This window comes from Falco cherrug, chromosome 10, assembly GCF_023634085.1.
Source record: "Falco cherrug isolate bFalChe1 chromosome 10, bFalChe1.pri, whole genome shotgun sequence".
In the NCBI taxonomy this organism is placed as follows: domain Eukaryota; kingdom Metazoa; phylum Chordata; class Aves; order Falconiformes; family Falconidae; genus Falco; species Falco cherrug.
Window position 1 is genome coordinate 14,350,788 of NC_073706.1, and position 61,335 is coordinate 14,412,122.

Below are 61,335 nucleotides of genomic sequence, written 5' to 3' on the forward strand. Positions count from 1 at the left end.
CAGGGAACATCAGGTGGGCAAGTAGGAATGACTGTAATACAGAAATCAAATGAATCAAAGAAGAGGTGGAAAAGGTGCTAAGAGGCCGTGTATGCACACTGCTATGCATGCTAAGTGGTGTAGTAGCTTGTGTTCCACTGATACTTTTCTTTTAAACTTGGTGGTGGCACAGTATTGACTAATATGGGAGGTAGTTATATTTTGTCAGGCAGAGCTGTTTTAAAGAGGATTGAGCTTTTTTCATCTTCAAGTGATGAAACTAGTATCAAACCACTGACTGTCAGTTAGTTGTCTGTTCTTCTCAGTCAGAAGCTGTGGCTTCTACTGACTAAAAGGAGAAATACCTACAGAAGACAATGTTTGTACTCACAGCTGCACCTGGTCAGAACTTGGGATGTTAGGTTGTAGTGGGTATCTGGAATGGAATTCCATGGAAATCCATTGGAAAAATGGAATTGCAGAGAAATAAAAAATGTTCCCTTACTGCTTATACTCTTGGGTTTATAGAATGGCCCCGCTTTGGAATGGGACCAAGAAAGGTTCATCATTCTGTCTTTGACTTAGCACTCATTGTGTTTATTTCTTTTAATTCTGCCCCCACACTTCCCCTCCCTAGCATGGTTTCTAGCTTGACTTCTGAAAAGCATTACTGAAAAATGCCAAACTAATCTCAAACAGATTAGGTAAGACAATAAAGAATTACAACAGCACTTGGAACGTACCAGCCAAAGAATGCCACGGATGGCTGACAAGTGCTCTCTCTCTGCTTGACCCAGAACATGCTGGGAGACTTAGTTAACAAAAATGACATTGTTGTTGTTGTTGTTGTTGTTTTAATTAATTGCTGCAGCTCATTAATGCAACTTAATTACACTTATATTTCCCCTTTCCTTCAGCCCATTCCCTCCCCTCAAAATTATCCTGTCACAACCCCCCCCCTCCATCAGGATGTTGCCAGGCTTGTGCCTGGAATAAGCGCAGCTGCTTGGTGAAGAAGGCAGGTACAAAAACCTCAATGATCTGTGAAGAACTAGGCCTTTTCCAGTGTCCTGCAGCAGGCTTCAGCTGTGTATATGGCTACACCAGTGTTAATGTAGATGGGTAAACCCAGAATAAGGTACAGCTGCTCTGAGAATGGCTTGGCATGTTGAAATGGGGCGAAGCTCCATGCTGGGTGAAGATTTGGTGCTTGTACTAATTTTTTTAGCTGTTCAGCATTATAGGAGTTAGGTCACAGAACACTGAAGTCCAGGACAATGCCTACTGCTAAGGTGCTGACCATGTCTAAATAATAGAGAAAGAGGGAGTCTTGGATGGGTGGCAGGAGAAGAAGGGAAGAGCTCTCATCTAGAACTTCAAAAGAAACCAAAAAAGCCTAAATAACTCAAGTGTAGTCCTATACAGGCAGGGAGGAGATAAAATTGCGTTAGGGGATTTAGGCTTTTTCAACAAGGGAAAGGAGAAGGGGAGGAAACTAACTACAGAACAGGTTAAATGTCCCAGGGTGTTATGCAGTGCTTCCTTCTCTATGGATCCATGGTGCAAGGAAGCAGCTCCGACTTCAGCTGTATCTCTTGAGAGGCTCTTGGTGAACTCATTCTGCCTGAGGTCTTCAGGCCTGTGCCATTTATTGGCTAGTACCACCGGACTATGGCAGGAATGGTTCGTCAGGGCACTTGGAGAATTAAAAACCAACCGCATGGCCATTCTTCAATGTACATTCATTGCATTTGAAAACAAGACAAGGAACAAAAAATGGAATGGAGTTCACCATCCTGCGTTTCATCTGCCAGAGATCCAGGCCACAGGAGATTGTTTCCTGCAGCACCTTTGATGGTGGAGTGCAAGGCTTATCCATCCTCTGCTTCTTCTTTACTTACGCAGGCCTGTAGCGGGGGGGGAAAAAGTGAAGGCAGGGCGTCAGTGTGGAGGAAGTATGAAGTTGCTTACTTAGACAACTGAAATGATGTGGAAATAATGAGGACAAAACTTTTTTCCTGTTCTGGGTTTTTAAATATTGACTACAGATGAGAAATAGGATTGAGAGCTTGGAAGTAATGTGGTTAAATAGTCTTCAAGTCTGGAAGGGATGCTATACATATACCTGAATATGCTGCAGTTAGACTAAGGAATAGGTATGAGCCAAAGTGTTAGATCTATGTATCAGCAGCAGTTGGAGCTGCCTAAAATTTGGTTAGGAATTATAAAAGCTAGGGGTCATGTCTAGAATATAGTAGCTTCTTGAGATTGTGTTGACGTGCTTTTTATGTAGATGCAGCAGTATAAGCAGATCTACTTTTGTAGCCAGCAGTAAAGATGAGTGAGTGTTTTCAGCTGAAACGTCACCTCTTAAACATGCAGCTTCAGGTTGGTCAAAACAGTTTGCAAATTCATGTTGATACTCAGCAAATTGTTTGTTTAGGAAAAAGTCTACCTAGAAAGAAAAGCAGAAGCATTTTGTGTTGTGCGGGTTTTTGTCTCTCTCCTCAAAATGGGATTTTTATTTTCCTGTTATAAAAAAAAAAAATAAAAATTTCCTTTGTAAAGTATTCCTGTCATCAAACAAAGTTTGGAGTGGGTGGGGGGAAAAATCCTGAAGGAGTTCCATCCTCTACCTCCTCCAGTGTTTCAGTCTGAATTTTGATTTATTTTTTTTTAAATTGAAGGATGTTATTTGTGCACTTGTACGTGTCAGCTGCTCTATTTAAGAATCTCCTTTCAAGCTCTAAGTGAATGACTGTTACATGGGGTCTAGCCCTTTAATGCTGCATGCTCGCAGCTGCCTATGGCTAGCAGGCAGACTGCACCACAAAAGAATTGATTAGGGAGTATAACAGTGAGCAATCACTAACTGGGGCCTTAGATCATTCAATTAACCAATACTTCCTGTTGCTACCCTGTCAATACAGAATCCTACATCTGATAAAAGTCACAACCTATGCTACCATATGGCCTTTTCCAGTGGTAGATCTAAGGAAAGCCAAGTCAGTGAAATCTGGCTATGCAACTAAAATGAAATTAAAGCTCTTAAGCCATTAATGTAATGTAGTACTTGGGGTGCCAGATCAGTGTTATGGACTGGAGCCTCACAACTGTGCAATTCACTGCTTAGTCTTATAAATACAGTCTTAAAAGGCAGGAAAATCTATTGCTCATCTCTACCTTTTAAAGAGAGGCTACCTCTTGTCATCCAGCAGGTTCTTGATTTAGCACTATATCACGTACAAATTCATGCTTTGAGACTCTTCTGCTTTATAATTGAGACTGCACAGTGCTGCTTTCTGAAACAAATTCAGGGAATGATGTCAAAAGACTGAATGGCTGCAGCAGGTGTGCTGATGATCATGATGATCTGGGCCTCCTCCTGTTTGTCCTGCAGGTACTGAAGGGTACTTGCAGAGAACAGCTTTAGTCAGAAACTTCAGAGCTGTCTTGGTTAACCCTTCCACGGTTACCAGTGCAAGAATGCTTTCTTGCCTCAAATGATGAGAATTCTGTTACTACAAGTGAACAAGAAGAAAAGCAAGCCAGAGCTGATGTCCCATCCTGCGCAGCCTAAGAGGAGACAGTGGTGCAAGCAGGCGTGGCCTGAGTTTGAGCTTTACCTAAGGGAGAGGTATGAGCTCAGCCTTTCCTTCTTCTGAAAATTCATTGGAAAAATTCTCTTTTGGCCTCAGGAGAATAACTTTGGTTTTCAATAAGTGATTTAAAGTCCTTTGGTTAAGTTCTTTGACCCAGAAACTCATGCACTGAAGACTTCAACATATTTTCTGTCAAGATTCTTTAATATATTATTATTAAATAACTAGTGCAGTGCCTTGATTGGTAAGCAGCAGTGAGATTAAGGGTAATTCTATTACACAGTAAAACTTCTGGAACAATGTTTTCATGATAAATTGAGTCTCTTTTACTTAAGCTTGTGACTTGAAATAGTTCCTATCACAACCAATGTGCTTCCCCCAGTCAATGAAATGTAGGACAGAAGCAGTTGTGGAACCTGAAATAGAAATAACTATGTATAGAATATCATTGTTGCTGTGTGAGTGTTGGAGGTGCTAATTAAGATGAAGCACAATTAAATCATGCCTTTGTAAGCAACAGTACGAATCTGTTGGTTGACTTATGTTGTTGTTGGCTTTAAAAAAACCCCAAACAGCTAACCACAAACACACCTGATTTGATAATCTGTGAGGTTTTCCACTAACTGGAAACTTGCACCTGAAGCCAAGGAGGTCAGTAGATTACCATGATAAAGATGGGTGATAACTGGATTATGGTCTGGAAGTACCTATTATCAGTAGTAATTTGGGGATAGTATTTGGAATAGTTTCCTTCTAGTAGGAGGCAAAGGTGTTTAAGAACTCCTTTCAGTGCAGCGGATGGAAGCTGAAGGTCAGAAATGGGGTATACATTTTGAATTCTGAATTTAGCAGCTGATAGCCACTGAAGTAGGCTGCCAAGGAGTACAGTGTTTTCTATTTAATATATTTGAACTATGACAGCATATTTAGAAGTTATCCAATTCATAGGCTGTGTGCTTGATACAGAGGTTGTGGGGGTTGGTCTTGGACTTAAGCTATGCCCATTGGCCTAGGTCAACATCATTGTTCTGTGGGGTCTTTAGATCTGTGAAAATTTATAAATTTGCAGAGATGAAAGAGAGAGACTAGGGAAAAAATGCAAGCCAGGACAAGGGAAGGGGCACATTGGGAGGAGAGGAAAGAGTTTGATCTCATCAGAAAAGGATAGATAAAACTAGAGTAAATAGGATAATGCCATTAGGGAATGAAGAAAAGTGATCCTGTTAAAGAGCTGTGGCAAATGGGGAAGTGCATTATAAGGAGAACTGCTGACAGTAGGGTGATGCTAAAACAAAAGTTCATGGTTGCCGATACTCCAAGTCAGTAGTTGTAGAACAGGTTTGGGTTTGTTCAGCGTTTCCTTTAACAAAAAGTTACAACTAGAAAGCCCATGTTCCTGACCCCTAGCTGTTGTATAAATTTGAACTTGAAAGAAGTTGGATGTATTTTTTGTTTTGCATCTTCTTGAGTAGGATGTAAAAAAAGAAAATGCCTTCAGTCATCATGAAATGATTTTCACATCAGTACAAGGGCATTGGCACTGAGTCCCCCAGACTGCAAAACTCCCTGCCACCATTAGTTGAGAATCAAGTATCCATTTCTCCTCTTACTCCCATTCATACACGTGGAAGAAAGGCAATAGCTAGGCTGAAATAAATAAACAAAAATTGCTATTTGGTGGCTGCTGTGAAATTTATAGAGGGTCACCTTATCTACTGCTCAGCAGCTGTTTTCACCTCCTGTTAGCCAGAAAGAAATATTATATTGTGTTGGCAGAAGCTGTCAATAGATAAGTGATGGTTTGAAGAATGGGACTGAAGAACAACAAAATTATCTGTGTACTTCAGTAGTAGCTTACCATCTTACTGAGACCCTTGTAAGAAAGTTTTACACTACTAGCTTCTGTTCATGTTACTGTCTCCCCATGAAGGAAACTTCATTTATAAGCACTAGCTTCTTTCACAGACAGAATTTGTCATTTTTAGAAAAAAAGCAGCTCAAACGCCTTACAGCAAAAGAGTGATGCTTCTTTAGCACTGAAGCAGTTTCTTCAGTAAGCTAGTAAATCAGGGAGCTGCTTAAAGCTCCACAGCTTCTGCAGACTATGGAAAACTCCATCCGTCTGTGACAAAATGAGAGGGAAATCAATATTTAATCTCTTGTAGCATCCCTTCTAATAATGCTATAGAACCCCCAAAGTTACAGGGAATTTTAACTGCTTTGCAAAAATTACTTTTCCTGTTCTTGTGTACAGTGACAAAGTAGGTAGTAAGTCTGTACTACATTAGAGGGGCACATCTATATATCTATTTGTGGGCAGTTTTTCTTTCCTCAGCCCCACTTTTCTCCCCCATCCTCACATCTTTCTTTTTGGCAGGGCTGTCTAGTAATGTTATTCCCCAAAAAACAGCCTCCTTTAGCAGCTGCTTTAAAAAAAGTCTGCATGTTGAACTGCTGCCTTGCAGCTTGATTTAAAGAGTATCAAAAATTCAGATCTTATTGCTGCTTTAAACAGATAATACTGGCCTTTGTGTTTGAGAATCTCATTAAGAACCAGCTTTTAAGTGGACAGCGTGAAAGTGCGATCTTGTGCCTTTAGCAGTGGGGAGGGATTATCAGAGGGCAGAAGCTGGAATTCAACAATGAATCTCTATTAGTGGTATGAGAGGAGCTGCTGTGGACAACTCCTCTTTCTGCTCCATCTCTCAGCTGAACTCTTGGGCTGCTCTACACATAGAAGCTTCTGTTCTTGTAGACAACAATTAAAAAAAAAAAAAAAGAAACCTTAGGAACAAACTTGTGCCATTCTGCATACAAACCATCTAATGCTCATTTTAATTTAATTCACTGGTATGTTAGCTTTGTACCTAACAAGTTCCCTAGAAGTACAAACAGATATAAGGAGACCCTGTACCCAAGACAGAGTCAGATTTTGTGGTGTTACCATGAGAATATTATCAGAAGATGACAGAGGGCCAGTGATCATAACTGCAGTGATGTATGGGTCAGAGTTCAGTTATGACTGTCTGTCCACAGAGCTAAGATACAGGTTAAATAACTAGATGTGGCATAAATTTTACCCCACTTAAAGATATTTCATCGAGGCTCTGCCTGACAGACCACAATTTAACCTCAAGAGCAGGAACCATATTCTGCTATTGCTATGGCTTATGCTCAGCATCCACTGAGGCCAACTCTTCCGTCCTCACAGCTCCTGCTTGGGCACCATTCACTGCTGAAAAGCCTCTCTTTGCTTTCTTCAAGGAAAAGGCATCCAGTAGTTTGTTTACAATAACATCCTGTAGCTGGCCACTCTGCTACCCATTGAGTACCACTGCCATAAGCTGAATATGGCAACACCAGCTTCACCCCGGCAACCTGGGGCTCAGCAGGGGCAGTTTCACCCCTTCTGTTATCCACTTGTTCACTCCTTCCATGCCTGAAAAGCCTGCTGGAGAAATCAATGTGCATGGAGGAAGAAACCCCAAACCTGTGGCACCCTTGAGCCATTAAACTGAGGCATGCATAGCCTCTTAGCACAGGAGATGATACTTACAGGTATGTCTGCTTGAACAAAAGGTTGGTGGGTTTTTCATTGACATGGTAGAGAGGAAATGGATCAAATCCACCAATGAAATCAACTGAAAAAAAATCAGAACTAAAATAAACAAACAAACATGGCCAAAAAGTTGAAAGGAAATTAAAGAAAAAGTTGGTGCATGTCATGGCATAACATAAAAATCAGTGAGAGAACAGAAAAATGATTTTTCAGGTAGGGATTACCTGGTGGAAATGCCTGTCTGTACAGACCTCTTTCTGGGATCTCCTGGGATGGGCAAATGTGCCAAAGAGGAGATTCAGCTAACACAGGACTTAAAGCAGAGCTGACAAGAGACTCCAGAAAAATGAGAGGGCCTCCCTCAGCCTCCTTGGATCTTGCCACCATGCTGTGACTTCACATGAGAACCGAGCTAACAAAGCCTCTGCCATTCAGCGATGTGCTGAAGGAAGTAAGCTGGGGAATGACTCATGAGTGAATGCCAGCAGAGAAGTTGGCAGCACAGCAGTCCCCGTGAAGGTTATATAGTGAAGTGGGAATTTTCTTGCCCCACTTGTCTTTTCTGCAAGACAGACAACAGTGGCTTTAGAAAAGTGCAAATACCTCATTATCTTTGGCTCTGATATTTTTCACGTCCCCTCTGCCAACTCAATTTCTTTTAATTGTATACAAACAAGAACAATGCTTCCCTTCTCTAGTATTCACATAAGGGCAATGTAACTAAACAAGGAAAGTTTTAAATAACAATTCCCTTAGAAACCATAGAAGAATTTTCCAAGTCTCTCTTAGCTCCCCTGAAATTAGGCCAAGTCTATATTACTGAGCTGGCCAGCATAGCCAGGGCAGCAGGGGTATGATGTGGTGTGATTTGTGACTGACCTAGCAGGCCTTGCAAAACCCTGTGAAACAGATCCAGCTTAGGCCGCTTTTTGGTGCCAAGTTAGTGCATTTTCTTTGGAAGTGTGAAAGCCATCCTGTCCAAACGCCATTTGAAAATAACTGTCCAGTCTTATTAACTATATAAATGCCTGTTTATTTTTCTTTCCTGAAGGTGGCACTATTATTTTAAATTTTAGGTAAAGAGTTGGTATTTTTTAGTGAACAGACAACAGAAAAAAATATTTACTAAATATATTGGAAGTGGTAAAAACCCCAATTCTTAGAATATGTTTAGAAACTCAAGGGCAATGTATTCTCACAAATTCCATCTTGATGGGTAGCTTTATGCTGATACTGTGATTTTGAAACAACTGTCAGTAAATAGGTAAAAATCTGTAGAGGTTTGAAGTTAATGGGGGGATAATTCCCAGTAGTTCCAGTGAGACGTGACCTTTTCTCAGCCACTTTTGAAACTCTTTGAGTTTAAGTATTTAAAATCAAGAGAGTCCGCAGTTTTAAAAGGCAGATATTAACTCTATTACCTCAGTTGTGGAATGTCTAAAGTAGAAAACCTTAAAGAATTGCAATTTTCAGTAACAATCTAGGACAAAAGTCCTAACTTCTGAGCACCCAACCATGGAAGCACTGAAATTCCAGGTCACTTAAAAATCTTAACTGTGATTCATTGTTGCAATATATTACAGTGCATTAGCACATCTAAAATATTCTTGCCCACAATTCAGCTTTAGTAGATCCCTACTGCTGTATTTTCTCATGAAAATCACGTTAGCATGAGCTTCCTGATTAATGTGCCTCAGCACTTATAATTACTTCATGCTGCATATCAAAGTAACATTTAAAGGAAACCACAAATAGAAGAGAAAATTAAAACGCAGCTCAAATTTATTCGGGTCACTGGAAGGATCTACCACTGTGAGTGTGAAATATTGATCGTTTGTCACTGTTAATTATTCAAGCTGGCATTTTAACTCCAAGCTGGGAAACTGGAATTTGTTAGTGGAAAAAAAATACATATCCTGAAATTAACAACTCTGCATTTCTAGATAACACTTCCTTCCATGTGGTTGCCTCTCCTTACAGATCCCTCCTATAAAAATGAGCTCTGTCAAGTTACTACTTTACAATATTCAGAACTCTAGCTATTTGGCTAATGAAAGAGCTATAGGGTAATTTAAAAAAATTCACTTGTAATGTAGCACCTTCAATAAGTACACTGCTAAGCTCTAAAGAAATGATCAATAAAGCCAGCAGAATGAGTTCAGCCACACAAGAAGGAACAGAAAAACATGGGGACAGGTCAGATAAGCAATGCATCTCATCTCGCTCCTGTGAAACCAAAATTCTTCACGTACTTTCGAATATTCAGTTCAAAGCAGTTGTTTTTCAGCTGCTCTTTAAAACCACAAAGCTACTTGCACAAACCTAGTGAATGTCTTACAGAAGTGATACTTGGATATGAAGCCTTTGGATCAGATCCTTACCTGCAGTAAACTGGCCTAGACCCAACACATTGCCCAAAGAAATCAGACTTCACATTTATTTGTCTCCTATGCATTCATTCTTTTGTTTGTAAAAGTATTGGTCTCAAAGGGAGTTTTAGAAGTGCAAAATAATCCAGGATCAGGTTATGGATATCTGCATAGATCCTACAGGCCCAAGTGATCCCTCTGAGTCTTTGCTCTTCTCTGACATGTCCTAGTGACTGCCTGACACTTTTAAGAGATTTGCATACCAAACACAATGGAGTCAGCTCATTCCTCCTCCTCAAATACAGTACTGCCTTTGCTTTTAAATTAAGTGGTCAGGTTGGGTCCTTGGCAAGGAATCTCATGCTCTGCTTCATCCTCAGCTTGTGGCATATGATCCTCGGCAGGTGGCCTGCTTGAGTACTGGGCTGTATTCTTTGTTGTAGGCACTCTTAATTACAATGGTAATCTTTCAGTAACATTATTCTTAAGCTACATAAGCTTAAGAGCACAAGAAGCTGCCCAGTTTCTGTAAAGCTTAGGCTGAACAAGAAGCCAAACACAAGCTTTTCTGTGCTGAAAGCATAGCAGAATTACAGCATCTAACACGTAGTGACATGGGGGGGAAAAAACTTCACAGTAAAAATAGTTGATCCTTGAGAGGTAGGTACTGCCATATCACATGGATGCTGAGATGGAAAGAAGCCTGATGGCAACTCAGTCCTGACAGACAAATATCTGAGAGAGAAATATAATTTAATAAAACCTTTGCCAAGGGATCTGTTGATAAATACTTACAGCTGTCTTCTTCTTCTGTAAAAACACTAACAACGTAACAGGCGTAGACAAAGCCCACCAGCTGGAAAATAGAGAGAATAAATCATTTTAGCATCAGTCTTGTGAGACTGGTCAAAACCCACTTGGCACAACTTCAACAGCCAATATTTACTCTCAGTTTGGCAGCATTGCTGCAATGGTGGAGCCAAGTCATATTTGCTGTAAGGCACGGGGTGCAGGTGTAAGCTTAAGGGAAGACACTGCTGGAAGTACTGCTGGAAGATACTAAACAAAGCTCAAAACTAAAAACTTGCAAGGTCCATCCTCATCTGCAGAGCAGTAGCCTGCTGTTGTTAAAATGATTGGCGAGAACATGGGCTGGCTTTGTTGACACTGAAACTAGCAATGCTATGTTTACTCTCTGTAAGAGGTGATAGGGGTGCAGGAGAGTGCCTTATGTAGCGTTTTTAGACAGATGGCTAGGTACAGGACAGACCCACAGGGGTAGGTTTTATTAACAGAGGCCCAGGGACAGGAGCTGATCAACTCCATATTCCTGTCATAAGAGTTGTGCAAGGGAAGAGAAAGAAAGAAGTGCAGGAGCTACCAACAAGATGCGTGTAGTTTTTATGCAGATGAGACAGAATCTTAGTTAACCATAAAAATGGTGATGTCCTGGCAACAATGTTCAGAGACACTGAAGTCTTTAGTAACTTAGGCTTGGAGATCAAAAATAATTGGAAAGAAATCCCAGCCTTAGTATAGCTCTATGATTTCTAAGGTTCTTTCTGTCTTTGGAGAGTGAACATTTCTTTGTGGACTAATCAAGCATTGGGCCTGCAAAGTAAATGGGTCAAGAGGATGGTGAGAAACAGAATGATAGCAATGGGCTTAATTCAAAAATTGCATAGGTTAGCAGTAAATTGCCAACTCCACGGAACCAGATAGAAGGAAGGAAGGAACAGTAAAATAATAGGGTGCCTCTCAAATAACAGCCATCCTGGCGTGGTGCGGCCCTTGCGTCAACCCGTTGGTCAGAGTAGTCTTTAGAGCAGAAAACTAGAGTAAACATTAAAAAAGCAATTTAAAGTAGCTGGGTGGGTCTGTCCTTAGTTGATAGTTCATAGAAGCTCTAAAGTATCAGAACTGTCTCAATTCAGTTTCAGTAGCAAGTTGTTACTCAGTCTGAATTAAAGAAACAAACTGCTGGTACTACAGGAGTTAAGCATTCTAGATCCCGCAGGGTTTTGCTTTGCCTTCTCCCTGTTAATCAAATATCTTCTCCATCCTTCATTTTACATCTTTATATAACACCCCACTTAGCAAGCTCTTGGCTGACAGTAACTCTATTAGTAAAGTTATTGTGAGACATAATTGTTTTCCACTGTGAACTCAATTCTTTTGAACAGGAGTTAGAATGTAACTTACAGTGACCCACTCTAAGGGAAGACAGAATGATGCATGGTAGGGCTTGAAAAATAGAGTCCATTCATTTTTAATATGACAGAAAAATACATCACCCCAGAAAACAAAAGGCAAGATAATGAGATTTCTACTGGGGAGTTATAAGGCATTTGTGATTTCTCCAGCTCTCCCTGACAACACACGCCTTGTTGGAAGGAAATGGAATGTTTTTGTAGCATCACTAAACCTTGTATTTCCTTTACAATTTTCTGTAATGGTCTGCACAACAAGCCAGCTCTCTCCTTTCCTCTTGGATGAGCCTTATGGAAGCGTGTTCCAGTACCTCAGAGGAGGAGAGGTAGCTCTATGGACTCACTCATTCCCCTGCTGCACATTTTTGAAACCAAGGCTGCGTCATAAGTTTATATGAAGTACAGTGGACATCATGAAGGAAAAAAAAATAAAATATCCTTCTGGGTGTGATGCAATGGCCAATCTGATTTTACCTGCTTTTAGAATGCAGTCTTAAAATGGCCAGCGTGATTTTTTTAAAGGACTATAGTCAGAGTCCAAAATCTTTGATGCTGCCTTCCCCCACAGACTATGCTACCCTAGGCTGTTTGCTTGGAGGGGAAAACCATTAAATGAAGTATCAAAAAACAAAAGGAAAAAAAATAGAAGAGCAAATGTAAGAAGAAATGGAAGAGATGGAAGAAGAGGAATGTGAATATGTGTAGGTTCAACTTGTTGCTTTACATTCTGGAACGAGCATTGGTTTGGTCTAAATAGGGAATTTAACCAGTACCAAGTCAGGGCTGAATTTATAGCCCAGCAGCTAACTGGGCTAACTATGCATAGACTGTAGAAATGATCCTTATTCATGGCCAATGCAAAGCACAATTCCACCTGCAAAGAGCACCAGCTGCCTTGAGCTGAGTAAAACCACGAGTGGAACCATTGCTTTTTAAAGGCAGATGGGAAAAAAAAAAAAAAAAAAAAAAAAAAAAAAAAAAAAAAAAAGAAGAAAACAAAGAGAAATCAGTAATCAGAGATTTTTCTCCTTTCCTGTCGCTTGCCCTGTGCTCCCAGAGGAGGTTTTCGGTTCCCCTCGGGGGCGGGGGGCGCGGCCCGGGCGCTGGCCGTGGTGCTGACGGCGCCCCCACGCCGCCGCCCGCAGGCTTGGCTGCGACATCACCAATTAGCGCTCATTAGCTGTACCCCGGTAGCTAACGCCGTTAGCACTGATCGGTGCTCTTGGAAAAACTGCTCCAGCTTGAAGGCGCCCCAGCATTCCACGAGGTGTCTGACCACCCGCCTGCACGCCCCGGTCTCCAATGTAGGTGCGTTTGCGCTCACCCTGGGATCAAATTAGGAGTGTGATCACACATACTCTTTGTACTTGCTCTAGCATTTGTATAGCTTGGCTATCCAGCCTCTTACATTTTACAGGTATAAGGTCAAATCATACCCATTTACATACACACAAATATCCAAGCAGGAAAGGCATCTTGAGTGTATGCCCTGATTCCAAGGAAGCTCTAGGAAGGTTTTTCTTTCCCCAGATTTTCCATCATGCCTCAGAGTAGGAACTTTGGCTTAACAGCCATGCAAATTGGCAGCTCTAAATGCATTCACTGTTATTATAATCTATAATAACACTGTTAGTATACTCTAACATGTACACACAAACCTTATGTGATATCTGTGTCAGGGAACTCCTGGTAGTATTAACAATTAAAATTACTTACACTGCCCAGTTTATGGGCAGAGTGCATGAATGATTATCAGCTAATACAGTTACAGGGAACCTGTTAAACCTCTCAAATCGTTCATGGTTCAGAAGCACCAAGCAAGCAGTAAGATTGACTTGGGAAGTTTGTTTCGCACAGAAATTAATGCCTCATAACCCTCAACCATCATTCCTCTCACCCAGCAAGTTTTTGCTTTTATGACTAAGGTGAACTTTTGCATTCAGAAAAACAAACAAACCAATCAAAAGCTAGTGAATTCAGCGAACTTCCCTAAATCTCTAGTTCCAGCTCCACTGGAGTGCAGGGTTTTCTTTTTTATTTCTTGTCTATCCTGGCTTTGTTTGAAAATTACCTGCTTACTGTTGAAAACGTACTTTTTATTGACTTCATAATCCATTCCTTCTTTACATGATTTTCATCAATAAAAATTTGTATGTTTAATGGCACTTCTTAGTCAAAGAAGCTTTGCTAGTCTTTTGACCTGGCCAGAACAGGAGAGTTTCAGTGGCAAGGATGGGAGAGATGCACAATGTAAACATGAATTGCATTTTTATATGGGCTGACTAAAACTGTAATTAAACGTATCACCTCAGGGATTAAATGAACTCCTGGGACTCCCCCTGCCTCACCTTCTGCTTGAATTATGAACGAAATATAGCTACAGGGGAGAAATGCCACTCCTTATTGTCCAGTCCTCTTCACTGGAAGAGTCTGCTAGATTGTGCAATAAGCAGACTCCAAGAGACACCAGTGGTTTCCTTCTAACTGCATCCTTGATTAAGATATGTCAAGCCCCCAAACATCACAAAGTTTTGCAGCAATGAACAGAACAGAAAGCTTCACAAAGGCCAAGAATTTGGAAGTGATTTCACTCTTGCTCAAAGTGCCATCTTGGTTTCTGATTTCAATACAAAAGAAGGTTTTGAGCTCTACTGTCCCAGGGAAATAACAGTAATTCTTAGATCTTTGCAAATCATGTAGGAGAAGTGGAAGAGGAGGGAAACTGTCAGTGATGTAAAATGACACTAAGCTATTGCTTTAATTCCCCAAAGAATGTTCTTGGGCTTTAGCCTCTGCTGGTGTTTCTCTACTTGTTCTGCAAGTGCAGTACGAGCTTCCTCTAGGCTGCAGAAGTATCCAATTAAGCTTTTTATTAGGAACACATGTTGTGGGCAGGTGTGTTTAGTCAGCCTGTCAGACAGCCTGGGAACACACATGCTGCGGAACAAAAGAGGGTGGAGCTGGGATGTCCCAAGCATTCTACAGGCAAATAAATAGAGCAGGAAAAACCAGAAAGAGACAAGTGTGCCCAAAGGGAATGATGAAAATGTAAGTCTGTACATCCCTCTGCCCTTCAGTCATCTGAAGTCAGTTTTTTAATAGTGGGTTGAAAAATGTTCATAAAACAGCAGCATTGAACTAAAGTGCTGGAGCCAGAAAGACTGAATTACAGCAAGATCTTCAGAAAGGGACCAGCTGGCTGGAAGTATGCAAAATGCGTGAAGGATGGGAGGGCAGATTTTAGGAGGTGTTACTGTTGCTTGTGTAAGACCTTAGCTTTAGTCTACATCTGTCCTCGTGAAAAGTCTGGGCTCTTCAATTCCTCTCTCAATAGAAAAGCTTGCTATTGTTTTTCCACCACGGAGAATATATGCAGTCTCCTCCTTCAGGGCAGAAGTATTCTAGGTTTCACTTCTAATCAGACCTAATGAAGCATGTATGCTCTCATCAATGCAAAAGGGGGAAAACGAAGAGCGCTCTGCTGCAAGAAAGCCAACAGGCAGCTTGTGAAAGAGCTGTTGTGACCAGATAGCCAGAAAGAGGCAATCAAAATCCTTTGATTCCTTGACCTTCTTTTCTTTGGATGCAATTATGACCACTGAAAATCTAACTTCTGCCAACAGCAAAGCATCTCTTGCGCGTTGCTTCTCACATAACATCTGCTGTCAAGGCTTGCATTGCTGCCTTCCTGGGAACCTTCCAACCTGTCAGTTTGAGTGAAAACAGCAGACAGGCAGGCAACGAGTTCTCTCGGTTGGGCAGACATTTCCAATTTCCATTCCATTCAATGGAGCCTCAGGAAAAGCCTAACCCTCCCCACTCCCAGATCTACCATATGGACAGCCCAGAGCTATGCCAGGTATTTCAGAACCAGAATTCACTTTTCTCCCTGCTGGCTGGCAAGCTGGGGAGACGCAGGATGAATCCGTGCTAAGATAAAAACAAAACAGATTTCTTTTCTTGACAAACTGGTTGCTCTTGCATTTCCCAGTTGGGTTGGTAGGATTAGTTTTGCAGTGACATTTCTATACCATTATAGGCTCTCAGATGTTACAATGAGCATTTTCCTCCAACATGTTCTGTGCTAAAGCACCGAGAAATATTTTCATACTGGGCCCTACAGCTACTCGTATCATGCCTGGTGACTGATATGCCCAAGTTTGATCGCGTTCCAGATTAAAGGAGTTGCTTTGCCTTCAAGGAGTACAGACAAGCTGTGAGCAAAAGCAGACTGAGACCTTATGTATCTTCAAATGTATGCCCAGGAGCAGGATAATATAGTCAGCAGGAGTCAAGATGACAGGCAACACTGTGCTCACCATATGGGTTCAGGTTTGCTTTCCCTCTCCTTTGGCATGCAAGATTGATTTCAGTGAGCCTTACCCCAAGTACACAATATGGTGCACTACAGCTTCTCAATAGTCTCAAGGAACTGGTATTTCTAGAAAAGAACCAAAATGTCCACAGCTGGCTACTGCATCGTTAAAGACTATAGATTTCACACTACCATATCTGGAACAAAAAAAACCCAGAATACACACACACACACCCCGCAACCCACAACTTCTAAAATTCATTAGGCAAAGCAAAAAAAGCTACAGAGAGCACAATTTTGCCTGCCCCTTGCTCTTCTTAACAGGGAATGGACTATTCCTGTCTCAAGTGTGCAGCAGACAAGGAGGAAACTAAGTTGTGTTCCTTGCTGCATCCCCTGAGCCTTCAAGTTCCTAGTCATGTTTTCTGTACTATTGATCTGGTCTCCGTGCCTGTCTGCAGCACGGTACCTGCCAGGCGCTCTGGGAAGGACAGCAGCCCATAATAAAATCTGCCTTAAAAGGAGATAAAGAGAACAGAAAGAGATACTGGCAGGTATCAAAGAGTTTGACCCTCAGAAACTGAAAAGGGAGAGAACTGGCTGACTGTTTTCACACAAGGTCTGAGTGGGAAAGTGAAAAGGCTTGCTTTCTGCCTTACCTCAGCAAAGCAGAGAGGAAAAGCTCTATTTCTCCCACGACATGACAAAATTATGTGAGCATTTCAGAACTGGCCTGAGTTACAGGCCTGGGGCTTCAATACTCTACCCTTATTACAGGAGAAGTAGAAGTTTTGTTCACTCTGCGTAGCTCAGCCCATATGGCTTTCTTGCATGCAAGTATTTCAGCCTCATTTCCAGGGTTTAGGATTCAAAAATCCACTGCAACTTAAATCTCAGGAAGGAGGAGAGAGAAAATATTTACCTAAATCCTATTTTATCTTATAGTTCCTGCCTTTATCTCCCCATCTGGCCCTTTGTGGTGTTTTGCAGATGCACAGAGAATATTGTCATGTGCCTCTGGGAAGAAGCAGAGGAGAAAACGCTCCCAGAGACACAGACTCCTATATATCAGTGCGATCACAGCTCAGGGCCATGTGCCTAAGCTAGTAAGCTGCCATAAAACAAAGGTCTATTCCAAACAAACTCAGGACCATTTGTTGGCTGAACCTGTAGCCTGTGGCCCAGGGGCTCGTGCCCACTCAGGCATTTCGGAAGGATGCTAACAGTGACATACTTCTGCACTTTAAAAGTCTGAGATATTCTGACTTCAAAGTTTGCCAGTTGCTTCACTAAACTCAGGAACAGCACCAGCTCAGCAGCAGCAATCCTGTTCCAGCTAAAGCCTTTTATAAAAGACAACAGGGTCTATTTTTCTGGACATATAGGTTTGTCTTTCTCATACACATGCATCGAAACAACTCTCAAGACAGTTTAATGCAGATCATTTTCCCTGAAGGAGAACTAACCAAATATTAACAGCCAGCACACACGCCAGGGAGTCCAGCCAACTCGGCAAACAGGAGCTTCTCTGTCTGCCTCTTTTTTCTGACATGGCAAGAGCAGGGCCTGAGTCTTCCCCCCCCTGCAGTTCACTGGGTCACGCAGATCATCCCAGCTAATAGGAAATGCAGAATCAAGACAGTGGAAAGTTGTCTCAAAACCGTGCAGAGAAGTAATTGGCACTCCAGAACCTTGGAATTTCTGTATTTGTTATCCTTTAAAATCTAATAAGGGCAAGTTACCTTCTTTTTTAAGCCAAAACTGAATGCTGAAATGTGAACATTTCACCAGTCCACGTCCGTTTGTACCTAAAGCCATTAACCACATAGCAACAAACCAAAGCAGATTAGAAAGATGCAGGCTGCTAACTCTAATGCAGCTACAAAATGCGAGAATGCCAATGAAGTAAGGAGGACAATGGACATTTTGTTTCAGTTAATTTCACAGACAAGTGAGAAACAATTAATCAACAGTGAACATTAAGGGCATTGAATTACTGCAGAGTACTTTAAAAAGCCAGTGGAAGACTCCAGTGAGGAAAGAGTTGATGAAAACATATAGTGCATATATCTTAAGTGTCAGCAGAAAGAAAATATGCTGCTTTCTGCTTCCTTAAAGCTTCTTTTATTTTCTGGATATAAGAATCTTCTCCCTTTAATTTCTTCACAACAAATGTGCACATATGTGCTCCAGCACCCATCACGAAGTCATGTATATTAAGAGAAATCCTCCTTCAGAAGGGTCTCTGTCCCTGTCAAAACATGGATTTCTACACCCCAACAGGGACGCAGAATGATTTGTTATTGTACAGTTGCACATGATGCATTACCTCAGGCAAAAGTTTGCTGGTATTCATTTCCAATTCTTTCAAGCAATATTGTTCATAAGAGAGAACAGGAGAGCAAACAAACAAAAAAACAGTCACAGAGGCTTTTGCAATCAGATGATACAAACTGGGGTGGGAAACAGAGGCCAGCCTCTGTGCCTGAAAAAAACTAAACCCAAAACCCAGCATCTCCTCCAGAATCACTACCCTGTGGTGCTCTCAGCAACGCACTTACTGCGATCAGGATCTGGAAGGAGCTGTGCGTGACCTCGATGTACCGATACTCCAGAGCACAGCCTATCACAGAGATGTAGGAATGGCTGTCCAGCCCCTTGATGCCAGACATCGAAGCCTCCTTCCTTACACAGCCAGGACCATTTTCACTCCACCACGATTGGTGCCGGGAGATGTTGAACGTCAAGAGTTCACTGTCCTAAAGAGAAAAGTTGCAAAGAAAATTCCATTTACTGTAATGTTGGACATGCTGTCAGATAGAGATCACATTAAGTAATGGAAAACCTAAAGTCTGACATCCCCACCCTCAAAAAATGGTAGTGCAGATCAAAACATGTTGGCTTTATATTCCTTATCCTTATTAAAAAGTATTTCACAGGCAGGCTTCTGTGGTGGGAACCACTTCTGAGGCAGTTTTGCAGGATTGCAACAAACCTATTGCACCATTGTGTAGTATATTTTGGAAGTAGGTCTGGGCAGCTTTTAAATTAGAAATACAGTTTCTAGGCTGCAGACCCAAGAACACTCTGCTAGAAGGGTCTTCTCTGGGTGCAGGAACCACAAGTTTTGGGCTTGGGAGGATTAACCTTGCAAAACTAGAAGAAAAAGGTAAACAAGGCAGCACTTAGCATCCTGTCACAGCATCACGTGCTATGGGTGTGCTCTTTCCAGCGCAGGCATCAACACATAGAACTGAAAAACATGAACCTCATAACCCCAAAGTGAGTTTCAAAACCCAACAGATCTTTCTCTGTTCCTAGCTTTTAAGACATTGAACAAATTCCTGTACCATTTCTGTCTGATTTCCTTCCACACTCTTCACACATGGTGCTTCCACATCTTCTGTTGACCTTAGTGACATACTATCAGCCTCAGGTCAGATCACCCAGCTGAGCTGACCTCACAGTGATGATTGCAGCTTCTTGCAAGCACTTCCCAGCAATTCCTTATCATCTGTACCCCAAGATGCGCTTTTTGTTTTGCTTTTCTCATCTTTGCTAGTTCAATAATTTAAACCATGCTGTTGTCAGGGTTACATAGTGAAATGCCACACAAGTAGTGCAGGAGTTTGGTATGCAACCAGGTGCTCATTTAAAAATGACAACACTTTTCTCACACTTGAGAAAAGTGTGGTAGTCATTGGTGTACCTGGGAGAGCTTTGGGATTCTGAGCTTACAGGACATGGCAGAGCCCTCCCTGCAGACAGTAAAAGACAATCTCAGAACTGGCTAAATAGATCAGCTGTGTCACTTCACGGGTGAGTGCTAAGTGCTGGACACTTTGATGCAGGATCAACGACCGCTTTTGACCACAAAACAAGGGGAGGGGTTAGAAATTTTCTTCAGAAGACTACAAAATTCTCAGGCAGAGAATCTACGTGTTTCTACACAGTAGAAATGGGTACTGGATATACACACCCCACCTAACCACTACTAAAAGTTGTAGCACCTATCCTTTTACTACTTCACACTGCTCATGCCAGAGTCCTACACGGTCCCTGTAGGAAAGAAGCGGCTCCCAGAACAGCAGCAGTCAGAGCTTGGGGTATTCACACTTCCTCACATGGGGAACCTCACGTGGCAGCTCCTTTGCCTCAGTTCCTTGTGGAGTCAAGAGGGAAAAAGAGATTCAGAGAAACTAATCCAGGCTCCTGCTCTGAATTACCCTCCGGAGAGAGACTTGTCTCCGCAGCCAATGTGGGGAGCCTAGCCAGGCAGCCCTGCAGATATACTTTTCTGTGTCCAGGTTTGTATCCAGGGGCAAACTTGAGTTACAAGGGCAGAAAGTTTGGATGCCAGCCAGATAACCTGTGAGTAGAAACCAACTGTCACGCTAGGCACGTTGTGTAGGTACCCTCCGCTCCACCACAGATATTCAAAAAGAGTTTGCAGAGCTGTTATTAAAATATGCTGCAGGAAGCACATGTTAAGAAATGTGGACAATTAAGTGAGAAGACAGCTGCCAAACTCTTGACATAATCACCACAACAGATGGGATGTGTTTTACAGTAGATGGAGGAGGGCATAGAGATGAAGTGTGGCACAAGCAGAGAGGCAGCCTGAATACCAAAGACAATAGGGAAAACTCTATTAACAGTTGGGAGTTTAAAGGGAGTTGTCTGCCTTTTAAAAGCAATGGGGAATAATCATTAGATTGGCAGCTCCAGGATAATGCACACAGTGCAAGGTGCTATGCTATCTTCATTTCTAGAGCTAGGTTTCTCTTCCAGCTTCTGAGGTTTTTGGCAGAAGAGCCCTTGGCTTGCTCCCTCTGCTGGGCATTGCTCTTCAGTGGTCCACAGACATCTCGCATATCCACCAAATTGCATCTTTTCTGCAAAGCTTTTCTTTCTCTCGAAGTTTGCATGTTCTGACACACACGGGTCTTTCCAAAGCTTTTCCTCCTGGCAACATCCAGCCCTCCAAGCTGCTGTGCTCTTCTCCCTCTCACAAGCCACTCACTACTTTGGTTAGGGAAGGAAAAAAAATCATTTTTTTTTTTTTAAAAAGACTCAATTCTTGTTTCTTTGCCTGGGGCTTCCCCCAATTAGCACAGAAACAAAGCTGTTCCACAGGGCACCACAGGATCTACTCTTAACCTCAGCCCCCAGGGCTTCCCTCTCCCAGCTCACAGATGGTGCCTTCCCAAACCTTCTGCCTCACTGATGCAAAGAGCCCCTTCGGTGCCTTCTCGGCTCCGTAGAGGCGTCTATGTGTGTTTGGCAAAGTAAGAAACAGACTGCTTTCCTTCTTGAAGCTCCTTTATGGAATTGGCTCTGGCTTAACTTTGCTGCAGAAGCTGAACTTGCTTGTGAATTAAGCCTGAAAAAGCAGAACAAGTGCTGGGCTGGAGGTGGGCAGGTGGAGGAACAGTAGGTCCTAACCAGCACTCACTGCTTTTTGCCTACAATCACACTCCAGCTCTGTGCAACAACACAAAAAATTATACTTCAGTCAAGAACAGATTGGAAAAACTGAGCACATTTGGATTCTGAAAGCACCACGATGACTCACAGACGAGCCATCCATCTCTCAGATGTAAAATGAATACTGATTGCACACAGGGATTGTGGATGCCCTCGCATTCACAGAGACACCTTTCTGAACGAGCATCTGCCTAGAGCGTTGCAGGGCACAAGGGCAGCATGAATGGAAGGGTCTCAATGTGCCAAGCAATGCCATTCCTTTGCTTGTTTCCCCAGCTGCACGTCCTCACTGGATACCTGTGCTGGTGGGGCACAATAAAAGAGCATTGAAGAAAATCACTTATTTGACCTCCAGTTACTCAGTGCTTGCTGGGAGACTGGGAAAACAATCCCAGGATGTCTCCTGCAGTTTGCCAGCTTCATTTGCAAGGAGGTGGTCAAAAAGAAATGAAACTACAAAATGGGAACAGCACACTGAAATAAAGAGAAAAGAACCAGCTGCAAGAAAGTTGAGGGAACAGCTGTTTCCCAAAACCTTTCTGCAAGACATTTGAAGTCTAAACACACTGAAATACTCCCAAACGTGGTAAGCAGGTTGGAAGATGTTAATCAGTCCCAGAAGTGAGCAAGCCCTGCTGTAAGGGGAGAAGGATGTGTGTGTAACTGCACTCCCCCTTGTTTCTTGACAGGCTGTGATGTGAAGGGCTATTGCTTCCTCTTTAACCTTCAGTCTGAAATATGAGCAAAGAGTGATATGAGGTCCTTTACAGGAGCATGTTGAAGGCCAGCCAAAAAAAAAAAAAAAATACCGCATATTGCTCTGAACTGTTGTAGCATCTGGTTGCCATCCATTTGCCATCCATGTGAGAAGGAGGACAACAGCACTAAAACTGTAGTACCTACATTTTACAGAGTCTATTTTCCACTCCCAGCCTCTCCCCACTGTGTCCCACAGGAAAACTCACACCTATCTCTGACACCCACAGAGCCAGCTGCATTCCTTTTCTAAAATAGTTTTCTGAAATTATTTTCTATGGGACACTATCAAAGATTATTTTATTTCTTGTTGTTAACAGCTTCTGAACCACCTCTCTCTGACTTCCCTTAATTATCAGGCAAGCCAGCACTACGATGTTTCTGGAACAAATTGAACCCTGTATGGGAGCCCTCAGAGCTTGACAGCAGAGACATTTTAAATCTTTTCAGTTGGAAACATTTCTTACCAGAATATGAAATACCATGTTTATTTTTTAGTCATGTTTGCTGAATAGCTCTATCACCCTGAGACAACAGAGAAGCACTTTCATTGTCTCTCAGCAGGCTTGTTGACAGTGCCACAGCATTTAAAGTCCAAATCTCAGGCTTCCAGTTTCCAAATTTATATGGAGTTGAGGGACAGTTGTAATTACACATGCATTTATTCATCATAGTATTTTCTCCAGGTACAAAGTCATCCCAAGATGCTGTCCAGATTCTCTGGAATACAAATAGCCCCCCGTCTGACTAATAAGAGCTGCTTCCATTTCAAGAGGAGATTCTGACCACCACCACAGCTTTGGATTCAGATCAAAGCACTGGGTAGGCAAGAGGGAATATAAAGGAAAGGTAAAAAAAAAATATAAAAATTCACCATTCCAAGATGAGTAATTCCAGAGGGAGAAGACAAAGGGATACATTGAAATACACAACACCAGTTCCTCAGACCTCTCTGAACACTTCTTAAGTACATGGTGAAGAGTCAGTCAGCATGGCAGCTGGACAGACAGATGCTCATATGTCTTAACAGCAGGATTTTAATAATTAACTCAGACTGGGGGCTTGCAGAAGGGACTGTGTTTCACACTCGAGTAGACAGGGAGAAGCTTAACATGTTATTTCAAGCACAGCCTAGAAACTTCAGAGATAGCTCCCAACAATTCTCCTAACCAAATGGCCAGATGGACAAGAAAAGAGGGAGATGGAACAGGAACAGACCAGAGGAGGATGAAGAGCAATCTGGAAGTTCGGCTGTGAGCCCCACCACAGAGCAGTGGTACAACATTTTCAGAGGCTGCATTTCCTCCAGATGCTGCAAGTGTGCTCGGAAGTATGAACAGAGTAAGTTAGCGCTGCAGTGCTGCCAAAAGCCACTCAGAAACACATCACCATTTCACTGCCATGCTGAAAAGCAACCCTTCAAATCCAGATTGCTGTATCTCTTGCCTGCTCATTGCCAAAGCGCTTGCAGGAAAGCTGGCACAGGCTACATCTTAGGGAGGCCCTTGCAGCAACAAGGGAAGTGCTTGCTTAGACACTTAGGCTGATCCATTTGTGTCTGGGCACCTAAGGAAGTTCTGCTGTGCCATATTTCACACTTTTATTCCTACTAGGAAAAGATTGAAAGATAAAAGAAAAAACACCTGTCAGAAAGAAAGATAGAAATCAGGTCAGTTTAGCTCTTCCAAGAAGTAGAGACTAGATTCACAGAGCAGGAAGGAACATTATCCTTTTCAATAAAAATAACTCAGGGTAGTTACAATAATAAGTTACATATTACAATAATAAGTAGTTTAACTACCCTGAGCAGGGCTAACCAGAGCGGCTATTCTCAGGGTTTCCATGGCCAGGGGAGAGGAAGCACAGCTGGAGGAACCTGGAGGATAAAGAAGCACTTCGGGAAATGCTTTGAAAGACAGGAGGAAAGAGAGGGTGAGAAGTGATGGGCAGACGACCCAACAGAGGAAAGAGGCAGTGGAGAAGTGATTGCTTGGTAAAGGAAAGCAAACAGCTAGCCCCCAAACTGCAGGTCAACAACCACACACCTACCAGCCTATATAAACTGCCGTCAGTAGAATAACGGAGATATAGTCTCTTAACCCCTTTGCCCAGTTGTTTATTGACTGACATGGGACCTTACCTCAACAACCCCACGGCCTTGGTGCCCCTGGTTTCTGTTTATTAGATCAGTCAGGCACCCAAAGCAAGGGGGGGCACAAGAATAAGTGTCCCTGCTCACCTCAGCCCTGTAATGCTCAGCACTTTTTTGCTCGCATCCTATACTCCCTCACCACTGTGCAATCAGATCTAGGCACCAGAGCACAAAGAAGTATTTGCAGTAAGCGCACATAACTTTTTCCTCATTTTTTTTTTTCAGTTCTCCAGGCTCTTCCTAAACTTGTTACAGCAGAAACACTTGAATCCTTTCTCACCCCACCTGAATTATCACCAGTCTCAGTTGCACTGGGCTGTCGTTACCAGCCACCAAGTTAAACTCCATTCTTTCTAGATCACTGCTCTTTCTGCATTTTGTCATTATAAATTATCTAGCTGCTGACAAAGACCTCCCTGGCAGGCTGCCCTTGTCAGGAATATGGAGGGGTAAGCGCAGGGCTGGCAGGAATGGTACTCCCCACAGGCTCACCAGGAATCACAAAGGAAACAGCAGGTGAAGACCTTCCTCAGAGCTACCAACATCTCAGGGACTTGCACAGGAGCAGAGCCCTGTCCAAAACACTCCCCAGCATATTCGTGCTTAGTCCAGCAGTTAATGACTTGGTGTTTACCTGACCAGCTCCATCAGCCTCATGCCACCAAAGCTCTTCCTCTAATACAATCTACCTGCTTCCCGCCAGGCTAATTACAAGCTTGGACTTTGACTTCTTATTAGTAGCTAAGGGACAGCTTCCTCCCAAAGCCCCCTGGTGCACAGAGGTACCCACCCTGCTGCTGCTGCACTGCTGCCATGAACACCCTGGCTGAGACTGCCCTGCCCTTGTCCCCTCCAAGGGCTTGCCCAGCACTTGCTTATCCAAGGCCAGGTGTCCTTCTAGGGTCTGATCCTGACCCCGAGATCAAGAAGACTCAGCAGATGTCAGCTGGCTTTGGGTCAGGTTTCTAGAGATGCAGCAGGAGAGCGATGCTACTGAGTCCAGCCTGCAAAGCAGCACACTGTCCTACGGAAACCTTAACTCCTATTTCAAATGTATCTTTTGTTCTCGTGTGGAAGTGAGGTTTTGTTTTGTCATTACAGAGACCCAAATAACCTCAGTTAAAGGGGACAAGGAGGAAAGAAAGCAGCATCATGAGTTTCTTACAAGATAGCCTTAAGTGAAAGTAACTCATTAAGAACAGAGGCAAGGCTGAAGCATTTTACTGCCAAAACAGCACAAATACTCTGTTGTTTTTGCCAGTTACCACCAAACTAACAGCATGAATTTCTTATTGCAGCTCTAGAGGAAAAGTTGACTGAGTGGATAACTTCTTACTGCAGCCCAATTCTATAAAAAAAAAAAAATAATCAATGTCCCCAATCACAAGTGTCATCCCATAGGCTAAATAAAGGTTCTCTGTGGCTGGCTTTGCTAAAGTGAGCCCCAGCACAGGGCAAGGTTATGAAATGAAGCTCCTCTGAAGCAGGGAAAGTTTGCCACATTGTTTGAATTGCAGAACAGCAACCCAACAGCAGGTTGGGATTAGTAAACACAAGTAATCAGCTGGCTGGAAGCAAACACTGGCTGTCACAGAAGCCCCCAGAGCAGTTTATCAAACCAATATTTCCTCTGCAGAAGGGAATATTTAAGTAGTTACATAAAATTCTTTTTTAATTGGTCATAACCAACACCAAGATCATCTCAGGCTGAGCTTTTAGACCATGAGTAATCATTGGTTTGGGCAAGAACTTTCTCAAACTTTCTGTGGATAGTTGAGAGGGGAAATGGAGATTGAGGAATTAGGAAGTTACATTTTCTTATCTGCAAAGGATTTATGCTGTCACTCATGACTTGCTGTAGGCCTGAAAAAACCCCATAGTGCAGTTCCAATTATGACTGCAACTTAAGATGTATGACCTGGGAATTCAGGCCAGATGTAGAGTTCTCCAAAATGAACCTGTATCCTATAATTGCTCTGAGTCTGCTAAGCTACAGCAACACTTAGTAATACATTGCTTAAAGCTCAGGCTTAATTTAGGGCCTGTCTCTCATTTTTATTGTTTCTGACTCACCCCTCATTAAGCAGGCGGCAATACTTAGCTTATCTAGGCTTCAAAGGGCTTCACACCTTAACTCACAACACCCCTGGCCAACAGCCATGAATAACTACCACTGTATTTAAAAAGGAAGAATTAAGACAGGGAAGCCACATCACCCCTGAGGTTGCATCCAGAGGGGATGCACTAGCCTCCCCAGCATCCCTCTGGTTTTTTTCTCTGTTCAGGAGAGAAAAGCCTCTCTCAAAAGCTGCAACGGGAAGTATTTCATCTGGTGTGGCAACAACCAGGTACCTGTCCCTGCTGCCGAAGGGCACTAGGTCTTCAGCAGGACTGGGAGGCAAAATGTCCAGAGCTGATCAGGTGCAGAGTTACAGCAAAGCCCATGGTCCAGGTCAGCCCAGCCAGACTGGGCTCCTGCTGCAGCTCTTCCTTGGGACAGGCTGGCAGAGAGCACACTCAAGGCTGCACGAGGCCCTTTCCCTCCAAGTCACACCCCTTCTTCCCAAGGTGCCATCAGATCATAAGAGGATCAAGCATCTGTAATATAATCAGCTCATAGCCTTCCCCAGCCCCCTCTGCATCACGGCTGGGAATTAGCCCTCGCACCCATCTCCCCTCAGGACAGCTCTGCTGCCAGCCTTGCTCTCACCTTTAAAAAGCAAATACACGCTGCGAGGGAAGGGCTTACTCCAGCCACCACCTGCACTGACCAGCAAAGGGCTCCAGAAATCACCACCAGCTTCTCATTTCTACCATACAACAAGCCGCAGTCCCCCAGCCCCTAGGAAGGCAGCCTGCTCCACAAGCAAGAGGGCAGGACCCGCTCCCAGGCAGCCTCCACCACCCACCCTGACCCCCCTCCCTTCTCACAGCCAGGCTCCATCCCCTTTGATACAAAGCCTGAGCACCCACCTATAAAGCTCATACCCACCTTTGAGAGCCCTCCCACTTCTAAGTAAAAGCAGATGATGAAGATGTTCCAGGTGACCCAAACTGCAGTCCAGATGGCATACTAGAAGGGAATAGGAGGGAGAGAAGCCATAAACATTAGGAAGTCACTAGAATTAGTTTATATATATGTGATCCAGCTGGGGGCAGTTAAATGCCCTGAGTCAGCACTGCAATCCCTTTCCTCTGTTTGTTTCCCATGTGCACATGATTTCTTACTTTATTAGAGACACAGGGGCAGAAGTTTGGAGGGAGTGGAAGAGCTTCTGTCATGCATTTGTCCAGGATCTAGCTCTCCCTCTCTGTTGTGCCGTGTCTCAGTGTTACCTTGGTACCAGTAATAATTATCTGAAATCTTCCAAGTTTGGCGTAAGTATGGTGAAAGTGCAGCACGCTGAACAATGTGTTCCTAAACACAGCCAGGCACCTCCTGCTAAAACTGTTTGCAGTGCTCGTGCCTGATTTCCCAAGGGCTTTACTCCGTTCCTCATCACGTGCCATATCCCACCGGAGCAAAGGCTGCGAAAGGCTTTGAATGGCTCTGAATGAAACGGCTCTTACTTACCACCACTATGTAGCGAGGTCGATATTGAATAGTGCCAAACAGGCCAAGGATAACGATGATGATGTGGAGGAAGTTGGCTAGGATGGGGGCCCACTGGTATCCCAGGAAATCGAACACTTGCCTCTCTAATGCAGCAAGCTGGAAGGGAGAAGGAAAAGGAGAGTTATAGCTCCTGGACTTGTGACACTTATTCTCAAGGTTTTGGCATGGTCCCTGAGCAAATCACTGCAGCAGCTGAAGATGTTACTCCATTCCCAAAGCAATTTACTGCCTATGAACCAGGTCAGTAGGACAAAACATGTCTACATGCCCCCGCTTCCACCCTGTACTCATTTCATTTCCTCCAATGGATAAGCTAACACAGACCAGTGAGCTCCAGTGCCTGTGGAGGCAATTCCTCTGTTCTGTGCACTTTGCAATGGGGAGGTGGCCCAGGCAGAGGTGAGCAGTGGGATGGTAACATCTTAAATGGCTGCAGCAGGACTTTCAAGAGCTCATTTGTCAGAGCCTTCAGCATCACTTCATCATTTGTGACACCTCTCATGTTTCTGCTCTCCAGTACACATCAATCAAAGTATCAGAGAGGAGGAAATGCTCTCCTCCACCTTCGCCCCACAAAAAATGCTGCCAGCCAGTAAAGAAATTCTGCAAACATCAGTTTTCCAGGAGGACAGTCTGTGCTCCTCTCCAGCACTAATAACATGGTTCAAGGCTAGTACTATGTTCTAGAAATAAAACTCCATTACTGTTGAAGTGCTGGGTCTGATTTTTAAATCATATTTGCATAAAGATGTGCTTTTCCTCTGTAGCCATCGTCTGGGTATCGGGCAACAACTGGTGACCTGGATCTGAACTGCTGTGCTACGCATGCAGCTGAAAGAGCACAATAAATGTGCAATTGCGTGCTAGCCTTTACGTCCTCCCAGCCTTTAGATGCTATGTCTGCAGGAGAAACAGTGAGTGGAGGGGTCAAAGCCATTCCTGCAGGGTTTTCCCCAGTGCCCAGCCTTACGCAGAGAGATCTTTGTCTTCGCTAACACAGTGCAGCCAGCCTCCCGCCACTGACCAGCAGCTTTGCTAGTGCTAAGGCACAGCTGGAGATTTCCCCATCAGGTTAAGATTTTAAAGTGGTTTAATTATCATAATAGTACACTGGGATTGCATTATGACATTTCATATTTATTTTCACCTAAATAAATCATTACAATTTACCATCAATAGCCAATATTAATCTAAGTACTATTTAAGACATTAACCATGGGTTATCCTAGTCCGCTGTGTATAATCAGCCATGTGACATCTTTTCCTGGCTTGGCTTTTAAATGGCAGCTGGGGACCAAGCACTGGAGCTTCTGTAATGACATAAAGCGTTGCAGGATGTGAGTGGTTGCAGGTCCCAGTCAAGCTGTAAGATCACAGAGGCCACATCTATGAAATGACCATTATTCCTCCTCCTCCCTGGGTCAGCGGGGAAATAACCTTCACATCTCTCTTGGGCTAGAAAGGTATTGCAATTCTTGACATTACCTTGGAAGTGCAACAGAAATCTGTATTTCAAAGAATTCTATAGCAGCCCTGGTTAAGGGAGATCAATCAGGGTGGTGGTAAGCAGCTTTCCCTCTCTGACATCTCTCTTCATGGGCAAAGGAGGGGCAGAGAGAGTGGGGAGGGAACGGAGGTAGTCACCAAATCTCTCTCTTCTGCAAAAGTCTTCCCTTTGAAGCCACACACACTGCCATGTTCTGATCCATTTGAACCACCTGGAAGGTGCTGTGGGATGTGCTGTGTGGCCACGCTCCGGGCTGGAACAGGGCCAGTGCTGCTCGTTTCCCATCCAGCCTGCTCTTCCCCCGAGCACAGCCGAGTTTCTGTATCTCATCAGAAACAGCAGTAATAGGTTAAACACATAATCTTTTAGGAGGGGATTAACGAACATACCTTAATGATATTTGGAAATTTTGAAACCTGACTGGCTGGCAGTGGGTCACTTGACTGTGACCGCTTCATCCAATCAGGCATTTAATTGGCTTTGTGCGTTACATTAACGCGGGAGTATGTGCCGCAAGAGCCAGCGCCGTGGTGCAGTAATTAGCCAAGGGGACACAATGGGAGTGTGTTCTGCGGAGATAATGCCCTGCTCGGCTTCGCCTCTTGCCTTCAGGCCCTGGAAAGGGGGATAAAGACAGATCCCATGCCTGATGCCATGAGCTATCCCACTCCGGAATCAGGGCATCCATGTCTGGAAAAGTGTTTTCTCCTCACAAATGAACATTCACCATTAGGGCTGTATAAAAAGGGAAAAGTTTGTCCTTCCACAGCTTTGTGATGTTTCCTGACTTGTTTGGACCAGAGAAGACCTTGGTCTGTGAAGTGAGAGGTACCCAACTGTCCTGGAGATGGACCTGCCAACCTGCACCGACTTCAGAAGGGACACAGCTCCTAGAGAGGTCTCCAGTCTCCGGCCACACTGTATTTTTCCCTATCATCCCAGAAGTTAGCTTCATGTCATATTTCCCTCTTACTTAGTGTAACTGCTCTTGTCTCTAGGTTGTTTCTGTCCTTATTTAGGTCCCTTTTCCACTTCCTCTGCATTTTTAAAATGTTTTTGTGTCCTGGGGAGCTGCAGGCGTGACTCAGCTGGTACGGAGATCGGCTGTGCCTGTGTGCTGGGTCAGCTAAGGAGAGCTGGGTCTGTGTGCCTTTGTGTGATGTGCAAGCTCAGGCAAGCTGTTTCCTCTTTTATAAAAATAAAAACAATTTTCTGTAAGATGCGTGTTGATGACAAGCACAAATGCTACTGATGAAACTCTTAAGACTGTATTACTGACACACAGGTAGCGAGTCTGTGCTGCAATCCAGCTGTCAGACGTGCAGCCTGAAGTTACCCTGGGGTTGCCCCTGTTTCCCCAGGAACCTAGCATAATTACGGAAATATTTGCTGAAAGCAAATAGATAAACAACCATTTCACTCATTACACTGTGTGCAAAGCTTACCCATTGAACGCTGCTGAGATTTGCAGGTAAACAGGGCTGATGTTTGTGCTAAGCTGGTCTTGATTTGGGGTTGCAGATGTGCAGAATGCTGGGCAGCCTGCAGTCCTGGGTCCTTCAGTTTGGCTTAGAAATGGCAAGGTCAGCGTTTGCCCCTGCCTACAGGTACAGATATATCTGCAGCCTTGTGCTGAACCTCTCCTGGACCCTCTTGTTGAGCAGGGGAAATGCCATCTTTCTCTGCTGCTGCCAAGTTTCTACAGAGTAATATCCTGGCTGTAGCGGTTTTTATGATGATTCACACTATTCCATTGAGAAAGCCTATTATATTCTAGAGAGATTGGTTGTAAAGAGAAATTTCACAGATTGTGGCACAGGTTTCAACCCATTCAAAGCTGACAGGGCCTTTCCATCAGGGAGGACAAATTTTTCTTCTTTATGACTATTCTTATTAAAACTAGGATTCCTTCTGCTCCTTTTTCTTCTCTAGCTCATAGAACATTTTTACCTTTCATTTTTAAAATTAAATGATTTGTTGCGGTACTAAAATCAGAGTAGTTGTGGCAGACTTCTCTCTCCGCATTTCTGCTGATCTGAGTGAAACTGGAATAGCAAATAACTGTGCGAAGCAGTTGTTAGCCAGGCAAACAAAACAAGCCAAAGCTCTCTGTTGGGCCATCGTTCATTTATACAGCCAGGACAGATAAGAAAGGCAAAGAAGATGTTCTGCAGTTTACAGAGTCCTATCGCATAGCTCACACACAGTGAGCAAAGAAAGGCTTTGTAAGCCAGCAGGACAGGACATGCTCAAGGTCTTTACACCGTTAAAACTTTGCCAGAGAGGGAAGCTCTACCTGAGCTGCAGGGGAGCGTTGCCTGATGGACCCCGTTGCAGAATAGGAAAATGGTCTTAGAAAACATCTCAAAATGCAAAACAGTTTCTTGCTGGGGGGTTCAAACTATTCCAGCTGCATTTCCAATGGCTCTGGCAAGACAGTGTCACTGGCAGATGTCGATGCCAGCAGGACACACTGAGCTGATTCAACATGGGCTGGGGGGTGCTTGTTTGAATCCTGGTCCCTTAAATCTTTTCTATCCCCTCATCTTTGTCTTCTGTTGCTCCTGTCATGCTGATAAGCTGGAAAGTTCAACCTGTTCCCCTTGTGCCTCCAAACTGCTAAGGAAGAAAGGATTCTGGTGAACAAGTCAGTTAGTTACCTGTAATTCTTTAACTCCCTGTCCTTTATTTCCCACTATTAAGACCATGTTATCAGCTAGATTTGCTTTTCTTAGTTTATTAAGCTTTTAAAGCCTTTAATCTTATTTGGTTTGGATCTGTGTCTTTCACTGCATTTCTGAAATCAGTTGGGACACAAAATAACAAATTACTTTCAAGATGTTGACATGACTCGTACAGATGCAGGAAAGATGCTTGGAAAGCCCAGTAATAGGTACAGACGTGCCAAGAGGATGTCCTGCCTATACACACACATGTCCATCTGTGTCTGTTCCTGCAAGTAAACCTGCTTTCACACTTTCCAAGTTCATCTTCAATAAGAGATTTCTTTTAAAAATTAAATATTAGAAATAAATTTACAAGCACTCAATAAAAGGAACAAATGGGAAAAGCTGATCCTACTGCTATGGGCCAGCCAGGACTTAAGGGAGATACTCCTGCAAAAAAAGAAGAAAAAACGTTCCACCCAGAAACCTAGACAATTTTCCACTTGGATTATAATAAAGCAACTTGGAAAATCTTTTGCTGCTCCTTTTCTTTCACCGCTGTAAGGACACAGCCTCACAATCTGCTCTGACTCTTGCAGTGCCCTTGTTCCGTGGCGTACACAGCCACCTTGAACCCCTGTGTGCATATCTATAGCTTCCACACGGACAAAAATTGCAACTTAAACCCCTGTATTTACTTTCTCTCTAGCCTGAACTGAGAAAGAGCCTCAGCTGCAGCCTCGGTCACCGCCGTGCTCCCGTGATGTTCAGGGCTGCCTGGCTGATTCCCGACGCCTTGATTCAGCATTTGATTTCCTGCCAACTGGCTTTGCTTTTTAAGAAGATGCTCTTTGTTTGTCTACTGTGCAAACACCATCGGAGCAGCCAAGACTTTCACTGAAAAAGGTCACGGGTCTTTTCTTGCGGAAAAACTTGCATTGATTTCCTGAGGTATTTTGTTCATGCAATGGTTGATGTCAGGGCAAAGTCACAGCGCTGCTATCCCTATGAGTCATCCTATAAGGAAGAAAATTTAAGTCCAGCTAGCTGAAACAGCAGGAAGAAATTAAAAAGTCTCAAATGTAGCATTTAAAAAATATATCTATTTAGGTTTTGAATACACGTATTTTTATATAACAGTTTGAGTTTATTTTGTTTTTTTTATAAAACAGTTTGAGTTTGGCAATATTAAACATCAGTCTGCTTTGTTTATTATTATTATTGTATTGGTATTATTGGTATTATTATGTAATATTATATTATAATACATAGTCTTTCTATGCAATTGCTTTGTGCTTGTAAATGGTGAAACAGTGCTAGATCTAAAGAATCCTAAACACAAGCTGCAGTTTGGTGAAACTATCAGCAGTGAGCAGAAAATTCCTGTCGTGCCAGTGCCTATTCAAGGTGGAGAAGATTTTGCGGGTAGAAAAATTATTAAACAAAAAGTCTGCTTTTACCACAGTGGCTGCTTTTCTAAATAAATATTAATGGTTGCAGTAGGTGTTTAATTAAGTTTCTCTGACAAAGCAGTTCACTGAGCCGCTGCTTCACATCCCCCTAACCAAGGGGCTCGTTCTGCTAGGTGCCGCGTCCTTGTCTCTTCTAAAGTCAGCATCTCACGTGCTAACACCCACCGCATTCATGCAATCTCATTTTTCTTCAGTAAGTGTTGTCAAGGAAACCTTCCTTGGGGCCTTGTGATCCACAGCTCCTTTCCCAGCATCCCTCGCCGGACCACAGAGGTCAAGAGACTAATTGCACAGGAGGTCTCTGTTTGTCACTTTGTCTCTCAGGCATCTTTGGTCACTCTGGCCACTGGAAACAATAAGGCCCATTCTCTGCTCGTTTTGGTCTGTTTTCCCCCCAGAAGCTGCTGAAACCCCTTCTATTCACAGAGACATTACAAAGGCCTCCAACGGCAGACCTTATATCTTTAAATCATTTATGTTTCAGAAGCAAACTCTGGTCACTACGATGGCCTGGAAGACCAATGCCTGCCCAAGGGCCCCATGAGGCAGCTGGGAAGTCCCCATCGCTGGTGTGAGCCCCACACCAGGTCAGTACCCTGCAGCTGGGGCTGGCTGTCACACTCCAGCAAACACAGCTTTCAGGCTGCACCCTGCCATAGCCGAGCATCAGGGCTTCTTCCGCGCCAGTACCATCCTGTGCAGAGCCTGGGCAGGCTTAACCCCTCGGTGTGGTTCAGCACAACTTCCCTCCTGAAGCCCAGAGCATCCCGCTGTTAAACAGCCCAGCACCGAGTCCTCCCCTCCTCGTTTTTTCCTGACCTGGCACCTTTGTGCTCTGGACTCTTCCCTCCCAGTGTCATTTTGTGTGTTGGCAATGACACTCTCAAGAGTGCTGCCACTTTGACCTTGATCCCTACACTTTCTTCTGCTGATGCCTTTCAGAAACATCCTAGCTGCAAAGATATGTCATTATTTGGTCTCACACATCTGGGTGCTGCTTAGTATTCTAGGAAAGACACAACCCTTGCTAAACATTAGGGATGAGACTGGCACCGGCGCAGTGCAGAAGCCTGTTTGTGTCTGGAGTTGAGGCTGAGGTTTCCCGGTACATCCCGTATAGCCACCAGCCTGGCTCAGCTGAAGACACGGGCTATGCACAAGCATTCATGCACACAAACCTCTTAAACCTTTTTACTCCAAGTGCTGTGTTGGGCCACATAGTGGTGAAAACAGCAGAGATGTGTGAAGGCAGAGAGAAAGCGTTGGGGTGTAAGGCAGTAGCTGGCAGTAGTTTTTCTAGCAAGACTCCGTAGCCCATGGTCCCTACAAAAGGACACATCCCCAGGTGCAGCACAAGCGTGACAGCCCCTCTCCTGCTCCACAACCCTCTAAACAGGGTGCCCAGCAGTACACTTAATTAGCTGGCTCTTGCACATAATGTTGGAGAGAAGAGGTTGCCCAGCACTGACTTTCTGAATGGTGTTCAGAATACAGCTCCCAGGAGCAATGTTCCAGTAAAATAATTGCCCTGTATTGCCTAAACTTCTCCCACATCAGGGTCAGTTGCGTGCTGGTGAGGCTTGTGCTCCGTACACCCCACACAGCCTCTGGGCCGTTTGGTTTTCCTGGACCACGTCTCACCTTGGGGCTCAGACCTGGGGGATGCAGACAAGTGTCTGTGCAGCAGCATCAGATACCCAGGCTGCTCTGTTCCCTTCGTTCCTGCTTGTGTCCCCTGACAGCCTCTAAGTACTGCATGCTGCTGTGATTGCTGATAGCTGAGATTAGCAATCAGGCTAAATTAATAAGCACGTGCCTTTGTGATCCAGGCAAAAAAGCACTCTGACAAGAATGACAAACTTGTTTTACTTGTAACCGACGTCAACACTCAAACCTACATTTCCCAAACATAATTAAATTAATCTGTTGTGCCCACAATGCTTCCCCCCCCCCCCCCCCCCCCATTATTCTTCTCCCTCAGTCTCATAGCTCAGCTTTGGCTCTCCGGATTTGTAACAGAGAGAGGGGGCACTGGAACAAAGGGGACATGACTGGATTTGCAACAGACATAAAAAATAATGAGTTTATTCAACAAGTGCCTGATGTTTTTGTCAGCCAGATGCTCCATAAGGCACAGCCTTATTCCAGGCTCAGGCTCCACACCTGTCGCAGCCCCGGCTTTCCCTCGCCTGTTGGAGGACTGGCCATCCTGGCTCAGCCCCCCTTGTACTGGTGAACATGGGCAAACGTCCTTGCTGCTCCCCACAAACAGCGTCCTGGCATGACAGACAGCTTTAGCACTGGGGCGGATGGACCTTCTCCCACCAGTAGCACAAATTTCCCTGTTGAGTGAAGTGTATCAAAGACGTGCCGTTAACTCACCAGCCATTTCCCTCGGGAGTTCTGCTACCGTTTATGAAGCCATCTAAACACTATAAAGGCTGCGAGGCAGAGCAGTGCTGGAGATCAGCAGGAATTTAATTTTCTCATAGAGAGATTTATTTCCTACCAATGGGGCATTATATTCTGTGACCCCTGCCTCTGCTCAGCCAGGAAGGCGATCCGAAGTTTGTGCTTGTTCACATGACAGGGATGCAGGGGAAAAGTGAAAATGTTTAAAAACTGGCCAAGGGGTTGTTTGGTATAGGGAATATACCTTATTCCCTCTGGACCTGCTATCTTAAGCTTGTTTGCTTAGCTAAAAGAGCTGGAGAGAGCAAACATATGGGCAGGACGTGCACAGAAGGTACAAGGCTGTCCTGAAGGACTGTTTGGGCCAGGACTGCCCAGCCTGTCTTCTAATGGTGCAGCTCTCCAGAGTCTCCTGGATGTGGGAGCAGCAGTTTGGGAACAGCTCGGACATTCCCATCAACTCTCAAGCGCACTAGAAAGACTTAAAATCATTCAGGTTAGACCAAAACTCACAGGGTGTATAAAGCCCGTGAGATACCAGCTGGACTCACCCAGCTTAGACAAAATTATGGCTATCTTTGCTATTTTATAGGCACTTACTGCAAACTGCAATTTTATTTTGCCTCTGGTTACCCCAAAGATGAATTATGACCTTAAATTTACTACTGGCAGTTTCCCAAAGGGGGAAGAAACTCTTGCTTCAGGCCAAAAAGCCAAGCTGAGTTTTTCCTCTGTCCTGTCCACACACAGCCTGAGAAAGACTCCCTGCATCCGAGTGACACTGAAACCATCCCCGGCCTTTAGCTTTTTGAACAAAAGTGTTCACATTTGGTGTCTCCTGCAAGTCTAATTCATGGTTGGTACCTGCAGCACTTTCTCTTCACGAAGGGTCAGCGGTGGCCTGAGCTACAAAAATGCCTCTCTGAAGGGGAAACACTGGCAGAAAGCCACCTGAGCTGTTTTTCTTGTCCAGGGGAAGACGAAGATGAGAGTTTCTTGGTGTCCATGTAGCACAGCCAGCAAAGCCTCACTTTCTGCACAGGTCTGTGCGTCAGAGCAGTCCTCAGCTCAGCAGGATGCTCCCCAGGGCACATGGACAAATGTCTCTGTGTTGCTGGTCTTTTGTGGACCCCCCCCAGTGCCTCACTAGATAAAGCCCCCTGCTCTCCCCTCTGCTTGACAGTCCCTCTGCCTCTGCTCAGCACCTTCCACCTGCCCCATCCTGCTCTGGCCCAGCGGCAGCTCTCCCCCAGCTCCTTCCTGCACATTGCACTGGGAGCTCTAGCAGCTGATCCCCTTAATTAGGTCACAAATAGATCACGTGTAAAACGCTTGCACTAGCCAGATCCTCTGAAGGAAAAACATGCGAGCCCTGCAACTGGGATAAAAGCTTGAGAGAGGAAGGATGCCAAAGCTGAAATAACTCTTCAAAACTTTGTCCACAGGAACCCTGTTTCAGTTTCTGCTCAACAGCTGGGTCCCTGCTCCCTGACACTGTAGCTAAGCGGTAGTGTTTCTTTAATTTCCTCTTGCTCCTGCTGCAATGCCAGATTGCTTGGATATTCGTAAACAGAAGGAGTTTAATGAAAATTATAATTAGAGCCCTGCGGTGCTCTTGCAGGTCGCCTTTACACTGGGCTGCCTATTTACATTACAAATCAGGCTGGTGTCACTGCAGAGTCTACAGCAAGAGAAGAGAATTCATTAAAAAAGAAGCACAGGGTGGGTTGGAAATAGGGAAGAAAGAAAATGATATTGTTATTATTAATAATCTAGGAAACTGGGATCTGCCATGGTCTTGCTGCAACTTTGCTCCTAGAAGGAACACCCATTTGTAATCATCCTGCAGCAGAGCGGGGGAGAGCACAGCCACCCAGAAATTTCCATTGGTAATTCCTGTACAAACAGACCCTTTTTCATAGAGCAAGACTTTATCTCCCACACCAGGACACAAAGAAGTGCTCTTAGCACTTCTGCTTCCTAATACCTAGCTGCGAAGCTGCGTGTGTGTGTGTGTGTGTGTCAGGGAGAGGCAACATGTGAAGCCAAAGGGACACATTCCCCATGATTTCACAGCTTTCCCTTTCCACCTGCCAGCAGCTACAATGATGCTTTTGGCCCTGCTGTAATGCCATGAGCAGCAGCTCCTTGAGACAGACAGAAGCCCCCATTCAGTCAAGCGCTGGAGCATCTGCTGCTGGAGGCGCAGCGTATGTCCGGCTGCAATCTCGTGCTGAAGGGCTCTGTAAAAACCGGGTCTGACGGAGCAGGGGAGAAGATCCCATGGGAACAACATGGAGGCATCTGGGCATCAATGCACTGACACCCAGCCCAGCTCCCACACATGGCAGCACAAACCGGTGTGAGCCCACATAGGGATCAGTCTCCTGGGTTTGATCCGGCTCCTGCTCCTTCCACCAAAGCCCTCCAGCACAGTTGTTAACTGTCCATCTTCCCATCTATAAAGAGGAATTAGGAATAACATCCTTGTTTTACACAGATAGCTGGAGACTTGGGTTGTATTTGTAAAAAGCTTCTTTAATATTTCATGCTAATCATCCTGCATCAGCAGAAACCGCATAATCATTGCAATAGTGTTTTTATTTGATACCCACCTGCCCGTAGTGGTAAAAAGAGGTGGCATTTTGGGTTTGGGACTTTCCCCTGCAGCTTGCAGCACCAGTCCAAACCCCTCACCTTTCCCATCACTGTCACATTCCCAAACCAGAGAAATGGAAACCTGTGCCCACGCTGCATTCCCCCAAATTCAGCCCATTGATGATACGACCAAACCCCAGCAATGCCCAGCAAAGGACGCCGAGTCAGTCTACCTGCCAGCCCCTGCCCCCTGCTGCTGCTCATCTCAGCCATTAATCTTACCTTGCCCTCAGCAGCCAGAGGGACGTAACTTTAGTCTAATAAACAGCTGGAAAGTCAGGACAGAGCAGATAACTAATGCTGCAGAAGTGATTTGGTTTATATATCAAAACCCACTCTAGGAGACTTTCCCCTCTGCACGTCATGGCAATATGCAGAAAGTTTTCAGGCAAATTAGAAGCTGGCGGTATTTTAGGAGTTTGGCTGCAAATGGGCCAAGTGGTTTGGTTGCATTTCATGCACACTGTCGTCGGTGTAAAATGACCCATACTGTGACAGCTGAGTTTTAACCATCCCTAGTAACACTGTTGTTTGTGCTTTGCCAGCCCCCCCAACCTAATAGAAAAAAGTGTTTCTTTCAGTTAAAAAAAGGACAAAAGAAAAATTCCCTTCAAAAAACTATAGTTGAAAAAACACATAGCCATTTTTTCAGCTGAAAAGTAAGTATCAATAAAGAAATACTGACCAGCTCTCCCCTAATGAATGTACTTCCAGGCTTGTCGCCAAAGCATGAAATGAAAAGAAACTGGGAAGAACAGAGTATTTTGGACATGAAAAACATTTAGTGGTCCAGCTTCTGGTTCCGGTAAAATGCCTTTGACAGGAGGGGGTTTAAATTGGAACAGGCAGGGAAATTACTGTTTTGTTACAAATAGGGACTGTCAGAGGCTTTTGGGGTGTTGCAGGAATTTTCCAATAACCACAATCCCCCCAAACAACTTCTCCTCTACAAAGTGGCTAGGAAATTAATCAATCACTATTGACTTTCATCTTCTGGTTGCTTCATGGGAAGAAAATCAGTCATACTTAAATAATTGATCAATTACCTTAGTAATTACAGGTAACAAACCTAGCTTCCCTTGCCTCCCTCAAGACACGTAAAGTAGAGATATCTCAGTTTTCCAGCCATTTCAGGAAGCAAAGCCAATTTTGTGTGACCCAAGATGACTTCTGAGCTGTCACCCACATCTCAGGAGCCCCCAGCACCCTCGGCACGGCCCCAGCAGCGCGGTCCCTGCTGCTCTCTGAGGCAAGCAAGGCTGCCTGTCTCTTGGCTTTCTTCCTCAGCTCTAACCTCTGCATGAGCATCACAGGCTAGGAAGCTGGGAGCCAGCTCTATTTTTCTTAAGTCAATAGAAGCAAGAAGACAGAGACACATGAAGTGCTCAAACAGATTAATCAAGTCAATACCTAAGGATGTAGGCGTTTTGCCTAAGGACTGGCGAAAAGTTTAGACGCACATTTGAGGCTGAAGATCAGCCTCCTGTGGGTTGATGAAGTAGCCTGGGACATGCACTGGGCTCTGGGTAGTCATTAAAGGCTAAGAGCACATCTCTGCTACAAATGAGGCTGAGTGTTGGAAAGAAGTGCCTTGGGGTGGAGAGTCTCAGGCTCAAAGTGTGAGTGAGCCATGGTGGAAGTCACTAAGCCCATCTTTTTCTCATGCTCACCATCCCCTACACCACTGTAGGGGTGTTTTCCTCCTATACTTGAGAGGAGCTGAATGAAGCAAAAGATTCTCATCGGGGATTTATTAGCAATACAGTATCATGCTAAAAGAAAAGCTCAGGTTTAACAAGTTCTCTCGCTTGTATTAATGGCATTGACCGTATCACTTTTTGTGCAGATCCCCCTTTGTTTTTGCTCTTTAGTCCAAGTGGATGATGAAATGAGACCCGTGACGTTCACTTTGATGGAGGCAAGCTGCTGGCTTTCCAACAGTGTAAATAAGGATCCAGTGCCTTTTAAAACCCATTATTTTTAAAGGAAAGCCCTTTTGAGTGAGGGCTAGAATGGGGCTATTTTCCACATGACCAAGCGTCAAAAGGAAAGCGGCAGCCCAGTCCATGCTCTTATCAGCCTCCCTGAGTCACATACTGGATAGATTTGTCACAAGGTGAAATAAGAGCAAGTCCTCAATTTATTATCATTTTCTACTTGTCCTTCTTAGTGCAGTTCCTGCCAGGATGAGTTTGCTGTGGGAAAGTGGAATGAAACCAGGGCTTTCAGTTTGCTCCTAAATGGGACTGGGGGGAAGCTTTCAGGGGGGAGGGAAAAATCTTCCTCATTATAAAGGGAAAATGTGCAATGCAGAGTTTTCATCGGATGCTGCCCAGCCTCCCAATTAGGATGGCTCAGACAAACAGTGGCGTTATTATATGTAACTGTTTATCCAGCGTCACTCAGCCATTAGTTATTTTTTGAGCATAATTTATCTCTTCTGTTGTGCTACCCAATTTGTTTGCATTTTCAGTCCAGTCGAGTGTCTCTCTTTTATTGTATACATCTTTTGGCCTCCCACCAACTGACCTGCCAAGTAAGTTTCCAGGAGTGTCGCACAATGGCCAGGCCCCTCCTGTGCTTCATTTTTCACATGACGTTCACATCCCCTTCATTTCTGCGCTGCCCCTGCCCCTCCCCTGCTGACTTGCAGCTCCTCAATGGCTCATGGTTTATTCAACAGCAAAGCTGAATTTCTCTTTTCCTTCTCTTTTTCCCCTTCCCCTCCTTTTAAAATAGAGGCTGGTCAATAGATGCCACTTTGGCAGCTCTGGAGAACAGAGTTCCATCGCAGCAAACCTTTAGCGGTCGTGTCTCTGTGGTGCAGGAGTTTGATGACCTTGCAGGGTCTGGACCCCGAACCGTGGTGCAGCAGCTCAGATGTGTGGCACTCCTGAAAGCTGGTGTCTCCTCCGGCCATGAAAGGGGACAAAGACTTGCCCTCTATTAACTTGTGTCACCAAAGCTTCATCCACACATGGCCCTGCCTCCCTGCCACTATTGCTCCCCTTGGAGAAGCGGGATGATTCCTTATGCCTGGAATGACAGCATCTCTGGCTTGTTCCTACTCCAAACTTTCTGCCCAGTTTTTTCAAGTCTTTTGATCTCCCTGCTTGCAGGTCTGCCTGCAAGGATTAGCTAAAATAGAAAAGTGTTAATCCACATTATGGAAATTCAAATCCTTGCCACTACATTAAGTAATTTCAAGGAAGTTTAATTTGGCGAGACTGAGGTGAACTCCAGAACAGGGACAACAACATCTGTGCCTCTCCTCTCCCACTAGCTCAGCAACACTGCAGTGGTAGGAAGCAGCATTTTCCTCCTTATTGTAGCAGGCTCCAAACTAACACTGTTTCTGATGGAGCCCAGCAAAATCCTGCGGAGCTCTCAGCCCTGGCTTACAGCTGAACAGGGGGTATGCTGCTGCATTCCCATTGGGTCTGCCAGGACGGGGTTTCCAGGATTTCTGCAGGAAAATCTGTAGTCACTCACCACCAAACACTGGAGCTCCATTTGAAATGTCCTTTGTTTGCAAGTTAGCGTCCAAACCTGGGAGTGAGGAACTTTTTATGGCCATGGGAGCCACCATGAGGAAAAAACTTGGCAGCCACGAAACCTGGGTTACATCTCATGCAAGGAAAACATCCTTTGGCTAAATGATCTGCAAAGGACTTTACTGCCCCTCCACCTCCTGTCACTATTAGCTGCTTCAGAAATTCATCGTACTTTAAATGATTCACTCAAGTATCTATTCAGTCCCAGTTCATAGATTGCAGAGCCTTTATTACACAGCCATGTATTTAGCACTGGAATAGTTCTCAGCAGTTGTAACAGCCCTGTCATCTAAGGACTAAAACAAAGAGCCATTATTCATCAGAAGGGAGACACAGTCTTTATTGTCTGAAGCCATGGCAGAGTTTTTATATCACCCTATCTATTCTTCCAGGCTGTCACACAACTCAGTTTTAAGCTGTTTCAGTGGCAGCCCTGGAAGCCTGAACGCTTCTCACAGCTAACTTCCCAGCTAACGTTGGTTTGAACTGACAGCGGGACCGATCCTGAGCACATGGAATATGGCCAGTGACTTAGGAGAGGGAAAGTTAACCCTTCCAGAAAAGCTTGAGGTAGATGTTAGTCTCTGCTAGGTCAGGAGTGAAAGCCATGCAGGGTTATTTAAAGATATGAGGAATCATGGCTATGAGGAGCAATGGATGAACGTGCATTTTGGGCACTGATCATATCCAGAAGACCTGGGTTTGGGCTTCATCTCATGCTAAGAGCGTTGTGTAGACTGCAGGACCCAAGAACACACCGAGTTGTGCATCCGAGCTATCCCCACGTCACACTGGTGTGGCTCCTGCAGCCCTCCTGTCCAGTGTGATGGTTTGCTTGGTGCCCCATCCAGAGCTGGAGGAACCACTTTGGAACTAGACACCTGGGGGTTAGTCCCTTGAGATGTACTCGGCATGAACCACCCTCCACCCTGCCTAGCACCTACCTGACCTCCTCTGCAGCTCTGGGAAAAGCAGGTCGGATTTGGGGCCAGAAGAGCTCTTCTGACAAGCCCTTCTGTGGTGCAAATGAGCCCATTAAATGCAAACGAAGCAGCACCATTCACCGAAGCAACTACCATCGTCGTTTCCTCAGGCTTCTGAGAGCATTTGAGAGTCTGCCTGTGTCAGCACGACGGCATGATAAAGAGCATGCCGAACAGATACCTCCGAGAAGGTGTCGTGCAGGGGCTCTCACCAGCTGTTTGCACAGCAAGGCAGACCCATCCTTCCCTTGAACATCTCCTCTCAGAATAATGAGATAGGAAACTTGAAGACCCAGAATCCTAAAAAGTGGCAGACATTTGAAAAAAGAATTGCCCTTTCGCAGCTTTGTAATTTGTTTTCAGGCTGGTAATCACATCTCCAAACCCCCATGCTCACTTTTCTCCACATGCTTAGAAAGCAAAGGGCACATAACAGACTGCAAACTCCCATCACACTTCTCCCAACACCCGCTCTCCTCCCTGCTGAACAGCCAGCAATCTCCCAGGCTAATTAGCCAAACTGTATTCTGCGCATATTTAGCATTTCTGAGTAATTAGGATAATCAGATTTCTCCCCTAATTCTGTACATATACAATATAAGCAGGTGTATTGCCTTTCCCACAATGATATCACAAAAAGTGTGTTGTCTGCCGGAGCTGGGGATGCCAGCCGCCTGTCAGAGCCCATTCTCATCTCACACACGGAAATCTGCTGCTAACGGATTACGAGTAGCCATGGGAAATTAGGAACTGGGTTTGATTTGGCTAAGTAGCCAGTAGCTCAGGTATTCATGCAAGCTATGTAAATGCACAGTCCTCAAACCTGGCGAGAGGTCTGGATGTTCTCTTCCCTGTCCTCCAGGGAAGAGCTATAGGAGAAGCTCTTCTGCACAGGAGGTGTTTGGCCCAGAACCTCAAAGGTGTTTTGGGTTCTGGGGAGGTGCAATCATCTGCCTGTGTCAGGACTCAGGTCTTGTCATTCTCCACAAGGTTAATCAGCCTACGGGCCCGGATGTTACCTCTGTGAACCTGTTGGCTGGTAAACACATACTTGTGGTTTCTGCTGCTTTCAAGGTCTCTAAAGGAAGGCCAAAGCCATCAGGCCAAGTCGGTTCTTCCTTATCCTGCTGAGGCGGGTCTTTGGTTCAGGAGGAGTTTTCCCTCCAGGATTCACTCAATAATTCAGCCTCAGCAAAGGAGAAAAAGTTTTAAATGTCCACGACTACATCCTGGGCCTTGGAGCACTTGGATGTGGTGCTTCCACCGAAGCGGGACTCTTTCCCTCTTAGGGTCCAGCATCTCTGAGAGGAAAGGATGCTCCCAAGCCCCACGGCACGGAGTTAGGCACTCCTGAGTATCTGGACCCTGGCAGTCATGTTAAGCAAAGACCCTGCCACATACCCTCCACAAAAACTGTCTATCTGCTGAGCTTCATGTAGGGAAAAAGATTGGCTGTAGACCTTAGAGTACAACCCAAGATACTCCCAACATGAAGAAGCCATTCCTAATGTGCAAGGCAATGCTCTTATTGCAGTACTGTAGAATAATGTCCAAATCTCCTAAATATGAACAACTCTGAGTAAGGCCAGGACTTAGATTCCTCCTGATGTGCAGGTAGGTTAACCGTCCTGGTACTGAGACTGAGCTCTGGTTACTACAGGGGTAACTTCAGGGTAGAGCTGAAGACAGACAGTGACAAACTGTTAATTGTGGTGAGGCTGTTTATCTGTGATGGATGAACACCATACAGAGCACTCCATGCAAGGTTACACTCAATATTTTATAAGTTCTGTGTGGATAATAAAATGTTCCATCCCCTTCTTTTGTGTCCTCTATCTCACCTTCACTGTTCAGATGAAACGGTGCTTACAGATGAACTATCTCCAGAGAACAGCACTTGGAAAATATATTTCAGCACCCGACGCTTTAATGGGTCCAGGGCTGTTGTCAGGGTCACCGCAGACACAGGACAGGTCCCTGTTCCCCAGAGAGGGATCACAGGAGGCATCTTCTCAGGCTTTGTATATCCACGGCAACTGTGTATTCATCTGAGCACCAGGATTCTTTTTTTATTAGGTATACTTAGCTCCTGGGGAGAAGTGTAACCCAACTGTCCCCGGCAATATTAAATTCTTCTTTCGTATCTGTGACCAGGTGACTGATTGCCCCAGTGCTCACTAACGAAGGAGGGACTCTGCCCTGTATCATTCTAACCTACCTTCCTCAGGTCAGCAATGTCCCAGGTCACTCAGGGATGGCACAGTGACAGGGAAAGAGACTGGGAGAACCGTGCTGAGGAAACAGACCCTCTCGCAGGCAATGCCCTCCTAGACCTGGGAGGCTGAGCTCGTGGGCAGCTCTGCGCCGTGTGGGAGGGAGCAAGCTGGGATGAGGAGCCCTGGCTCACCCTGCTCCGGGCATCCCATCTCCAGCAATCTCATCAGTGCGATCCTCAGCTGCGTTCTTGTCTCCTCGGAGGGCACTGCAACGGGGAGCAAGTCTGCCTGGTGAGGGGCTGCCCCATGGTGCAGAAAGCAAGGGCACGACGGCTGGGTCCCACAGCCAGGCTCAGACCCCTGCCCCACTGCTGTGCAGCGAGGCTGCTGCTGCTGCCCTAACGGGGTGGCAACTTCTGCTCCCACACTTCCGAAAATCAGGGCCTGGGCGGGCATCTGTCTGCTTGCTCCGTTGGCACAGAAAAAATAGGATGAAGGTCCTGGTTTTCTAGTGTTTTGCGCATTGGATGAAAAAAATGGAGGCGAGGGTGGGAAGAGGGAAGAAACAGATATTTTGCTGGCCTGAGAGCGCCTGGAGAGCAGGTTGGAAGCTGTTTGCAGGGCTGGCCAGTCACTGAAAGGTGGCAAAGGAAGCTGGCACAGCAACTGCTGACGTCTGCCTTCTCCAAGCAGGTGACGAAGACAAGCTGTTGCCTTGATTCCCACAGTATATTTTCATTAAGCCATGGCAGATGGCAGCGGAGGTCACCGCTTCCACACCATCATCCTCCCAGCCGAAAGGTGTCAGGGAAATCTGACATCTCAATTACTAAACCTAGATTCACCCAAACAACATAGAGGATGAAGGGGGAAGGGGAGGGCAGAAAGGCTGCTCTCCTAATTTCCACGAATCCTCACCTTTGAGAGAAAATCTGGGACGTGCGTTTCCCTGATAAACAACATATTTGTCTAATGTCCTGACAGAAAAGCAGCTGTGCTGAGAACAAGCCACAGACACCAGGAAAATGGCAATTAAGTCCTTGTGGAAATGAGACCCAAAAGCATCCCTTGGAAAAGACAGTGGATGTTAATGAGCTACAGCAAAGTCAAGGAGGAGCTATTGATCTCGCCCCAGCAGAGGACGGCTGCTCGCTCCTCTCTGCTCTGTGAAGCCTCAGGACCCACAGCAGAACACAACTGCTGCTCTTCACTTCACAAGGACTCTCAGGCGTGGGCCCCAGGCTCGGCTCATCCAGAGAGGAGCCAGAGCAACGGCACCACTGACTTTTGTGTGTTCAACCTGAAACACAAACCCGACATGCTGGTGAGAAGCAGCGCTTTTGCTGAAACCCCAACTCCGAGATCTCTGCCAGACACTTCAATCATTTCCATTTTTCTCATCCCTGCTATTACTACCCACTTTCCTATTATTACTTTACTGCTACTGGTTCCCTACTTTTTACTATTAATCCTCACTTTTGTAATCCCTACTGTTATCCCTGGCAAGAAGATGATGAAATAAGATTCTGACCCTCATCAAAGCTCAACAAACAAGTGAAGCAGAAGTCATTTATACTTATTCTGAAATCTCATGAACATTAAGGTAATATTATGACTCTGGAACGGTTACAACATATCTTACATTGGCAGTTCTGCAGGGCGTTTATTTACTGAGTTTCCTTCTACAACAAAAATACCAAACCCACTGGCCTGTAAGCAGATGAGTCAACCCAGCGAGGCACTGCCCTGCCTGTGCTTTCTCCTTGAGGACCTCTCCCCATAAACCCCAACATGAGCTGGGTTTGAGGAGACACGATGACTTCAGAGATATTTGGAAGATGAGAACTCCCAGAGTGCACAACTCCAAAGAAAAAAAAAAACACACCACCAAACCAACTTCTTTTTAGCAAGACTATTCAACTTTTTTACAGAAGCTTGAAAACACTTCTGAAAAGTTAAAAATAATTGGGTTTGGCACAATACCACCCTCCCCCCGTCCCCCATCATTTTCACCAAACATTACTAAATGCCAGAGTATTTACATTTTTTTGCCCAGAAATGTCCTTTTTTTCCCCTCTTCATGTTCTGGAGATGGGGAATGGGAGGAGAATGTGCTACGTTTGAGACAAAAGTTTCCACTTTGTTGAAAACTCTTTTTCTACCAAACTTAAACAGAGATCCAACCTACGCGGTCAGGTGTGCTCATCACATCTACTGCAGCCCAGGAGGAGCGGAGGACAAAGGGAGCTTCACAAGCATCAGGACTTTGAATCAAAAATTATCTCTTTTTTTTTAATAAGAAAGAAAGGTTCAGTTCTGCCGACCTCAGACCCAATGTTTTGTTAATGGGAACAGGGAATGCTACAGCTGGGGCACTTACTGCTCGCGAGGTCATATGCATTTTCTTAAGTGCTCGAAAAGCAATGGGCTATTCCAGGGCTTTCCTGGAGGAAAAGCGATCACAATCTGGCCTTTGTTATCCAGTTTGTTCTCCAAGAGTTCCTACTTGAGGGCCCCTGGAGCAGATTCTTGGAAGAGCTCCATCTTGCACCCCAGCCAAAACGATCCTAGTTTCCGTATATTATTAGCACACAATGGAGCAACGTCAGCTCCCTTAACCCCACACCGGCTGGGGGGAGAGGTTCCCCATCAGGAACCTCTTCTTCCATGGCCCTGGTGCTCAGAGAGAGGAAAAGAGGGAAGACAAAGGAGCAGAGAGTGGCCAGAAGAAATCAGAGTGGTCAGGCAAAAATACTGCGTCAGCTGAAATAAAACCCCGGTTCTCCAAGAAGAGTTGACTTCAATATCACCCTGCCCTCAGCTACTTTTTTGGCTTGGCTCTTGCCTGATTTTATTCCTGGTCGGAATGGGTTTGGTTAGAGGACACAAAGAAACGTGGTTCCTATGAGTCATTTGCAATCTCCGCCACAGCGATGGGAAACGCGGCTGTGGGCTGCCGGGCAAGGCGCAGTCTGCAACGGGCACGTCTGACACATACCCCAAGCTCCTCTTCCCTTGTGCTGCTCTTGGGCTTAGACCACTGTGCTAGAGCAGTACTGACTCCAGCTGATCAGGGGAAAAAAAAAAAAATCTCATGCAAAAATTCAAGTTTTTGTAAGAAAACCTCTACAACTCCAAAATTAAAAATGTTTGCCAGCACAGCAAACATTTGCCAGCACATTTTTGATTTTTCTCCAAAATATTCTGGCCAAAACTCGGGAGAAAAACTCAGAATTGTCTATGGAAAGCAGATACTTCTCATGAAAATATTCATTTAGTCAAATCCCCAGGTTTCTACTGAAAGTCAGCTTCAGTGGAAAATGCTGACGAGCTCTATTATTGGCACAGCTTTAATTTTCCTTTGTCTGGAACAGACATGAAGACAGCATCTGTCAAACGTAGTCTTTAGACTTATGTTATTATTTAGCCTGGAGTATTGTTCAAGGACTTCAGGAAAGGTTCAAGCCATGGTGGTGCTAGGTGCTGTGCATATACACGAAAGATAGTCTCTTCCCTCAAGGGATTATAATTTAAGCACAAACCATGGAGAAAATAAAAAGCTAGGGAGAGCACAAGGTAATTTTGGAGGGGTCCTAAGCAGCGTGATGAGCAAAGGGACACTGCACTTTCCCTTGCACCTGCTCTTGCCTCGAACGCTTTGTGCTGAGCCGTACCACAGCTGTGCGAGCTCAAAGCTCCCTCAGGAGATGCATCAAACTGCCCCGGCTCCGGAGGCAGCTGCAGAGGAGGGGGGAGACGCGTCCTGCTCTCCCCACCCTGCCTCCAGTTCAGAATGTGTCTGGGATGGAGAGGAGAAAGCCAAGCAAGTTGTCTCTAGAGCCCCCAGACGCCACAATCCTGCTTGCTCCTTCCCTTGGCTGGGAAGATGCTCTACCACCCTCCCTCCTGCAGCCCACGTGTGCCGATCCGATTGAGTCCATCTATTTTAACTCATGCTTTTCTTTGCCCAGATCCTGCCTTGCAGTGCAGTCCCACCTGCCTGTCTGCCACACTCCCCTTCTGCCCTCCCCCCTTGCATCCTCTCCATCGTTTTACGCCTTGATCAAACTGACACAGCTGCTTTAGCTGCAAGAGAGTAGCTAGAGAATGATCTGTGCTGGTTTCAAATATTTTCCAGAACTGGTCACCCCCTTCTGTAAGAGATTAAAAAGGCATCGCTGAGAAGGGAGTAAGGGAGAAAGAAAGCATGAGAAAATAAATAAATAAAGGTATATAGTTACTTTTGGTTAGTCTCAATATGCAGTCTTGTCCCAGGGCGCCTTGTTCTGTGCTCATTTGAAGTATTAGTCACTTTTTCCATTAGAAGCTCTTATTCTAGGGGGATTTATAATGTATCTGTAAAATTGTCTCCAGGCTTTGCTTGGCATCTGAGCTCTCAATCCACGGACAGAATGTAAATAAACTACAGTTCTTTGATTTATTGGGACAGGGCACCGGGAGGGAGGGAATTTTTCCATGCTCGGTGGAAATAAATTCACATAGTGCCTTCCGTACACAATCACTTACGGCTCCAGAAAATACACCGTTTGGGTGCAAACTCACGCTGGCAGAGATGGAAGAAGCAAATCAATGATGTTTTAGTAACTCCGTGCCTGAGAGCCAGCCCTTATTTGTGGTTTCTCACCATGACCCACCCAGCTCGCAGTCCTGCTGGGCACGACAGTCTCTGTCATACCACTCAGGTTCAGAAATCCTGCCCTTGACAAGCCTTTTTCAACCCTAATTTCTACAAGGGACATTTCTCAGCCCTCTGCAGAGGCTTTCTTACACAGTCCTGATTTTTTTGTGGGGAGGCCTATGACTCATTTAAGTTTTGCTCGTGTTTCTTAATATGCAGATGCCCAAAGGCTGGGAGGGATGAGCAAGGGCTAGCAACCTGCTGCAGGTAACACCAGCACCTCAACAGCAGAGGTGTTCAGGCAAAGCAAGAACTGGGAGGTGGCAACATCCTTGGGATGCACAAACTCAGGGCTACAAACACCCCATCACCTTGCTGACGATCCTTCCCTCTGCCGTGGCTGAGGATAAGATCATCTGCAGGGTAGCCCTGACCTGGGCCAACTTTCACCCAAACTTCAGCTGAAGATGGGGGTGGATTGGGAAGAAGGGAAGGATTAGGGACAGCAATACGCCCTGGGATTGAGAGGGAGAGCCAGAACCTTCTTGCAGCCTCCCTGCAGCACCAATCGGCAAAGCAAGAGCTTGAGGTGGACGTTTCAAGGAAACAATAACCTAAAATTGGAACATGGCAAATTATTTATTCAAACTACAGCCTTCCCTCCCCCCTTGATTAGCAAACCGCTGGGGAGTCAGCCCTGATTTTCTTCAGACAGATGCGTACGGCTCTCCTCCCCTATCTGCGCCACGAGCGCTCGGTCCGTGGGGGGCTGAGGATCTAGTTGGTATTCGCATTGTGTAGCCGTTTCTTGAATTCACACGTTGTTCTGCTCTCTGACTGGATCACAAACTCTTTCTTTGGGAGCATACACTGCAGTGATGAATATGTTCCCTTTCTGCCTTTTTCTTTCCTAGGGAAACATTTAGGCTGCAGTGTGCAAACACTTCCCCACACGCTCACTCAACTACTTGCACCTAATAGTAAAACAACCTCTATGAAGCATCGCAACTAAAATTCCTAATTTGATTTTGGGGCTATGTGTGTGGTGTTTGTGTTTTTATTCATCATTTATAAAACGCCCCAGTGAAGCCTGGAGGAACAGAGATGAGAACATGTAAAGAAACATAGGGGTGTACTGCAAAACTGGGGTGGGAAACCCCAGCACCGAAACCCTCTCCCCATTTAAGTCAGAAGTAAAACCTCCCCAGACCAGGAGGAGAGGAGCCAGGATTTCACCCCTGGGACTTTGGTAGTGGGAGAGACAGAGTTTGACAACACACAGGGAAGACTGCGAAGGGTTCCAAGTATCAGATGAAGCCAATCAGAGACATGAGAGGAACAAAGGAAGTTCATGTCATTATAATTTATTGATGATCTTGGCCTGATTCTTCAGTGTTTTGTCTTAACAGAACCCACCCTGAGCAGCAGTAAGTCCCACAGGTCACTTGGCCCTACTGATGTGGAAGCGATGTGACGACTCACAGACAAAGTTTGCTTTAAAAAAATCTGAAAGCACCAGGCTGGATCTCACCCTCACCCAAGCACTTGCTGGGAACCAGCCAGGATCTCCTGACCTCACCCTCATCAGAGCACAGCTCCAGGAATTCCCTCACCATAGCTCACATTTTTCCAGCTCTACCAATTCACCCAGCAAGTGCCATGGGAAATCGCTATGGCCAAGGCATCCAAACTTGCTTAAGAATGAGCCGAACTGATTCTTTTCTTCAAGGAGGAGGGTCTTAAGGAAAATAAAATGCTGGGGGTTCTTTGTCCCTGTATCTTGGATACAAGAAAACTCCCACGCTTGTCAGAAATAAGAACAGCACCAGCAGCTCATGGCTTTTTCTCTTTCTTTTTTTTCCCCAGTGTGTGCGAGTGTGTGCTTTAAAGCAGGATGACATAGTGGGTTTAAGAGACAGTGAGTGCTGAGATGCCAGTTTCTAATGTAATACAGGGTACAGCTTCTTTCTTCTGTGATCACGGGTGAAAAATCAAAAGAAATAATCCAGGAGACTAAATACACTCCCCAGTCATTCAACTCGCTCATAAATATGCCTAGCAAGATGCTTTGTGCAAGAAAACCCCACCACTTCTGCTCTGTATTTTGTTTAACTAGGAGGCAAACCTTCCATCTGCATCTTCCGACGGTGCTAGTCAGAGTTAGCAGGGTGGCACTCCCTCCCTCTTCCCCTCCAATTTTAGGCAGATGGTTTACATTTAAAAAACTAGCAGGTTCCCATTTTTTCCCTCCCACCTCCAGCAAAGTGCCCGCTCACCGTCCCTTGGCAGAAAATACTCTGCTGTCACAGTGAGCAACTCCAAAACAAAGAGTTTTTAACCAGACTCACCCCCTGGCACAAGCTCACTATTCACCAGAACTTAGCAGGAAGCCTGCCCTTTCCTGCGTGCTGCTCCTGCTCCAAAATCAAGCAAATTTGGAAGGGGTAAATGAAATTAAATACATCGATGCTGTCATTTCCTTTTTAAGGCTGGAGGAGCCCTGGAGCCCATTTAATGACAAGAAGGGGACCCTTCAGATCCAGGCTGGATGCACGGACACTCGGGGAACAACCAGACCTTTGTTTATCACGCACGCAGATGTCATGAGGACGAGGACCCCGTGCCCACCAGGGACCACGCTCTCTGCACACGGGGAAGTTTATTCCTAATTAACTATACGTATATTTATAAGCACATTCTATCTAAGCGCTTCATCCCGAGGTGGTTTGATTTAATTCCTTCCCAGCCGGTGTGGCCCCCTCCCGTGCAGGCGGGCAGTGTGGGATATGGGGGAGCCCGTCCTGGCCGCTGGGTGCGGGAGAGGCTGAGGGCACCGGTGGGTGCCAGCACCTATGGAGCTGGGGTCGGGTCGGGATGGGTTGCAGCATCGCCACCGAGCCTGCCTGGACTCCTTTCACGGAGAAGTAAGGATTATTTTTTCTTTAGTTGTATTTTATAAGCACAAACTTACGAATTGAGAACTTTTTTTTTCCTCTTTTTTTCTTCCCCCCAAGCGCGTCACCGAGTTTCAGGCACCATCGAATCCCCCCGCGCAGCTAAGCCCCGGCGGAGGCTGCCTGACATCCCCCCCCGCGCTCCGGGACGAAGTTGCGGAGGGGGGGGCGCCCTCCCCGGCCCGGGGCAGCGGGCGCCCAGCGGGGGGTGCTTTTGTTCCCGGTGCCCGTCCCGGCGAGCCGAACCCCCGCTCCCCGCCGACCCCGCTCCCGGAGCGCCTCCACTTACCAGCTGCAAAGTGCAGAGGAAGATGAGGGTGCAGCGCCCGGTGCAGCATCCCATGGTCCCCGAGCGGCCGCGGCCGGGGCAGCCCCGCCGCCCCGGGGCTCTCGGCGCCCGGCCCGCAGCGCGGCGGCCGGCAGGGAGCTGGGGCGGCGGCGGCTGCCGGAGCCCCTCCGGGAGCGGCGCAGGAGGCAAGTGGGGGCCACGGCTTAAAAGGGCAACGCTCCGGCGGCGGCTGCCGGCCCGGCTGCTGGGAGGGCTGGCAGGGCTGGCGGGGCGGGGGCAGACCGCCGGGATGCGCCCCCAGCCCCCGCAGGCGGGGTGGGATGCTCCGGCCCCCGGGCTGAGCCCTCCCCCGGGAGGCTGAGCCAGGCAGCGCGGCGGGGCAGCGCCTCTCCCCGCGGCGAGCGCTGCCGGGTGTCTTGCGCGGCTGGGACAGGCTTTTCTGTCCCCGGGCGGTGCTGGCTGTGCCCGGGGGTGCCGGACGGGCAGGGGTGTCTGTCGGACACACAGCCTGGAGTGCACCCCAGGCGGCGGGGAGCAGGGGCTCCTCTCCCCCTTCCGCACATGCCTGTCACCTTCCTCCCCGTGCAGGTGCTGGCATGCTCGCTCTAAAAATCAAAGCTTAGAATAAACCCAAAATACAGCGGTTCTTCCCATAAAAATTGTCAGAGCACGTGCACGTGGCAGACAAACTCAGAAAGGGGGATAAGACAAGGAATTCTTTAAGCACACACATTTGTGGGTATTTTAAAGTATATACCCAGGCTTGTGAATGAATCACAGCTGACTAGCGGCAGAGGGATGTAGGAGAGCATCTCTCTTCCAAGAAAGGCTTCTACCTGAGCACCATCTGTGAGCCACTCACCACACCCTGCATCTGTAGAAGAGCAATTGTGGATAGTAGAGCAAATCCACGAGCACACAACCACCTCCTTTACATGCCTGAGTCCTTCCCATTCCCTCTCTCCAGAAGGAGAACCCAGGTCCTGAAGCGGTGGGGTCACATCAGCCTCCCTGCCGCATACATTTCTGCTCGGCCTGGGGAGCGGGTCACGCATCGCGCACTGTGATCCGGACAGACTTGCTGCTAAGCTCAACACAACAGGATAAGAAGCTTTGGGAGAGACTCATCTGATGACGATGTTGACTGTTTGCAATCTCCAGTCACTCCAATGCCTGCACCACAGTTTGCTCTGTTACTCTCGGGCTGCTCGTTCGTACTCTGAAGCAAGTTAGGGTTTTGCTTCTGCCTCCAAAGCAGGGTGCGACCTCGTACCGTGGGTGACAAGATCCACTTTTCTGTTAAATAAGCCACACTCCTTCTTACAGTGGTGTGAGAAGGAGATGGTAGCTGAAATGATAAAACCACTAGCATTTTTCTCAAAGCAAGCATTGCCTGACTATACCCCAAGGAAGCAGGATTAGTCCTAAAGTGCTATGAATGTTAAAACCCTTACATTAACATTATTGTTATTCAAATCAGCCACAGGGAGAAACAGAACAAACAAACAAGCAAACTCTGAATAACTGAAATGAGGAGACAGATTCTGAATTAGTAACAAATCCTACTGGTTTTAAATGGTCAAGTACATTGATTATCTGACTTGTGCACTGTGCACAACCAGGGCATCAATTAATGCAGTCACATACTATGAAACACATTTTATTACAGGTGAAAGGCATACACCCAGAGAAGAAACTGATTTATTTCACCCAGAAAACTGTGGACTGAAGAAGCTTTGGCAGTATTTTATTCCCAGGAAGGTAGGCTTTGGATGGTGGAGGCAAGAGGCACGCAGACCAGTTCACTCTTAAATAACCGCAGATGAAACGTTCCTTACAAACTGCACAGGGAGGCCTCACTCTGCACTGTTGGGTCAGGCAGCCTGACACCAGAATTACAAGTGGAGCTCAAGTCTGCGGGAAGCAGGCTGGGGTTAGGCTGCTTTGTGTTCCGTGCTCTGGCAGCTGCTGGGAACAGTGGGGGAAAGGTGGGGTTGCAGCCGTGCGGGCTGGTACCTGGCCTTTGTGCCATTTCTTCAGGTTCCTTGTATCTCTTGTATTGCCTCCTGCTTCTAAAAATCTCCAGTTAGCGTAGCTATTCTCCAACTCAGTTGTACTACAAAGAAGACGTCGTGTGAAACAGCAAAAGGTACTGCTGCTGAAATACTAAGTTTGACATAAACAGGAATTTTTCCACCTGCACTTTTATCTTGAGTAGAAAGGAACCATGTGTTGGCTGGGACTCCACCTGCCTCTGAAAGAAAACATACTGACCCTCCTTAGCTTATTAAGAAGAGTGAAACCACAGGGATAACGTAACCTGTATTTCAAAGGGAGACTTAAAACTCTCAGAGCCTGATGTTATAATCTTCATTCATATGATTTCTTATCTGCGTTGGTATAGCAGGTGGCCTGGACACAGAGGGGACCTGCCTTCAAGCATCCAAGTCCCTCACTGGGTTTAGCGGGGCTTCTCACGTGTTAAAAGTTGGATACTTGCTTCAGTGCTGTGGTCTCCAGCCTCTTTTGATTATGGACACCAGTGGAAGTGCACTGAGTTTGAATCTCAACAGGTTTGGGTTTTGGGTTACTCTTTGCAGGCCAGTTGAAGTGTCTCCTACAGACCTCCAGAAAATCCTTTATTTGTGTGAAAATGAAATATTAATTTAGTTGAATTTGGACCCAAGTGAATAAAACACAGAGAACTTAGATCCTACGTTTATTCAGTTAGCAGGTGGATGAACAAGGCACCACGGGGTGAGGCAGCCCAGAGGCTGTCAAAACACAGCGCCATTGCTGATGTGTGGCGTACCACCAGTGATTCCCCAAGTGCCACTATACAGTGGCACTTGCCTTGGCACAGCCACAGCAGCCACCAGCATCTCCTAAAAATTGTGCAAAGTCCTGACCATGTGAATCCCTGCAAGAGTGCTTGCAGGACCACACACCCATCCCGAGAGTTTAACTCGTAAAACCAACTACAATCTTAAAAATTAGCAAAAAAGAAAAGAACTGCTCGGTATCCTGAATTTTTTACTTCCTGGAGTATAACCTCATCCTCAGCTTTTGAACAGGCAAAATGTTGCTTCAAGAGTCCCGTCTGGATGTCAAGAAGGATTTCTCTTGATTAAGGGTTTCGGATGGGGTCCAAGGGATTCTCAGCAGGGATATTGATCTCTGATGTGTGCACACAGATCAAGGCAATTGCAGGCAGCTCCATCCCCCCCTCTACCAGAGAGCAATCAGGAGAAGACCAAGAAAAGAGAACTGGTCAAGCAGTCATTACTGCAGTCCTCTCGAAATGCTGTGCCACAGGTATGTTTAAACGATCCTAGTTGTTTCCTTTTTCCTCCTTTAATTCCTGGGGATGCCCCTCCACTTTAAGATCCTGACACACATGCTGGTCACATCCTGACTTCATGGAGGGAAGGAAATCCAGTTGGGAATCATCCTCAGGTTCATGTGATGCTCCGGAGACTGAATGTCCCTGTTCTCAGCCAGTGCTTCAATCAGGAACCTCTTCCCACCCCAGTGTGTTGTGCTGAGGGGGCTGCATGGATCCAGCTGCAGTGCTAGGGGAGAGCAACCTGAGACAATGGGACCTTGTTATTTTTGTACCGGGCTGATTACATCCAAATTACTTCAAGAAGTGACAGATTTACTTCAGAAGAAATAAAGAAATAAAGTTAGCAAGCTTGAAACAAAGCAGCAGTAGCTTACCAGAGCTTGTTATCTCTCATATCTGCAGCCTCCTCACTCTGACAGATCAAGATGAGCAATAGAGGCTAAAAGTATTAGCTGGGGACACGTTTCTTCACAGCCCAAACCCTGTAATTGTCACAGCCGCTGAAAGCTATGGATGGTCTTACATCCCACGATACATGTGGGGTGCATTAGTCTGCTCAGTTCATTTACATTCACTTCCTCTCCTTCTTAATAACCTCATCTGGCTCACAGTGCCTTTACAGACATCTGATCAAACGCAGTGGTGTCAGAGTACTCCAACCTCACCAACGCCACCTCCAAAAGGCAAAATGTGCCTATGCCAGTGCTTTATGGCCTCAGGAGCTACTCAGCCAGCCCGCTCCCCTCCTTCAGGGCAGGCAGCAGCCTTCCCAAGGTGGCATGGCACACCATATTTCTCTATCACAAATGAGAAGCAAAACCTGCTGCCAGTTGTCTGACCGATGGCAGCTTTCCACTGCGCCAGCAGTATTTCGCAAGGGACACATTGAAAATGCTCAATTGGAAAGTCTTCACCTAAGAGATGGGTGAGCTGTGAAGCTTCCTGCTGCAGGACACTGCGGATGCTTAAAACGTATAAAGGTACAACTGGATTAGGAGAAATCACCTTCCTGGGTGGGAGGAGGAAAGGGCACTAGCCTCTGCCCTGTCTCCTCAGAAGAGTAACATTGGCTGCAGTGACAGGACCTAAGTGCTGGCGAGCAGAGGTTCTCGCTCTCTAATATTCCCATGTCTCTTACTGAAGACCTTTTACAGAGCAAAGGATTACAACTAGAAAGAGAGAGAGAGATATCATGAAAAAAGGGCAAGAGCTTTTGACCTTCTAATTTTAAACTTGTAATTTTTTAAACCTCCCATTATCCTGGGGTAATAACTAGAGAGTTGTTGCAGAGCTCAGCTGCTCTGGGACTGGAGCCAGCTGAAGCCAAGACTATCAAAGCAGAAGACCTGAGAGGTGGCAATAGCACAGACATGTCTTCCTTCTCTCCAGAGGGACCAGAGAGGCAGAGAAGCCCAAACTGAGCAGCACCATAGTGGTTCAACCTCAGCAGGCGATGCCTGAAGGAACCACGCTCTGCTCTTCCCTTCCTTTCACTGCCTCACAGAGAAAAACAGCCCCGTGAGAGCAAAGCACAATGTTTTAAAAATCATTCTCATCACTACACAAGAAAGGAAACAATCTCAATGACTTTTGTGCTTTGAAATGGTTCCCCAGAAGCCCAGGGCAATCTGTAAAACTCATCAGGACTGGTGTGTGAAATCTGTCATTTTGTCTCTGATCCCTGTGAAGTCTTGGATGTTGGGGTGGGAAGGGGGGGGGCAGCTCCTAATCAGGCTTCTTTGCATTTCGACACCACCATCACCTACATTCTGCATTTGTAATTCCCTAATATTAACTTGCTCAGCTGCACAACAAATTCACAAAAATCACTCTTTGATGAGCAAGTGGAGGATGGCAGAGGTGGAAGGCAGATTCACTAAGCTCATCGGTATGTCAGAATAATAGCAAGGTGAACAATTTGTCCACATCTAGCTGATACATCTACCTCGTTTGTACGATCAAGGGCTTGAACAAAGGAAACAAGACTAGTATTGTTCCTCCCCTGGATCAAACACATAGGCACCCATTTACCACCACAGTGTGGAGTCAAGGTTCAAATTCACTTTTACAGCTTTACTAAGATGCCTTGACAATTCTGCCATAACATCCCACAGCAGCCTTTCAAATAACCTTTTTCTACGTCTCCGTGACTATAAAGGAAAAACATCGAGACAGAAACACCCTGCAAGCTGCCAGCATTTGTGTTAGTCTGATGGGGTGCCTTGTGCCACGGACCACCTCTCACCGGAGCCGCAGCACTGAAGAACCTCCCTTGTTCACTGCAATTCCCAGCCTGTCTTTTCTACAACCTGGAGACTGAGAACATGAAACAACTACTGAACTACTTTGGGAAGAGCTGCTCAAACTAGGGTCATAGCAGCTCTGGGGATGGCATGTCAGCGTTCCCAGGTAAACAGCGCAGATGCTTTCATAGGTGCAGCCTTGGGTGGAGAGGGGGGAGTGCCCAAAGGGTTAATTCACGCAGGAAAAGCAAGCTGTCACAGCTGACACCCCAGCATCTCAGCCCATGCAATCCGAGTAGCTGGCATGATGGCAGCCACATTTCCAGCTGCAATTTCACTAGGCAGTGTGACCAAGAAGTAATTCAACGCAGCTGCCAAGGTCCCTGGGTATTGATACCAAGTGATTATTCAACGTTTCCATGCAACAGTTGCATTTCTCAAATGATATGACAAAAAAAGAGCCTAAAGGGTGAGAGCAGTCTCCAGCTTTGGGCAGTGGTTTAGGGTGCTCGTTCTGACAAGCTCCTTCCCCCTTTGCTTAGGAATCATTTTCTCCTCTCAAGATGATTGGGAACTTCCCCAAGCCAGTTTAACAAGTCTCATGTGATACGACAGAGAAGAAATCACTAACAAGTTTCTTTCAGAGTGTCTTTTGAAGGGCATCTACAGCAAGCGTGTGCACGAGCGTATGGTGTCAGGAGCTGGCATATGAGTCCTGCCCCAAGGTAGGTGTGAAACCTGCAGTCCAAAGCTATTGAAACACATGCATACACAAAACAGAGCTGCTGTTCAACCATGTTTTCAGTCTTTCCAATCCCAGCCAGTGAGAGCTAATATGTATTAAGAAGTCAGCAGTGTCAGGTGCCACCAGGCTGAAGGAGCATTTTTTACACACATTTACTTTAGAAAGACTTAATTGCCTTGGAAATAAGCCACTTGAACCAGCCTCCCAAAGTTCATTCTGAATATCCAGAGAGCAGGTACAGGCAGCTAGCAGCACTGCCAGGCTTTTTCATCCTGCCCGGACCATGCTAGATGGCCATTTCGATTGACAGTGATACAAACCGTGATGTGACACCCACGTATGTGACATTAACACAAAATCAAAGCTGTGCCTAGTAATAGCTGCTTGCTAAACAAAAGCTTTTGCTTTCCTATTTGCGGTTTTAATATCAAGAGGTAAAGCTTCCTGCTGTCTCATTGAAAACTTTCCAAATTCTGTCTCATTCCTGAAATGAAAAATGAAAAATGAAAAAACAAGTGCACAGGGAGTCAGTCTGATGGGGGTCTCTAAATACAAGCACCTGCTTAAGCTCTTCTTCATGTCTAGCTATGAGGTGCAGAAACATCATGAAAGGATGTCTTAGCAACCTGATTGATAGTAGAAATGCATGCATTATGGTGCACTCCCAGCTGCCCAGAGGAGCAGTGAGCTCAAATCAAAAGTGAATTTCCTGTAAATATGCAGTGGAAGGGTAAGAGCTGATTACTCTCCTGATCATGTCTGTGCTTTGAAGAGCTGGAGGTGAAATGCGGTGCCAGCGGTTGTGGCGTGCAATCCACAGCGCAGGCAGGACTCCCTTGTTTTAGCTGTGGGACAGAACTCCTGCCTGTGCTCCAGCTTCCCTTCCCTGACCAGCAGCAGGGCTGTACTGGTAATTAAATGAAGTTACAGACTTTGCCAATGTCGAGTTAACTAAGGAAATGTATCCCAAAAGCCCTTATACATGGATTTCTCAGCTTTAAATGAAGGGCAAAGAAACGTTCCCTTGTACAATGAGAGGGAAGTGATTATTTTATTCAGTGCACGTGGCATTTCTATAACCTAATGGCAATATTCATTGTTGCTGGGGAAGGTTGCGATGCTGTGGCTGCCAAATGCAATGAACACCAATAGCCCTGAATGCTATAATTAATAAAAAATTGATCTTATTTATTCAGCATAATAAATAATAATCAAAGCCAAACATTTAATAACAACTGATGTTTCATCCCATGGCAGAAAATATTTCACATATTACTTTTGTAATATTTTTTTAATATGACATAATGTTAGTAGGAATGAGCTGCTGTCAAGATTTACAAAAATAAGACACCTCTCCAAAGTCACACTGAGTTCTCAAGCCCATTGAGCTGAAAATGAGACCAGGCCTTTGGTGGCTCAGGTGACAACCTGCTTACAGTTCACAGGGTGCTACTCAGAGCATGCAACACGCAGAAGTACCAAAAAACCCTCCAAGAAAAGGGTGTTATCACATTCCCATGAATTAACGAGACTACTCATGGAGCTAAAAGGGCTGAGTTCGGGGTTTTATTATTATTAACACATTTATAGTTACATAAGTCATATG

The 61,335-nt window shown here is 45.5% G+C and overlaps 1 protein-coding gene across 3 annotated transcripts; it reads right to left on the bottom strand.

Moving 5' to 3' along the window:
* Positions 1 to 1,702: 1,702 nt before the first annotated feature.
* NKAIN4 (sodium/potassium transporting ATPase interacting 4) lies at positions 1,703 to 53,759 on the bottom strand. 3 transcript variants are annotated; one of them, XM_055722719.1, is made up of 7 exons: positions 53,396 to 53,750; positions 28,004 to 28,141; positions 27,422 to 27,502; positions 18,596 to 18,793; positions 10,305 to 10,365; positions 7,138 to 7,222; positions 1,703 to 1,886 (listed from the first exon to the last, which is right to left on the bottom strand). In XM_055722719.1, exons 1-7 carry the CDS (start codon positions 53,447 to 53,449, stop codon positions 1,877 to 1,879), a joined length of 627 nt encoding a protein of 208 aa, XP_055578694.1. In that variant the 5' UTR covers positions 53,450 to 53,750; the 3' UTR covers positions 1,703 to 1,876. The 3 variants fall into 3 exon arrangements, with proteins under 3 accessions (XP_055578694.1, XP_055578695.1, XP_027669428.2); XM_055722720.1 differs by lacking the exon at positions 7,138 to 7,222 and having other exon boundaries at positions 53,396 to 53,759; XM_027813627.2 differs by lacking the exons at positions 28,004 to 28,141; positions 53,396 to 53,750 and adding an exon at positions 27,658 to 27,802.
* Positions 53,760 to 61,335: the final 7,576 nt, after the last annotated feature.

Coding starts and splice junctions, on each gene's coding strand:
- NKAIN4 (XM_055722719.1), bottom strand. CDS start 53,449: ATGGGATGCTGCACCGGGCGCTGCACCCTCATCTTCCTCTGCACTTTG. Junction 27,503..28,003: donor GACCTCGCTACATAGTGGTG/GTAAGTAAGAGC, acceptor ATTCCCTTCTAG/TATGCCATCTGGACTGCAGT. Junction 7,223..10,304: donor TACAGAAGAAGAAGACAGCT/GTAAGTATTTAT, acceptor ATTTTTTTTCAG/TTGATTTCATTGGTGGATTT.